Source organism: Budorcas taxicolor, chromosome 3 (assembly GCF_023091745.1).
Source record: "Budorcas taxicolor isolate Tak-1 chromosome 3, Takin1.1, whole genome shotgun sequence".
Lineage (NCBI taxonomy): Eukaryota > Metazoa > Chordata > Mammalia > Artiodactyla > Bovidae > Budorcas > Budorcas taxicolor.
In genome coordinates this window covers 472,300-544,093 of record NC_068912.1, presented here as the reverse complement: position 1 = coordinate 544,093, position 71,794 = coordinate 472,300, and the positions used below count along the sequence as shown (strand labels likewise).

The 71,794-nt window shown below is 50.1% G+C and overlaps 1 pseudogene; it reads left to right on the top strand.

Annotated features, from left to right (window-relative positions):
- Positions 1 to 47,205: 47,205 nt before the first annotated feature.
- On the top strand, positions 47,206 to 47,314 carry LOC128045825 (uncharacterized; annotated as a pseudogene).
- The last annotated feature ends 24,480 nt before the right edge of the window (positions 47,315 to 71,794 follow it).

The following is a 71,794-nucleotide window of genomic DNA, read 5'->3' as shown; positions in this document are numbered from 1 at the left end:
CCACAATGTGGTGACCAAATGTGTCCTCAGACACTGCCAGTCATACACTGAACTGAGAACCACAGTTCAGGAGCCAGGGCTGAGGACCCAAGACTATAATCGACAAGGTGGATGTGATAAGTAAGCAAGTGACAGCTGAGCTGAAAGGTGATTCTTCCTGATTCCTCTTATGTAATGTGGCTGCACAACCTAGGCATCTAGTTCCACACAGAATGCTCCAAGCGCACCTTGTGCAAACTCCTCTCCACCTCTCAAACCTGCATCACCCACCAGTGTCATCACTGACCCACCTCATTGTGGACCCCTGCTGACTTCCTCAGCAGAGCCTTCCACTCTCAGCCCCCCAGCCCTGTGTCTGCTTCTCAGTACATATTTCTCCATCCTAGGGGCGTTCAATCTCAGCTGACACCTGAGCCCCTCAGTTCTAATCACTGTATGGACTGGACTTCAGAATCAAGAGGCCAGCTCTACCCCTCAGATCTTAAACAATATCCTCCAGCCAGGCCTCCAAGGAACCATTCCCTCAACTCCTTCTACACCTGCTCCTCACTATACTCTCCACTTTGTCTTAACTATGAGATGGATTGTTGTTGTTCAGCTGTTCAGTTGTGTCTGACAATTTTCAATCCCACGGACTGCTGCATGCCAGGCTTCCCTGTCCTTTACTATCCTCCGGAGTTTGCTCAAACTCATGTCCATTGAGCCTATCCAACCATTTCATCTTCTATCCCCCTGCTTCTCCTCCTGCCCTCGATCCTTCCCAGCATCAGGGTCTTTTCCAAAGAGTCAGCTCTTCACATCAGGTGACCAAAGTATTGGAGCTTCAGCTTCAGCATCAGTCCTTCCAATGAATATTCAGGGTTGATTTCCTTTAGGATTGAGATGGATATGCCCACCTTTTCAGCATATAACCAATCGCCTAAGCTAGTAACCCCAGTTCCTATGTCCTCCAGGAACTGTCCAATTCTACCATGTCCCAAAGAATCACAAATGCTAGGTGTCAAAAAAAAAAAAAAAAGGTCATCCTGCACGAAACCTGTTCTTGCTTTCTTATTCTGACACTTCATAGAGAATCACCACCCACCAGAGATGTGAGTCAGAAGCCAAGGAAATCATCCAAACAAACTTCAAGTTCTGAGAACTGTGAATCCTGAAAATTCCCCACATCTATCTTTTTCTTCCCCATGGGCCCTGTTTCAGTTCAGGACTGTTACCACCCAGGCAACTATTTTATTTATTTATTTATTGAATTATTTATTTTTAGGATTTATTTTCTTTACATTACAATATTGTATTGGTTTTGTGATACATCAACATGAATCCGCCACGGGTGTACACGTGTTCCCCATCCTGAACCCCCCTCCCACCTCCCTCCCTGTACCATCCCTCTGGGTCATCCCAGTACACCAGCCCCAAGCATCCTGTATCATGCATTGAACCTGGACAGGCACTGATTTTAAATTTCTTCAATCCATTCTCCATTCTGCCATCAGAATATTTTTTTTTTAAATAAATGCCAATCCGTTTATGGGTTAACTACTCAAAATTATTTAAAAGCATCAGCAGGATTACACAAATGTCCTTGTTTACACATCTGAACTCCTTTCTACCCATCAGTCCCCCAGCTACAGTCCAGAACCACCTCTTCTGGATGCATGGTCAACCTGCATCTCCATGCAGAGCATCCACACACTTCTCCTTTTACAGACAGTCCCTGTGGTCAACTCCTTGGGGACCCTCAGGCCCAGACCCGAGTACTATCTCCTGAGCTACAAGGAGACTCAGTCAACTCTCCCTCTTGCTCCCCACACTGTGCATGCCTCCATGGGGATCCCATATACAACAATGGCATATATCGAATATTTACATATTGTGCAAAATAGTTTACTTGTTTTCATGCTTTCTTCTTACTCAGAATACGATTTTACTCCTCATTTTACAGAAGGAACAAACTGTGAGAAATTGAGCCATTTACACAACAAAGTCTACATAGTTAAGTGGAAAATTCAGGGCTTAATTCTAGGGCAGTCTGATTAGCAGCCACTTCAACCACTAAGCTCTAGTAGTTTGTTTCTATGTTTTATTTAAGTCAGTTCAAGTCAGTTGAGAATAGAGGCTTTCTTTTAATCTGTGTGTCCCTGATAACTAGAGATGGGGTAAGAGAAAAAGGAGAAGCTGAAAAAACAAATGGAAGTCCTAGTTATATATCAAGACCCTGACCTAAATGAAGAGGATCCATGTATTAAATAAATAAGCTACAAGGGTATAATGTTCAACACAAGGCATATAGCCAATACTTTATAATAACTATAAATGGAATATAACCTTTAAAAACCGTACACCACTCTGTTGTACACTTGGAATCAATAAAATATTATATATCAATTATATCTCAATAAAAAATTAATAAATTAGAAGAGGTAATGAGTAGTTCAGAGAAGGCAATGGCACCCCACTCCAGTACTCTTGCCTGGAAAATCCCATGGATGGAGGAGCCTGGTAGGCTGCAGCCCATGGGGATGATAAGAGTCGGACACGACTGAGTGACTTCACTTTCACTTTTCACTTTCCTGCTTTGGAGAAGGAAATGGTAACCCACTCCAGTGTTCTTGCCTGGAGAATCCCAGGGACGGGGGAGCCTGGTGGGCTGCCATCTATGGGGTCGCACAGAGTTGGACACAACTGAAGTGACTTAGCAATCAGCAGTTATCTTCGTGTTCTTACAAAATATGTCTTAGAAACAAAGACTTTTTTTCAGTTCTGGAGACTAAAAGTCCAAAATCAAGGTGCCAGCATGGGCTCCTTATCTGGTGAGAGCCCTCTTCTTCCTGACTATTGGTTGGTGCCTTCTGCCTGAGTCCTCACATTAAGATACTAATCCCATTTGCAGCAACATAGATGGAGCTAGAGATTATCATTCTGCCTGAAATAAGTCAGACAGAGAAAGAAATATCACTTATATGCTAAATTTAAAAAGAATTGAAACAAATGAACTTATTCACGAAACAGAAACAGACTCACAGCCTTAGAGAATGAACTTAAGGTTATCACAGGGGATGTGTCAGGGGAAGGGATAGTTAGGGAATTTGGAATAGACCTGTACACACATGCACAAAGCTTACTTTCCTGCACCTCTGGAGGGGTCTGCAAACCAGCCTTCTGTGTCTTTCGGTTTTGTGTCCATAGTGCCAGTGTTGGAGTTTGAACTTTTTGAGACACTCCCAACTGCTGGCTTCACGGAGTGTCCCTGGAAGGGCTGGGCTTCCAATGACAAGGGATATTTTTCTTTCTCAGTTGACAAACCAAGGAAAGGACATTTTCTGGGTCCCTGGGGACAGCAGGCACTCCAGGAGGGGTGGCCCCGAGTCCCAGCATGCAGGGGCCGGGCTGTTGCCACCCCTTCCTCCTCTCCCCCTGGAGGAGCCAGTGGCCTGGCCTGCCTTGGCCTCTGCATGGCCTTGGGTAGCTCTCACTGCTCACACCAGGTTCACCCGCATTCAGTGGCAGACTCATTTGACCTCCACAACCTGGAAGGAAGCTGGGTAAAGTGTCATTTCTACTACCCAGAAGAGGAAACAGGTGACTGGCCCCAGGTCACATGGCCCATCCATGCCAGTGCCCAAAGCCTGGTCTCCAGCTCTCATTCCTTGAACGTCGTTCAGCTTCTCTAGCCAAGAAGGAGGACTCCCTGGATGAGGGGGTGTTTGGGGAAGGGGCTGCCTTGTGTGCCCAGGCTTCTTGCTCAGCAGCAGGCTAGCCCTTCACTGGGTATCTCAGAGCTGGGAGGCACTGTAGAGATCACTAGCTCCGGATCAGCGCCCCAAGGCGGCCAGGCTGGCCAGCGAGACCCAGCAGACCGTGTCATTTCCAGCCCTCCTGCACCTGTCTTCTCCTACTGGTGTCGGGGGTTGCGCCTCCTTCCTCTGGGAGCGGCAACAGCTCTGGTGCGCAGGGAAGACAAGATTCCTCTGGCAGGCACTGACCCTCCCTGGTCCCCTGAGGTCCTGCTGGATGGGAGGTGCTCGCAGTGGGACGTGCACCTAAAGGGAACCAGGTGGTACCTCACTCGCTCCAGAGTTCCCGCGCTACTCCCCTGTTAGCTGTTCCCCGGAGGGAAGCCGGCCGGGTTCAACCCCTTGCCCCGCCAGCCCTAAGTCCCAGCGCGCCTCTGAAGCCTTGGTTTCTTCGGAGCCCTGAGCGCTGCGTGTGCAGAAGAGATCCCGGCTCTTCTTTCTGGAGGGGCGGGCTTTGCACTGGGCGTGCCCGCAGTTTTCCGCGCCCCGCAAGCTCCTGGGGAGAGCTGTGGCTCCGGACCCAAGATGCGCGCCTGCCCGCCCGCTTCCCAGCTGAATTTCCCGTTGTCCAGCCTGTCGGCTGGCGGAGAGCAGGCTTGACCCGGGGCACCCCACTCCCGGTCGGGCACACGCGGGAGGGGGCGGCCCGGCGGGCTGATTAGACAGGATCCAAGCAGGAAGTCTTGGTCCCCACCCTGGGCGGCCGACCCACCCCACGCGGCCTGGGCATCTGTCCGTCCGTCCATCCCTCGGTGCGGCGACCCCCGGAAAGCCATGGTGGGAACCGGGGAGGCTCCGTCCGCGACGCCCCCACCCGCAGGCCAATCTGAGGCGGCAGGCGGGGCGGCTGCGCCCGCGCGCGGCCCAAGATAAGAGGCCAGGTGAGCCTACCTGCGGCCGCGGGCGGGACGCGGGGCGGTCTGGCGGCATGTCAGATAGAAGGAAGAGCTCGGCCCCTCTGTCCAGGTGAGCCGGGGTCCTGACTGCTCCGGGGGCCACAGGCTCGGTTTCACACCGTGCAGCCCCCGGGGTTCCGGCTCTCCTTACTCCTTGTGGACGCTGGCCCGGAGAGGCCGCTCTGGGCGCTGGGGAGGCGTTCAGGAGGTAAACGGTCAATTCTCAGCTTCTGAGCCGCCCCTGACTGCTTGTCTTTCTCTGAAAAGTCTGAGAGGCCCCTCACAGGAAGAGGCGGCCACACTGCCTCCCAGGGTCAGTGAGTAGACCGAACCGGCAGGTGCCCTCCCAGGGATGGGCTCAGGCTCTGGGCACAGTGTTTCGGGGTGCTGTCAGTGCTGGGGAACTTCACGCTTGGCGCTCTCCCTCTCTGTGCTTCAGTCTTCACTCACGAGTGGGGCCTTCAAAGGGTCCAGGGACTGGGTGTCTCATCTTTGTCTGCTGAACATCTAGTCAGGGTCAGAGAAGCCTGGGGGGTGGGTGTCCAGGAAGCAGCACCCTCATGTAATTGGTGACGCCCGAACTCCGCTTGGGGCCCCCCCAAGAGCATCTCCTGACCCCCTGACACCACCCCCAGAAGACTGAGGCCCATGTAGTGGATGGGCAGCAGCTGTGTGGGCCCCTACTCCTTGACCCGAAGGCTCTCGCTGGTAGAAATTGGCCCCAGGCGGGCATTTGGGTGATGAGGCCAGGCTGCTTCTGCAGGTGTGGGCAGACCCTCCCATCCGGATCTTGACCCTCCCCTCCCCCCAACCCTACAAGGACCCCAAGCTCCAGGGAACCCGCATGGCAGCACCTCCTCTACCAGGGCTGGGGTCCCCCTGGACTCTCTGTCCTCACTTCTCTACAGCAGAGGCCTGTGGGGTCTGGAGAGGCCTGTGGGGTCTGGAGAGGGGAGGATATGCCCCGAGAAAGGAGGTGCTTGGTGCTCTGGACGGGGGCCCAGCATCTCAGAGCCCAGTTGCACCTAGGGAAGGTCTGTGCAGAGGGTGGGGCTGGTAGTCAAGGTCTTGGACTCTGTGTGGGTCTGATGCGTGAGTGTCTGTGTTTCCAAGTGGGGCCTGTCTGTGTTCAGGTGTGTGTGGGTCTTGCGTAGTGCGGAGAAGTCTGGCTGGGTGGGAGATTCTGATGTCGCCATTCGGGCCTTGGGCGTTCGCGTCCTCTCAGATGTACATTGAGGCTGATGGTGCAGGGCTGGTCTTTGCTGGCCCTCTGCTCAGAGGCCCTGGGCTTCTGTGGCTGCAGGGATGGGCTCGAGTGCCCTGGGGAAGCTGTCCTGCCTCCCCAGGGCCCTGGGCTGCCGCAGCTGTTGCCAATGCTTGCCCAGGAGGCAGCTGGAGCCAGGACCCTCCGCCCCGCTCCCGGGAACAAGCCCCAGCTGGCAGAGGGAAGGGCTGTGAGTCACTGTCAAATGAGATTCCCAGGAGACGATGGGGTCATTGAGGAGAGGGTGAGGAGTGTGGCTCCAGGCAGGGCCCAGGTGGGCAGCGGAGGGCCAGCGGGCCCCCCATCCATGGCACCAGATCAAAATGCAGATGCCCAGCCCTGGATGGTGGGTCGGGTGCCCAGGACAGAGCGAGGGGTTAATCATTTCCCCACCTGGCCTCCTGCAGCCCTGCCACCTCCCAAGACACCTGATTCTCCCTGGCACCTCTCCCTAGACCATCAGGGTTGGAGGGGACCTCACTGACCATCAACAATGGCCCCTTGCATGGGGAGGCCGGCTCCCCTCGGGCAGCACACTGGCCCTGGGTCAGAGGGCCTAGTGTCAGGCCTGCACCCGCTCTTCCCCTCCCAAGGGCTGCATGACCTGCCCTTTGAACCTGGGCCTCCACGGAATGCCCTGGGGCAGCCTCTGTGCCCTCCCCTGCTAACCCTTCCCAGGCAGCTGAGCCTTGACCTGTCACACAGCAGATTTCTGTGTGCCAATTCCCTTAGGAAGGAAAGGTTCTGCTGATTAACCTGCCCGCAGGGACACCCCTGCCCTCAGCTGCTGACCATGGGCACAGCAGACTCAGGAAGAAGGGCATGGGGGAGGGAGCCAAACTGACTCTCCCCTGCACAGTGGGCAGGGAGTTTCCCGAACCACAGAAGGGAACAGGAGATCCCTTTTTCTAAGGATGGAGCATGGGTGCTGGCAGGCCTGCCTGGAGCGGAGAGGGCTGTGTGTCCAAGTGCCAGCTAGGTTGTGAGGGCAGCGGGGGCGGCTACTGGGGCTTCAGTTGGTGGCCATGGCTCAAAACCCCCGAGTGTTGGCGTGCACTGACCCTGGCGCTCTAAAGGACAAGCTGTTGGCCACTGGGTCTCCCCAAACCCACTTCCCCAGTCTGCACTGGAGCTCGAGCTGACCTGGGGAATCCCAGGCACCCCACTCCCTCTGACTGCTCAGCCCCTGGGCTCCTGAGAAGGTGGAGCCTTCCTGGCACTGGGCCTGTGGTTAACAGGCTGCCCTGGCCGGGAACCTCGGCTCCTTCTTTTACTGGCCATCCTGCGGTGGGTACCTTGTTGATACTGTGACCCTTGGAAGCCTCATCTGCAGAATGGAGGTGACCCCCCCTGCATTCCTCAAGGTTGTGGGGGCCTCTTGTCAGTGGCGCTTGTGAGCACCCGGTGCTGTCTAGGCACATGTCAGAGCCCTCACTGCTTCCTTTGTTTATTGGTTTACTGGTCACTGTATTCACCAAAAGCGTGTGCTTCTGAGTGCTGAGCACTGCTCTGGGCCCTTTGTTGTTCAGTCCCTCGGGCATGTCTTTGCAACCCCATGGACCACAGCAGGCCAGGCTTCCCCGTCCATCACCAACTCCAGAGCTTACTCAAACTCATGTCTGTTGAGTCGGTGATGCCATCCAACCATCTCATCCTCTCATTCCCTTCTCCTCCTGCCTTCAATCTTTCCAAGCATCAGAATATTTTTCAATAAGTTGGCTCTTCCCAAGAGGTGGACAAAGTATTGGAACTTCAGCTTCAACACTGGTCCTTCCAATATTCAGGGTTGATTCCCTTCAGGATAGACTGGTTTGATTTCCTTGCTGTCCAAGAGATTCTCAAGAGTCTTCTCCAGCACCATATTTCAAAGACATCAATTTTTGGTGCTCAGCCTTCTTTATGGTCTAACTCTCACATCCATACACGACTACTGGAAAAATCATAACTTTGACTATGTGGACCTTCGTCGGCAAAGTAGTGTCTTTGTTTTTCTTTTTTTTTTTTTATTTCTGAAATGAATTTAAAAAAATTTTTTTTTTACATTTGCATCAATCTTTTTTTTTTTAATAGTTTTTTATTTTTTTAATTTTAAAATCTTTAATTCTTACCTGTGTTCCCAAACATGAACCCCCCTTCCACCTCCCTCCCCATAACATCTCTGTGGGTCATCCCCATGCACCAGCCCCAAGCATGCTGTATCCTGCATCAGACATAGACTAGCGATTCAATTCTTACATGATAGTATACATGATAGAATGCCATTCTCCCATATCATCCCACCCTCTCCCTCTCCCTCTGAGTCCAAAAGTCCGTTATACACAGCTGCGTCTTTTTTCCTGTCTTGCATACAGGGTCGTCATTGCCATCTTTCTAAATTCCATATATATGTGTTAGTATACTGTATTGGTGTTTTTCTTTCTGGCTTACTTCACTCTGTATAATCGGCTCCAGTTTCATCCATCTCATCAGAACTGATTCAAATGAATTCTTTTTAATGGCTGAGTAATACTCCATTGTGTATATGTACCACAGCTTTCTTATCCATTCATCTGCTGATGGACATCTAGGTTGTTTCCATGTCCTGGCTATTATAAACAGTGCTGCGATGAACATTGGGGTACATGTGTCTCTTTCAATTCTGGTTTCCTCGGTGTGTATGCCCAGCAGTGGGATTTCTGGGTCATAAGGCAGTTCTATTTGCAATTTTTTAAGGGATCTCCACACTGTTCTCCATAGTGGCTCTACTAGTTTGCATTCCCACCAACAGTGTAGGAGGGTTCCCTTTTCTCCACACCCTCTCCAGCATTTATTGCTTGCAGATTTTTGGATCGCAGCCATTCTGACTGGTGTGAAGTGGTACCTCATTGTGGTTTTGATTTGCATTTCTCTGATAATGAGTGATGTTAAGCATCTTTTCATGTGTTTGTTAGCCATCTGTATGTCTTCTTTGGAGAAATGTCTATTTAGTTCTTTGGCCCATTTTTTGATTGGGTCGTTTATTTTTCTGGAATTGAGGTGCATAAGTTGCTTGTATATTTTTGAGATTAGTTGTTTGTCAGTTGCTTCATTTGCTATTATTTTCTCCCATTCGGAAGGCTGTCTTTTCACCTTGCTGATATTTTCCTTTGTTGTGCAGAAGCTTTTAATTTTAATTAGATCCCATTTGTTTATTTTTGCTTTTATTTCCAGAATTCTGGGAGGTGGATCATAGAGGATCCTGCTGTGATTTATGTCAGAGAGTGTTTTGCCTATGTTCTCCTCTAGGAGTTTTATAGTTTCTGGTCTTACATGTAGATCTTTAATCCATTTTGAGTTTATTTTTGTGTGCAGTGTTAGAAAGTGATCTAGTTTCATTCTTTTACAAGTGGTTGACCAGATTTCCCAGCACCACTTGTTAAAGAGATTGTCTTTACTCCATTGTATATTCTTGCCTCCTTTGTCAAAGATAAGCTGTCCATATGTGTGTGGATTTATCTCTGGGCTTTCTATTTTGTTCCATTGATCTATATGTCTGTCTTTGTGCCAGTACCATACTGTTTTGATGACTGTGGCTTTGTAGTAGAGCCTGAAGTCAGGCAAGTTGATTCCTCCAGTTCCATTCTTCTTTCTCAAGATTGCTTTGGCAATTCGAGGTTTTTTGTATTTCCATACAAATCTTGAAATTATTTGTTCTAGTTCTGTGAAAAATATGGCTGGTAGCTTGATAGGGATTGCATTGAATTTGTAAATTGCTTTGGGTAGTATACTCATTTTCACTATATTGATTCTTCTGATCCATGAACATGGTATATTTCTCCATCTATTAGTGTCCTCTTTGATTTCTTTCACCAGTGTTTTATAGTTTTCTATATATAGGTCTTTAGTTTCTTTGGGTAGATATATTCCTAAGTATTTTATTCTTTTCGTTGAAATGGTGAATGGAATTGTTTCCTTAATTTCTTTTTCTACTTTCTCATTATTGGTGTATAGGAATGCAAGGGATTTCTGTGTGTTGATTTTATATCCTGCAACTTTACTATATTCATTGATTAGCTCTAGTAATTTTCTGGTGGAGTCTTTAGGGTTTTCCATGTAGAGGATCATGTCATCTGCAAACAGTGAGAGTTTTACTTCTTCTTTTCCAATTTGGATTCCTTTTATTTCTTTTTCTGCTCTGATTGCTGTGGCCAAAACTTCCAGAACTATGTTGAATAGTAGCAGTGAAAGTGGACACCCTTGTCTTGTTCCTGACTTTATGGGAAATGCTTTCAATTTTTCACCATTGAGGATAATGTTTTCTGTGGGTTTGTCATATATAGCTTTTATTATGTTGAGGTATGTTCCTTCTATTCCTGCTTTCTGGAGAGTTTTTATCATAAATGGATGTTGAATTTTGTCAAAGGCCTTCTCTGCATCTATTGATATAATCATATGGTTTTTATTTTTCAATTTGTTAATGTGGTGAATGACATTGATTGATTTGCGGATATTGAAGAATCCTTGCATCCCTGGGATAAAGCCCACTTGGTCATGGTGTATGATCTTTTTAATGTGTTGTTGGATGCTGATTGCTAGAATTTTGTTGAGGATTTTTGCATCTATGTTCATCAGTGATATTGGCCTGTAGTTTTCTTTTTTTGTGACATCTTTGTCAGGTTTTGGTATTAGGGTGATGGTGGCCTCATAGAATGAGTTTGGAAGTTTACCTTCCTCTGCAATTTTCTGGAAGAGTTTGAGTAGGATAGGTGTTAGCTCTTCTCTAAATTTTTGGTAGAATTCAGCTGTGAAGCCGTCTGGACCTGGGCTTTTGTTTCCTGGAAGATTTCTGATTACAGTTTCAATTTCCATGCTTGTGATGGGTCTGTTAAGATTTTCTATTTCTTCCTGGTTCAGTTTTGGAAAATTGTACTTTTCTAAGAATTTGTCCATTTCTTCCACGTTGTCCATTTTATTGGCATACAACTGCTGATAGTAGTCTCTTATGATACTTTGTATTTCTGTGTTGTCTGTTGTGATCTCTCCATTTTCATTTCTAATTTTATTGATTTGATTTTTCTCTCTTTGCTTCTTGATGAGTCTGGCTAGTGGTTTGTCAATGTTATTTATCCTTTCAAAGAACCAGCTTTTGGCTTTGTTGATTTTTGCTATGGTCTCTTTTGTTTCTTTTGCATTTATTTCTGCCCTAATTTTTAAGATTTCTTTCCTTCTACTAACTCTGGGGTTCTCCAATTCTTCCTTTTCTAGTTGCTTTAGTTGTAGAGTTAGGTTATTTATTTGACTGTTTTCTTGTTTCTTAAGGTATGCCTGTATTGCTATGAACTTTCCTCTTAGCACTGCTTTTATAGTGTCCCACAGGTTTTGGGTTGTTGTGTTTTCATTTTCACTAGTTTCTATGCATATTTTGATTTCTTTTTTGATTTCTTCTGTGATTTGTTGGTTATTCAGAAGTGTGTTGTTCAACCTCCATATGTTGGAATTTTTAGTAGTTTTTCTCCTGTAATTGAGATCTAATCTTAATGCATTATGGTCAGAAAAGATGCTTGGAATGATTTCGATTTTTTTGAATTTATCAAGTTTAGATTTATGGCCCAGGATGTGATCTATCCTGGAGAAGGTTCCATGAGCACTTGAAAAAAAGGTGAAATTCATTGTTTTGGGGTGAAATGTCCTATAGATATCAATTAGGTCTAATTGATCTAATGTATCATTTAAAGTTTGCGTTTCTTTGTTAATTTTCTGTTTAGTTGATCTGTCCATAGGTGTGAGTGGGGTATTAAAGTCTCCCACTATTATTGTGTTATTGTCGATTTCCCCTTTCATACTTGTTAGCATTTGTCTTACATATTGCGGTGCTCCTATGTTGGATGCATATATATTTATAATTGTTATATCTTCTTCTTGGATTGATCCTTTGATCATTATGTAGTGGCCTTCTTTGTCTCTTTTCACAGCCTTTGTTTTAAAGTCTATTTTTTCGGATATGAGTATTGCCACTCCTGCTTTCTTTTGGTCTCTATTTGCGTGGTATATCTTTTTCAAGCCCTTCACTTTCAGTCTGTATGTGTCCCTTGTTTTGAGGTGGGTCTCTTGTAAGCAGCATATAGAGGGGTCTTGTTTTTGTATCCATTCGGCCAGTCTTTGCCTTTTGGTTGGGGCGTTCAACCCATTTACGTTTAAGGTAATTATTGATAAGTATGATCCCGTTATCATTTACTTTATTGTTTTGGGTTCGGGTTTATACACCATTTTCGTGTTTCCTGTCTAGAGAATATCCTTTAGAATTTGTTGGAGAGCTGGTTTGGTGGTGCTGAATTCTCTCAGCTTTTGCTTGTCTGTAAAGCTTTTGATTTCTCCTTCGTATTTGAATGAGATCCTTGCTGGGTACGGTAATCTGGGCTGTAGGTTATTGTCTTTCATCACTTTAAGTATGTCTTGCCATTCCCTCCTGGCCTGAAGAGTTTCTATTGAAAGATCAGCTGTTATCCTTATGGGAATCCCCTTGTGTGTTATTTGTTGTTTTTCCCTTGCTGCTTTTAATATTTGTTCTTTGTGTTTGATCTTTGTTAATTTGATTAATATGTGTCTTGGGGTGTTTCGCCTTGGGTTTATCCTATTTGGAACTCTCTGTGTTTCTTGGACTTGGGTTATTATTTCCTTCCCCATTTTAGGGAAGTTTTCAACTATTATCTCCTCAAGGATTTTCTCATGATCTTTCTTTCTGTCTTCTTCTGGGACTCCTATAATTCGAATGTTGGAGCGTTTCATATTGTCCTGGAGGTCTCTGAGATTGTCCTCGTTTCTTTTAACTCGTTTTTCTTGTTTCCTCTCTGATTCATTTATTTCTACCATTCTATCTTCTATTTCACTAATCCTATCTTCTGCCTCCGTTATTCTACTATTTGTTGCCTCCAGAGTGTTTCTGATCTCATTTATCGCGTTATTCATTATATTTTGACTCTTTTTTATTTCTTCCAGGTCCTTGTTAAACCTTTCTTGCATCTTCTCAATCCTTGTCTCTAGACTATTTATCTGTGATTCTATTTTGATTTCAAGATTTTGGATCATTTTCACTATCAATATTCGGAATTCCTTCTCAGGTAGATTCCCTACTTCTTCCTCTTATGTTTGGTTTGGTGGGCAACTCTCCTGTTCCTTTACCTGCTGAGTATTCCTCTGTCTCTTCATCTTAGTTATATTGCTGCGTTTGGGGTGGCCTTTTTATATTCTGGTAGTTTGTGGAGTTCTCTTTATTATGGAGCTTCCTCACTGTGGGTGGGGATCTATCAGTGGCTTGTCAAGGTTTCCTGGTTAGGGAGGCTTGTGTTGGAGTTCTGGTGGGTGGAGCTGGGTTTCTTCTCTCTGGAGTGCAGTGGAGTGACCAGTAATGGGTTATGAGACACCAAAGGTTTTGGAATAATTTTGAGCTGCCTGTATATTGAAGCTCAGGGGAGTGTTCCTGTGTTGCTGGAGAATTTGAGTGGTATGTCTTGTTTTGGAACTTGTTGGCCCTTGGGTGGAGCTTGGTTTCGGTGTAGGTATGAAGGCATTTGATGAGCTCCTATTGCTTAATGTTCCCTGAATTCAAGAGTTCTCTAATGTTTTCAGGCTTTGGATTTAAGCCTCCTGCTTCTGGTTTTCAGTTTTATTTTTACAGTAGCCTCTAGACTTCTCCATCTATACAGCACTGATGATAAAACATCTAGGTTAAAGATGAAAAGTGTCTCCACATTGAGGGACACTCAGAGAGGTTCACTGAGTTACAAGGAGAAGAGAAGATGGAGGGGGTAGTTAGAGGTAACTGGAATGAGATGCGGTGAGATCGAAAGAGGAGAGAGCAAGCTAGCCAGTAGTCACTTCCTTATGTGTGCTCTATAGTCTGGACCGCTCAGAGGTATTTACGGAGTTATATGGGGAAGAGGAGAGGGAGGAAGTAGACAGAGGTGACCAGGAGGATAAGAGAGAGGAATGAGAAGGAGAGAGACAAATCCTGCCAGTAACCAGTTCCTTAGGTGTTCTCCACCGTCTGGAACACACAGAGATTCACAGAGTTGGATAGAGAAGAGATGGGGGAGAAAAGAGACACAGGCCACCTGGTGGAGAAAAAGGAGAGTCCAAAGGAGGAGAGAGTGGTCAAGCCAGTAATCTCGCTCTCAGGTAAACTTGGGTAGTGAAGTTTGGGTTTTTAAATGTACAAAACTGACAACAAAAACCTAAGAGCAAAGATTAAAAATCTAGAGTAGACGTTGGATTTTAAAAAATACAATATTAAAGAAAAGTAGCAGAAGGAAAAAGGAAGAAAGAAAAAAAAACAAGAATTATTAAACAAACAACAAAACAAAACAAAACAAAACAAAAAAACAAAAAACCAACAACCATCCAAAGGCTATATATGGTGTTTGCCTTAAAAAAAAAAAGAAGTCTTTTTTTTTTTTAAATAGTAATAGTAGGTTATAGAAATAAAATTTAGAGGAGAAATATAAGACTTAACAATTAAAAAAAAGTTAGAAAAAAAAGAAGAAAAAAGAAAAAAAAAAAAGGAATGATTTTTAAAATATTAAAAATATATCCGGCCCTTCTCTGATGTTTTGGGCAGTGTGGGATCACTTCCAAGGCGGTTCCCTCTGTTTAACTTCTTCTGTTTGCTGGTTTTTTAGGCTCACTAGTTCAGTCGCGCTGTGGGGAGGGGGGATGCTGCAAACAAATAGCACTGTCGTGTGCACAGTGTCTCAGCCCCGCCTGACCTGTCCCTTCTCGCGGCGCACAAACCGCTCCGGCTCTACGATACTCAGCTGGGAACCGTCTGGGGCCGGCCCTAGGCTGCGTGCACTTCCCCGGTCCAAGCCGCTCAGGTTCAGCGCTCAGGCCGCCATCAGAGGCACAGATTCGGCTGGGACTGCGCTTTGTGCCCTTCCCAGGTCCGAGTAGCTCAGGAGTTTGGCGAGCGCGATCGCCGTGGCGTGTCACCTTTTCTGCCGCTGCTGCTCAGCTTTCTGGGTGGACCGCTGGCATCCCCCGTGAGGCAGATTGTGAGTGTCCAGCACCCCCAGAAGTCTTAGCAAAGAAGCCTGCTTGCAGTTAGGTAAGTAAAGTCTCTCCGGGTCTGCAATTGCCCCTTTCCAGTCCTTATGGCTCTGGCTGCGTCCCCGGCAGGGGATGGTCTGCAGCCTGCTTTTTCCGTTCCGTCCTTTGTTCTGTGCTCGGTCCTGGCGGTGTCTTATGTTCGAGCTTTTTGTGCGGTAGCTATCCCACAGTCTGGTTTGCTAGCACAAGTTAGATCGTTCTGGTTGTGCGTGGGGCGTTCCTGCCCGATTCTTACAAAGCACTGCAGCCGGCGCCTCCCGCTCGTCCCTGCCCTGCCCCCACTTCCCAATGGCGGATGCAGGCGTCTGTGCTGTTTTTCCGCTGGGGGAGTTACTGTTGGGCTTGTAATCTCTTGGTTTTAATTATTTCTTTATTTTTCCTTCCTGTTATGTTGCCCTCTGTGTTTCCAAGACTTGCCACAGACTCGGCAGGGAGAGTGTTTCCTGGTGTTTGGAAACCTCTCTTCTTAAAATTCCCTTCCCGGAACGGGCTTCCCTTCCTGGGACGGAGCTCCCTCCCCACCTCCTTTGTCTCCTTTTTCGTCTTTTATATTTTTTCCTACCTGTTTTTGAAGACAATGGTCTGCTTTTCTGGTTGCCTGATGACCTCTGCCAGCCTACAGAAGTTGTTTTGTGGAGTTTGCTCGGCGTTGAAATGTTCTTTTGAGGAATTTGTGAGGGAGAAAGTGGTCTTCCCATCCTATTCCCCTGCCATCTTTATCCCATTCCCCTGTCTTTGTTTTTCAATGCACTATCTAGTGCTGTTATAGCCTTCCTTCTAAGGAGGAAGCATCTTTTAATTTCTTGGCTGCAGTCACCGTCCACAGTGATTTTGGAGCCCAAGAAAACAAAATCTGTCGCTCTTTCCAACTTTTCTTCATCTATTTGCCATGAGGTGATGGGACTGTATGCCATGAGTTTCGTTTTTTGACTGTTGAGTTTTAAGCCAGTTTTTCACTCTCCTCTTTCATCCTCATCAAAAGGCTCTTCAGTTCCTCTTCACTTTCTGCCATAAGGATGGTATCATCTGCATATCTGAGGTTGTTGATATTTCTCCTGGCAATCTTGATTCCAGCTTGGGATTCATCCAGCTGCATTTTGCACGATATAGTCTGCATATAAGTTATAGATATAAGTTAATAGAGTCTGCATATAAGTTATAAGGGTGGTAATATACAGCCTTGTTATACTCCTTTCCCAATTTTGAACCAGTCCATTGTTCAATGTCCAGTTCTAACTGTTGCTTCCTGACCTGCATCCAGATTTCTCGGGAGGCAGGTAATGTGTCCTGGTATTCCCATCTCTTAAAGAATTTTCCACAGTTTGTTGTGATCCACACAGTCAAAGGCTTTAGCATTGTCAATGAAGCAGAAGTAGATGTTTTTCTGGAATTCCCGTACTTTCTCTATGATCCAGCAGATGTTAGCAATTTGATCTCTGGTTCCTCTGACTTTTCTAAACCCAGTTTCGCAATCTGGAAGCTCACAGTTCACGTCCTGTTGAAGCCTAACTTGAAGGATTTTGAGCATAACCTTAGCAGCATGTGGAATGAATACAATTGTCCAGAAGTTTGAACATTCTTTGGCACTGCCCTGGGCCTTTGGGTACCTTATATTCATTCCTGGGGCTTTACCCGCCCCCCTGGAAGCCTGACCTCCACCCCTCCTGTCCTCTCCCTTTCCTTGTCTTAAGAGGGGTATCTCTTTGTTTGGTGGAGATAACGTTTCTGTTGGGCTGGGGGGGGGGTGTGGTTGGGGGGTGACCACATCACCGAGGTGAGCGGTGGGGTCTTGGTGTACAGCTAGGGGTCACTCCAGGATGCCTGGGCTGACACCGTCTGGGCAAGAAGCTGTCTGGGGTGAGTCACTTCCCTGAGACTAGGCTCCGACAGATCACACGCTGTCTGACCCAGGTTCCACCTCCAAACCAGCAGCTCCCCTGAGGGCTGAGTGGCCTGCGTGGGAACAGGCTTGCTCAGGCCCAAGGAATCCTAGGCGTTCCATCCCTACCTGGCGACAGGTGTGCAGGGGAGTCCCAGCTCTGTGGGCCAGTCACCCTGTTGGGGGTGGACTCTCATCTCTGCAGTGCATGGCTGACCCCAAACTTTGGACTTGAGGGAGGGTCCACAGGGGGAGGGCTGACCTTGTGGACCCAGGGGAAGCCACGTGCAGGGGTCCTTTCTCACCTGGACGAGGGCATCAGGGCCTGGTTGGAGGGGCCGTGGATTCCCGTGGAGTGAGTGACGGCAGAGGCCTGGAATGGTCCAGTTTCCATCCCATTATCAAGGCCGTGGTGCCTGGGCTGGAGCCCTTCCCACCCACCAGGGGGAGTCGAGCCCTGACAGGCAGGGGTGCTGAGGTCTGCACCGCCAGTGAGGCTGACAGCCAGGTGTGGGCAGGTACCAGTGTGGGGCCTAGAGTTTGCTGCCCCTTTGTGCTCCCACATGTCAGGCAGAGATCTGGTGACCCCACGAGGAGGAGCACCCTGCCCCCTGTACCTGGCACCACGTTTGGTGGCACGCATGTTCTGGGCACCGTGGTGGATGAACCCTGTCCCATGTCCTTTTCTCTCAGCATGGGACAAGCTCTCCACACTTTGTTTGCAAATCTCTGATACTGCTGCTTGTTAAACCTTCTCAGATGCTGGGTGTTACAAGCTCCTCCTTCTGGAGCCCCCTGGTTGTCTCTTGTCCAATCGGGCTTTTTCTAAGGGTCTGGGAGCCTCTTTGCCCAGCACTGCCCTGGTGGGCCACTTCCTGCTGTCTCAGCACATCCCCTTCCTGTGGTCCACCAGGCTGGCTCCTCTCTCCTCCATCGAGTGAGTATCTCCTCACCCTTCACATCCTCCCGCACCTCCCCCCCGCCCGCCTCCACCACCACTGCTGCAGACATCTCACTGAAACCCTCCCTCCCTGATGGCCCCCAGCCTTCTAAAAGCACCACCAGGAGCTGCTCAAGCCTGCTTTCCTTCATTTTTCTCATTGCCTCGCTGGCCCCCCATCCCCATCCAGCCCCCCAGCAAACCCAGTAGACTCTGCCTTCAAATTGTGTCCCAAATCCATCACTTAAGTCTCCTAGTGGCTCCCCACACACGGAGTGAACCCGCGTCTCCCTTGGTCCCCAAGCACCTACTCTGGTGCCCCTTCTGCTGAGTTCAGCATCCCCCGCCCCCACTGCTGCACATCCCGGCTCCACCAGCACACCTGCTCCTTGGAGCTCTGTCTCCTCCAGTGCTGCTGCCCCTTGTCTTTTGTCCCTCCTGTCCTTTTGTTCACGAGCCGGGGAGCCCTGCTCAAAAAACGTGAGTTTACTAAACACCAGGTCAGCGAACATGACACTGGGCCTGAAGGAAGAGGTCAGGGTGGTGGTGTGGCTCCTGCCCCTTTTAGGAAGGAGGACTGGGGAGGTGCAGGGAAGTGACCCCCCCTTAGGTGGGAGGATTAAGCAGGCTGTCCGACCTGGCCCTGCAGAAGTCTCCCCAGGGTCTGGGGGCTCTTTCCTTTAGGAAGCTTCTTAGATAGGTTTTATATGTCATTCACTTGGTAAAACTTGTGGGTTTCCTCCAGGTAACATGTCTGCTCCTCCTATGATACTTCTTCCGTGGTTGCATGTGAGGCTCTGTAGAGGCAGGCAAGGCCACGGTAGGAATACAGCAGCGGAGAGGCTGGGGAACAGGTTTGGGCGCTGACCAGGCGGGAGCCTTACTACCCTGCAGTGATGCTGGGAGGCGAGATGGTGGCCTTCCCTAGACCCTTCTGATCTGGGCCCAGACTGCTGGACAGGAGCCCCGGCCCACATGGCCTGGAGCTTCCCCTGTGGCCCCTGGGGAAGCTCGGCCTCCCTCCCCGCGGCCCGTCCCCGGCCTCCCTCCCCTCGGGCCCCACCCCTGGCCTCCCTCCCAGTAGGCCCAGCCTCTGGCCACCAGGCCATCCTGTCCCACATCTGCAGTCCAGCCCTTTCCCTCCTGGTGCAGAGCGGGGCTCACTTCCCTTTCTCAGTATTTGGTTGGTGGATCCGTGACCCTGTAGTTCCCAGTGGGAGGCTAGCCCAGGTTGGTTCCTCAGAAATTCTTTGCTCTTTGGCTAGAATGGGAGTGGGGCACTGTGGGGAGGTAGGTGCGCGGGCAGGTGGGTGAGGATGACTGGTGGGAGGCTGGGGCAGGGTGCTGTAGGGTCATGGGGCTGGAGGCAGGATGGTGGAAGGTGGGGTCTGGGGGTTGGCTATGAGGGGGACCAGTATGAGAATGACTGGCTCTGAGAGTGACTATGAATGACTGTGAGTGACTATGGCTGGGAGCGTGACCGGTGTGAGTGACTGTGAGTGACTAAGTGACCAGGGGCCAGAGGCAGGCTCTGCCCCTCACTCCCGCCCACGGGAAGGCTGGTTTTCAGAGGTGAAGGAGGCTGGAGCACCTAGACAGTGAGGGAAGCAATGCTGGGTTCCCCTTTGGGGATGGGTGGTTCATCTGGGATCTCTGTCTGCGGGGCTGCGACATCCCAGGGGAGCCGGGGAGCTGGGATGTTCCTCAGTCACTGTTCATCTGAGAGCCTCAGATCAAAGCCGGGCTCTGCCAGGTTCACCTGCCTCCTTCGGGCTGAGCAGTGACCACCCTGCCACTTCCCTGGGCGCCCAGGCAGGGTGGACCCCCATTCCAGTGGGGGTGAGGGGTGAAGTCCGGCATGCCGCTCCCCTCACCCATGATATCAGCAGCGGGGACGCTCTGGATGTCACCCTGAGGCTATGCTGACCCTCCATTCCCACCAGCCGGACCCAGCAGTGTACCCTGGAGGACAAGGAGGAACAGGAGCGAGAACGCCGGCAGCGACTCTGGAACCTGAGATTCACCACGGACGATGAGGACCTGCCGGCCCCTGACAGGTGCGGGTGGGAGGCAGGACCCCAGGGAGGATGGACCAGCTGCCCCTGCCTGGGGAGTGGGCTGACCTTCTGCGGGCCCCAGGCTGGTCAGGACAGCAGTCAGGACCAGTATGGGTGAGCTGGGCCGCTCTTGCTGGGCATTTTATAAGCTTAGCTCATCCTTCCACGCTCCTGAGAGTGCTAACCTGCCTCTCAGGTGGGTGCACATCTCGTGCACCAGGGGCACGACCTGGGGTTTTTCGGGCCCTGGGCCAACCGTGTGCCTTCAGCCAGGCCCCCTTCTACTAGTGGACCCCCGTGGATTCTGATGGGAAGGAGGTGCTGCTGGTCTGATCACTAGCCCCGAGACTGAGCTCCCCCAACACGCCTCACCGTGGGGACAGGGCCCACTCGGGGGATGCATCTCCTCTCACTTCTGAACAAGCTCAGTTCGCAGATCTGGCAGGAGGCTCAGCCAGCGAGTGAACTCACCTGAGCTGGGCCGGGCAGGTGGAGGCACAGGAGGGGCCCTTCTGCAGCAGCCCAGGTTTGGGGCAGCCTCCTGTGTGGCTCCCTGGCTCCTGGAGAGGGGGCGCAGGGCATTTGGCCTGCACTGCACCCACGTGGCCGTGGGGGCACGGAGGCCTGGGCACCACTCCCAGCTCCTGTGCCCATTGCCATGTGACTGCGGCCAGCGCCCTGCCTGTCTTTGCTCCTCATCTGTAAACGGCAGGGCCTGACAGAGAAGAGGTACTTGTTGAAAATGGAGTGGTTGCACCCTACAGGCGTGAGGTGGGGAGAGCTATGCAGGCAGCACTGGACGGAGGGTTGGCAAGTGGAGGGGCTTGGAGTGGAGTCCACATGGAGGCCAGCCAGCCGGCGCAGCAGCATGGAGAGCAGCAGGTTCAGGAGGGCATCAGACCCAGGTCATGAGCCTTTCACGCTGCCTGTGCCTGAAGGCAGGATGGGGTTCCTAGGGGCCAGGGTGTGGAAGGTGGAGAGAGGGGAGCAGTGTCTGAGGCGGGACTGATTCTACGGGGCAGGGACAGCAGCTGTTTCTGCCAAATGGACCGTGTCTCGGGAGGACAGGGAGCCCCCACCGTCTGTGTACAGGGGCCGCGTTCTCTTTGCCAGAGTGAGGTGGGGCACAGGGGCAGGCCCAGTGTCCCGTGGGCGGGAAGGCCTCACCTGCTTAGTCTCGCCCTGTCTTCCTGCCCTGCAGCAGCAGCATGAGGCTCCCGGCCAGCTCGGTCAAATTAGGCCTGAAGGTGGAGCAATACCTCTCGGCCATACAGGTGAGAGGGCCGGGCCCTGGAGTGTGCTAGGCGTGCCAGGGGCCTCAGCCTTCAGGATCAGTGGCCTGTGCTCTCTGCTCCCAGAGATCAGAGTCCGTCATGTATGCAAACCCATTCCACACCGAGTTCCCCGTGGCTCCCGTGGATGTCACCAGCAAGCGCCACCTCTTCGAGAAGGAGCAGGTGGGCCAGAGCCAAGAGGACCCAGCCTCCAGCCACAAGGTGAGTGGCTCTGGCCCGCCAGGCATCTGCAGACCGCTGAGCCTGGGGTCTGCAGAACTGGAGCCTGGGCACTGTGGGACAGTTCCATGCTTTCCTGCGTCTGTCTGGTGGACTCAAGGGCTCGGCCATGCCTGTTGCTGAGCCCCAGCCCAGCTGTGCACACAGCTCCGGGGGAGGGTCCTATGGCCTGGCCGTGTAGATGTGGTGAGGGGGCCCCTCTGGAGATGCCAGCCGGGCCCCAAGGTGGGAACTCTCTCCTCAGGAGAACTTGCAGCTCTCAGGCGTGAAGTCACGGCTCAACCTGTGGATGAGCAGGGCCCAGGAGTCAGCACAGCAGGGCCCACAGGTACCACATGTGCCCCTCTGGCCCCGGTCTCCCTGCAGGCCTCTCATAGTGGGATGACCCGTCAGGGGAGGGACAGCCCTGAGTGCAGTGGAGATGCTCTGCACGTGGGATGGCCATGTGGAAGCCTGCAGGTCAGAGGGTAGAAGGAGGAGGGCCTGGGATCCTCCCCTGGGAAGGAGCGGGCCAGGGAGCTCTGCAGCAGCCTGAGCCCGGTCTCTGTCCCAATGCCCAGAACCAGAAGACACAGAGGGAGTTGGCAGCTGGCAGCAAGCCCCAGTGGAGGAAGAAGCCAGAGGCCCTGCTGGGTGCCGAGGTGAGTGGGGGCCCAGCGGTTGGGGCAGCTCTCCCTGGAGAACGTGGGCCAGCAGGCACCCACTCCTCCATGGCAGGCCTGGCAGGGGTTGCTGGTGGGCAGGGCACATGCGGGCTCCTAGAAACCGTCTGCTGCACAGAAGACACTTGAGCCGAAAGCAAGCCTGGACCCTGAGACTCCCAGCCCCAGTAAATGCTCCATGTTCCAGAAGATCTCTGTGCTGGAGGAGAGAGCTGTCTCAGGAAAGAGGGCAGTTCCAGACAGAGCCAGCGACTCAGAGAAGAGACCAGTGTCTGAGAAAGCCACCGTCTTCGAGAAGACCCCAGTCCCCGAGATGCAGCCGACCCCAGGCAGGGCCATGGCCCCAGTGTGGCCCCAGGACTGGGAGCACTCAGCCTCAGCAGAGTACCCGTCCAGCCCCAGGAGGCAGCAGAGCACTAGGCCTGAGAAGGAGCCTGAATCTTCAGCGGGGCCTCTGCCCCAGGCTGGCGGCCTCCCGCCTGTCACTCTGCAGGTGCACGGTGCCCCCCACCTCCCTGTCCTCCCGGCATCTCTGGCGGCCTCCCTGTCTCCTGTCCTCCCATCTGCTGTCCTCCCCGTGTCTCTGGCTTCCTCCCTTTCTCCTGTCCTCCTCCCTCCAGGCCGGCCCCAGCTCTGTCTCCCCTCCCTGCCTGCTCTGCTGCCCACAGGACAGGGGACTGGGATGGGGTCTCACCTGGCACCCACACCACACCCTCATCCCAGGCCCAGACTCCAGGGAAGCCTCAGATGCTTCTAGAAGCTCCCCCATCCCTGGAAGCCCTGTCCACTGGCCTGGCCCTGGGCCTGGGCCTACACCCCCACAGCCAAGGCAGCAGGCGGGGGCAGAGGACCGGCCTGCAGCCACTGCTCCATGGCTGATGGGGTGAGCCGGGCCTGCGGGGGCTCTCGGCTGCCTGTCCTCCCGCATGACTCGCCCCCTGCTCCGTCCAGGTGAGCAGCCCCAGCACGGAGGCGGAGGCCAAGTCCCCCTCGCTGGTGGGCCAGAGCCGAAGGCCCAGCCTCCAGCCACAAGGTGAGTGGCTCGGGCCTGCCAGGCATCTGCAGACCGCTGAGCCTGGGGTCTGCAGAGCTGAAGCCTGGGCACTGCAGGACAGTTCCATGCTTTCCTGCATCTGTCTGGTGGACTCTAGGGCCCGGCCATGCCTGCTGCTGAGCTCCCAGCCCAGCTGTTCACACAGCTCCGGGGCAGCGTCCTATGGCCTGGCCGTGTAGATGTGGGGAGGGGGGCCATCTGGAGATGCCAGCCTGGCCCCAAGGTGGGAGCTCTCTCCTCAGGAGAACTTGCAGCTCTCAGGGGTGGAGAAGTCACAGCTCAACCTGTGGATGAGCAGGGCCCAGGAGTCAGCACAGCAGGGCCCACAGGTACTGCGTGTCTCCCTGCAGGCCTCCCGTAGTGGAATGACCCGTCAGGGAAGGGACAGCCCCAAGCATAGTGGATAAGCTCTGCATGCGGGATGGCTGTGGGGAAACCTGTGGGTCAGCGGGTGGAAGGAGGGCCTGGAGTCCTCCCCCAGGAAGGGACGGGCCAGGGGACTCTGCAGCAGCCTGAGCCCGGTCTCTGTCCTGATGCCCAGAACCAGGAGACACAGTAGGAGTCGGAAGCTGGCAAGAGTCCCCAGTGTAGGAAGAAGCCAGAGCCCCCGCTGGGTGCCAACGTGAGTCGGGGCCCAGGGGCTGGGGCGGCTATCCCTGGAGAATATGAGCCAGCAGGCACCCACTCCTCCACAGCAGGCCTGGGCCCTGCCCAGCGTGGGGGGACTGGGGCAAAGGGGGTGTCCCTGCCCCGCCCCATGAACCCCCTTGCCCTAACCGCCCTTGGTCCCGCAGGTGTGAGGAGCCAGTCTCAGGCCAGCAGCCGCGCTGGCTGCCTCTCCCACCCACTTTCCACACTGGACCTGGGAGGATGCTGGCCAGCTTCCTCCCCGCCCCTCTGGGGCAGGTGTGCCCCATGCCTGTCTGGCTGCGGGCACTGTGCGTCTGCACAGAGCCTCGCCACCCTGTCCATGTGGACTCCTGCTCTTCCTCCTCCTCCGGGTCCGTCAGGTCGCACCAGTGTCTCCGTGCACCTCTCCCAGGCTGGCCCCCACCGTCCTTGTGCTGCCTGCCAGGCTGGAGGAGCCATGCTGACCTCTCCCAGGCCCTGCCTTTCTCCTCTTCACACCCCACCTGCTGTCCTGGCTAACCCATCCTGTGCCCCTCCCCACACTCAGGAAAGAGCTGATAAACTCATTCACTCTCAGGTGTGACCAATAATTCCTTAAAAATCATTCTTTCCAGAAGCTTTGCTTTTCAATGGAGACTAAACAGTGTGGGGATGATGTTCTGGCTGTGGGGGCTCAAGGGGGGCAGGCATTTGTCTGACAGCAGCCTCTGTGGCCACAGCCCAGCACACTTGCCCCCACACCTAGATCTCCTCTCCCCTGCCCTCCTGGGCCAGAGGGGACGCTGAGCTGTGTGTAGACCAAGCAGCCAGAGCCAGCCTGGTGCTGTCAGCTCTGCATTCTCTGTGTGGCTGGTGCTGTTGCCCCCGGGGGGAGCCCTCAGTGCCCATTGGGGCTTCCTGGGAAGGGTGCAGAGGGCAGCACCACACTGCCCACCCTCTTGCACTCACTCTACACACAAAGGCCCTGCACTCACCCTTGTGGGGGGGGAGGGGGGACGCACGCCCAGGGCGACCTCAGGGTGATGTGTGAGGACAGCACACAGCCCAGGCACCCGCCTGACCATGCCCGCCTCCTGTGCCAGGCCTCCTGTGGGTCCCCAGGGCCACGGGCACCGTCTCTGCGTTCTTGTCCCTCATCTGCTGTTAGCTCGGAGAGGTGACTTCCCCTCGTGGGCAAGGGCAGGGCGTCCAGGGCAGGCCAGCTGTGGAGGCTGCAGTGACTGCCGCCTGTGCTCCGAGTTAGTCCATCCTGCCTTAGGATGGCCCCTGGATCCCACACACAGTCAGGCCACGGATGCCTGGAACCTGCCAGGCTTTTCCTGTGGGGACTCGGGTGCCAGAGCCCTCTCCCAGGCATCCACGGAAGCAAATTCTGTCCCATTTGAAGGACTTTTGAGCTTACAAGGCACCCACTGAAGTAGCTTGAGTTAAGGGAAGGTGTAGGAAAAGCGGTTCCTAAATTGCAGATTTCGGGGCAGGACACAAAGCCTGGCTGGGCTCCCGGGAGTCAGACCAGGAGAGCGGGTGGCAGCCTGGCTGCTCACTGTCCCCCGGTGCCAGCTGCTGGCTCCTGGCTTCAGCCGGTCTTGCCCCGGATCTACTGGTACAGGAAGGGCCACTGGGCTCAGAGGCCCCCGGGGACCGTGGAAGGACAGCCTCAGCTGAGACGGGGCCAGGTCAATAGAAGAGCAGATGAGGAGCACGTGTTGGACGGGGCCTGGGGCTCCCCAGGCAACAAAGTTGAGGGGGGGGCAGGACGTGCGTCAGGCGAGGGGGGAAGCGGGGAGAGGCTGTCGTTGCCCACAGAGAGGAGTGTGTGTCACCACAGGCGGCCCTTGGCAGGGCCGGGGCTCAGGGCCCAGGAGGAGTTGGGCAGGACAGGGGCCCTGAGAATTCAGAGAGCAGGCCTATCCCAGGTTTGCTTCCTCTTCTTTGTCCTGTCCCGAGCCCTTCCATGACCCAGGTGCTGTGCTGGAGGCGGCAGACACAGGCGTGCAAGCAAATGCAAGGCCCGTGTGCTGGCCGTGTGGACATTGTATTCTAGTGGGTTTAGCAGATTGTATTTTAAGCTGTCGTGTCTTGAATTTCAACCATCTTCCCTGCCCCTCTACTCAACCAGCTGCCTCTTTGAAGAGAACCCTTGCTCTTTGCTGGAAGTTTGACCTTGAATTTGACACCCTGCAGTGGGTCTACTCCCTGCCCAGTGGGGGAGGGCTTGCCACGTGGCTTGGGGGGCAAGCAGACCCCTCTGTAGGTGTGCTCACTGAGGCCACCAGAGCCTGCCTCCCCCCTAAGGGTGTTCACCCGCTAGAGGAGCCAGTAGCCTGGAAGCATCCTTGTCCACACATCACCACAGCTGAGCTTCTGCCCCAACCTGCCTTCCTGACTGCTGGCATCTGCTTTATCGGGGTTTGCAGGACAGACAGCTGGCTTGTGTTATGTGCCTGCTCCCTCCTGTCCCCTGCGTGGCTGTCCTGGTTTTAAATAGTTTATCTGAGCAGCTGGAAGACCACATGTGCTTATATGGCCTGGGGTACGTGTTCCCTTAGCCCTGTCCCTGGCACCTGCCAAAATAGCAGCCAACACCCCCTCTCCCCCTGCCCCCACCACCTTCAGCGTGACTTCTGCACACATTTCTCCCACCACCAGGCCGCGGGCCTGTTTAAAGCCTGCCCAGCCCCTGCCCTCTCCCAGACCCCACAGGGCAGAGCAGACACCACAAGACCCATTGGCAGCTCCTGTTCTGGGTAAGACTGGGGCAGGCTCTAAGAGCAGAGGCATGCCCTGTAGTCTGGGCCCTCTGTCCAAAGTCGCAGTGTCCACTCTGACTGGGTGTCAGAGCTGGGAGAGGCCCCCTTCCCTCGGGAGCTTTAGAGGGCAGAGTCTCAGAGATAACTCCCTGAACCTAGTTTAATGGACCCTCAGCCTGAGGCTGGAGACTCCGGTGTGAATCACAGATGTCCCACTGAAGGCCTGGGGTGCGTGGAAGATCTCGGGTGAATAGCTGTCCCTCCCTGGGTCTCTTTCCTCCTCTGTAGGATGGAGAGGCCAGGCCTCTAAATGAAATGATGTTCCGACCCTCGGGGACTCCCCCTCCTGGCACCTCCTCCCTCTAGGCGGGGAGCCCCTGCCCCATCCTGGGCAGGTCCTCCCCCCCTCACCAGGGAGCAGAGCCGGGCCATGGGTGCCCACACCAGTCAGAACAGTCCTCGTGGCCACATTCTCCTCCATGGGGTTCAGAAGCTGTCAGAACTGCTGAGAAAGCCTGCCCACCAGAAGCAGCCAGGGGACCAGGGACCCTGGAGGCCCTTCCAGGCAGATGCAGGGCTGGGCCACACCCCAGATGAAGGAATTCATAGGGCCTGGACTCCATCTTAGGCCTGTTCATGCTGATCATGCTCAGCCACCTTTCCAATGAACTCTGAACTCTGTGTTTAGTGCCTATGAAAACAACAGAAGGACAAGACCCCCTCTAGACCAGGGAACCTTGAAGATCTATCTAGGTTACTCATCACCTAAGAGAAAACATACACTAATCACCGCTTCCTCCAGACAGGCCATAAATTTTTCTGTGTCTATCAGAGTGTAACCTCAGGTTTATTGATTATTGGCTAACGGTTTGACTGTTCGAGCACATAGCACCTGAATCATGGGGCTATTGGGATTGTATTTTCCTTGGTTTATGTAAGTCTCAAGGAATTTGGAGTGGTGGGTTCAGACACGTACACATGGGGTATAAAAGATTTTCACAAATGCTGGTCAGGGTCCTTGGCTAAGAGGAGACTCTGCCTTGGGCCCGCCGGTGTAATAAACTGCACTCCACTATCTGCATTGTCCTTCTGAATGAGTTTGTTTCCCAGAATGTGTGGCTACAACACGTACAAGGCTCTGCACGGCTGAGCAGCATGGAGAGACCCGTTTCCTCGGGGGGAGACCGGCTCTCTGGGTCAGGATCTTAACCCTGAGTCCAGTGCCCCCACCCCAGGGTCCCTGCCGCCCATCCTACTGGGGAGAGCACCTGCTGGAGCTCTGCAGGGAGAACCGCTCCCTCCTGAAGGAACACGGCTGGGGGTTGGGGGGGGCACCTGGAGATGGGCGTTTGAGGCTCATTCTTGTCCTGGTGCAGCTGGGAGGCCTGACCTCCCGAATTCCTCTTTACCCTGGGTCTTCGGGCAGGAACCTGGGAGGATCTCATTGCCCTGGTCCAGCTCTGCAGGTGGGCCAACAGCTGCAGTCAGGACGAGTCCAGCTGCCTGCTGGGCACAGGGCTGAGGGTGAGGCCTCTGCTCTTCTGTTTCATGGATAGGTTAACAGAGGCGCAGAGAGGTTAAGTGACTCAGATAAGGTCACACAGCAAAGCTGGGTATTAAACCTTGGTCTTTGACAGCATGGCCAGTGTTTCTGCTGTATTCCCCAAGAAAGGTGACCCTGGCCTTTTGGCTGTGATGGCGACCTGCTAGAAAGGACAGATGGGGGCTTGGCGTGGGCCTTCTGGCCCCTCTTCCAACTGGAGGTCCCCCTGGCCCCCCTCCTTCCTGCCACCAGTGCCTGGACGCGATCTCAGATGCCTCTTCTGGGCTGGAAGCCCTCCCCCACCCCGACCTGCCTCTTGAGCGGCTCTATTTTTAGGAGCTGTGCTTACAGGAGTAGGGGGACTCGCAGGGCCACAGAGAGAGCATGAGAGCCGCACCTCAGGCTGGCAACCCCCTCCTTGGAGGCCTCCCTGCACCCCAGGGTGACAGACTTCTCCCGGGGCTCAGGCCCCTGGCCTGACTGCTCCCTTGGGAGCAGTGCTGACCTGCCAGTCCTCACCCACCCTGGGCTGGGGGCTGTCCCCCTGCCGCTCTTCCCCCACGCCCCATTTGGAGACTCTTTGGGATGAGTACCCCCACCCAGGGGAGCCAGCTTCAGTCCAAAGCACCCTATTGCCAACCCCACCCTGCCTGCCCCACTGTAGGTCTGTTTGCCCTGACCCAGCAGGACTGGATGACTGGGAGCAGGCTCAGAAGAGTCACCAGCCTGAGGCTGCCACCTGAGGCAGTCTCCCCTGGGGGCTACGGGCAGGGCTCCTTCAGCACCTCTGAGCCACAAAGGGGCTGCCTTGTGGCGGACACCATGCCACCTGCCAGAGCTGGGGCTCACCACACGTCTGCAGACAGGTGCCTGGGTGGGTCTCAACCATGAGGGCGGGGTCTGGGGGACAGGTGAGTGGGCATCAGCACCCCGTCCAGGGTGCCATCACTGCAGCCTGAGTCACAGGTTGGTGGCCACAGCACTGGGTACAGCCTCCGTTCACCCTAGCCTTCCTCCCCTTGGAGAAGAGGAACCTGAGGCACAGGGGCCAACAGCCTTCCCACGGTCACACACACAGGGCGTGGAGCTCGTGTCCCGAGCCATGCCCACCTCCCAGCCACCCCTCTGGCCTCTCCGTGTGCTCACAGCGACTGGGACAGCAAGACACTTCCCCATGTGGGGCCCTGGGCTGCCTTAGGCCTTGGGAGTGGGGCTTGGACCCCAGCTTCTGTTCCCAGAGCCACATGGAAGACACCCTGGAGAAGCTCCATGGAGCTGGGCTTTTCGTAGAGACGGCAGCTGTGAGAGATGAACAGACCCCACACCTGCCCAGGGTCCCCCGGGAACCACCACGCAGGCTGGGACGTGGGCATTCCCTCATCTGTGATCCGCCTGATTCCCTGCTCAGCTCATACTCCCCATGTGTCTGGGGTCTGGTGTAACCAGTGTCTGCTGTGTGCTGTGTGTGTATGCACACGTGTGAGGGTGAGCTCCCTTCCATTTAGCCTCTGTGGGTCTGGTATCTGGTGTGTCTGATATTGTGTGTGTTGGTGTGTGTCTGCTGTGTGTTGTGGGTGTGTGACCGTATGTGAGGGTGAGCCCCTGGCTGTTTACCTGTGTGTGTCTGTGCAGCCACCAACACAGTGGCCCTGGGCGGCTCTGGAGCCGCGTGTCCCTCGGGTTTCCCTCCAGCCTCCACAGGCCCTGAAGCCATGCTCCGTCCTCTGTGTTTGCCCCACGGTGGCTCTGAGTGTTTCACAGGCAGAACCTCATGCAGCGGCCTCTCCCCGTGACCGTGGGCCCTGAGTTTGGCACCAGGCGTCGGCTGACACTGCGGGTTCCTCCCTGTCGCTGAGCTGCTCCCTGGGAAGAGGCCTGGCTGCAGAAGACTCAGGAGCCTGCAGCCTGGCCATGCTGAAAGGGCGTCTCTGCACGACAGGGGCGCGGGCCCGGTGCAGCTGGTCCAGGGCTGGGGAATGGCAGGCTCAGGGCTTCCCACAGAGACGAGCGGCTGGCCCTCTGCCCACCTGGACTGTCTCTCTCTCTCTCTGTAGAGGGAAGAGGAGGCCATGTTGGACGTGGAAGAGAGGGTGGATGAGTATGAGCGAGTGCTGGGGCGCTGGGCAGGGGCTGCGCCCATCGAAAGCATGGGGAGAGCCGCACCCTTGCTTCCAGCCCATTGCCTCGGGCTGCCCCTGGCAGGGGGCTGGCCGTGAAGACCCCAGGGCTAGAGGATGGACTGGCTGGGGGCTGGGGGTTGGGCCTCCTGAGAAAAGACCAGAGAGTTTCCCCGAGGACCCAGAGGCCACAGAGCCACCATGCCCATAAACCTGCCCCAGACCTGGCATCATGGCCCTAGGGGCTGCTGGCCCTGCCCTCTGCCCTGTCCCAGGGGCCAGGGAGGGGGAGCACACTGGAAACCATCAGTCAGTCACCTCTGGGGGAGGCAGTGCCCGGGGCAGACAGGACCGCAGGCGTAGCTTGGACCCCAAAGACCCCTTCCTGGGCACCAAGGGTGCAGAACTGGGGGCTGGGTGGAGGGCTTGTGCCCATGGACTTGGGCCGGGTGGATGGGGAGGGGGGCGCGCAGAGCCCAGGGACCAGCACTCGCCAGGTTTCCTGCAGGGGGGAAGCAGCTGAATGGAGCTGGGCTGGGCTGGGCTGTGGGTGGGGGACGGGCAGACTCCAGGACCCAGCAGGGGGGTAAATGTCTCCGGGAAAAGGCCGTGGGGTGTGTGCACACGTGTGTAGACATGTGTGCTGTGTTCCTGACAGCGTCTCCCCTCACTCCCCAGGGAGCAGGAAGGCAAGCACACCCCGACTCTCACAGAGCGCAAGAACAGCCTTGCTGGAAACTGACTCTCTCTTCTCTCCTCTCTTGTGCTCATGCCTCCTCCCAGAGCAGGAGCAGCCGAGGAAGGTACTGGGGTGGGGGTTCACCCAGTAAGCATCTCGCCTTTCCCCACTCCCTGCTCCCAGTTGAGCAATTCCCGCCCCCCCACCCCGACCCAGCCCGGGCTTCCTGTGGGCAGAGTCCTGTGCCAGGCCATGCCATGTGTCTGCTCCACCACCTGACTGGGCTGGGGGCCACACCCTGCCAGCAAGTGATGAAAATAGTACCCCCCTGCCCCCAGCCCCGGCCCTGGCCTTCTCGGATGCTGGGCAGGCCCTCACCCACACGGGTCCTTTCTGGTCCCAGACACTGAGGAAGGGGCTCCAGGGCCTGAGTCTAGGATAGGACCCTGACCCTGTGCCGTGACGTCAGAGAACGACCTCAGGAGGGAGGCTGAGTCAGACACAGGGCCCAGAGGCAGCCTCACCATGGCAGCGCTTCCGGGTGCAGAGGGGACTCCAGCCCCAGAGAGGCAAATTTCAAACGACAGGACCCTGAGCAGACTTCCCCTGAAGGAGCAGACACGGAGCGTTCCAAGCTTTGTGGCCCCTGGTCCTGCTGAAGCTGCCACTCCAGGAACATTCTAGAAACAGTCTGCAGGCCATTGGGACCCAGTTTGCAGCTTCTGGTTTAAACCAAGAACAGAGCGGCCCCTGTCAGCCACACAGGTCCCCCAACATTCACTGGGACCTTGGATGTCACTGGGCCCCACACTTCCCTGTGCCAGGCCTGCTCACTGTCTGGTTCGCCTCTCCAGAGCACGAGGAGGTGGTGGAAGAGGAGGCTAGGGGCGGCAAGGGCCCCAGCGCTGCTCCTGTGGCAGCGGGAAGGCCCCCTAGACTGTGGTCTTCAGCCTGGGCAGCCCCCAGTCCAGGTAGGGCTCAGCCTCGTCAGTACACGCTGCACCTGCTTCCTTCAGCCAGGCGGTCCTGGGCCCCAGGCAGGTGTGCACAGGTGGATCCTGGACCTGGAGCCCTACAGGGCCTCCTTGGCTAAGGACGTGTGAGGGGGACAGGGGGCTACTGGCAGGGCCTTGAGCTCAGAACCAGGACCATGACTCCTTTCTCATGTTCTGTTCAGAAGATGGAGAAGAGGAAGTTAGTGGTCAAGTTCAGCCTTTCCAGGGTCGTGGTTGCATCACTAGATCTCCAACCAGTCTCTAAACAGTGAACTCACTCTTCCCAAGACAAGTCCTTGCCAGGCTGGACCCTCTGTGAGGGATGTCTCTCTGATGCTGAGTGAGCCACACAAAGTATTAGCAAAGCCAGCTCGTCCATCCTGAACACATTCGATCTTCTCCTTCAATACCAACTGTCCCTGTCAATGGAGAGCCACAGAATACTTCTGAGAAGAGCATTAAGAGCTCTGCTGGAAAGGAGGCAGTGAGGTTTGTTTAATTTTAGAGGTATGTTTTAATGGGAGACAGTGACTGGTGGGCCTGAGGAGAGGATGTGAGGAACTTGCTAACGTGCACACCTCCCAGACCTCTGGCTTCAGAAACTGTGTAAAGGGCTGTGCACATGCTATTACCACCCACCAGGCAGGCAATGAACAAGGGAGCAGAATGGATTTAGAGAAGAGAGAATATCAACTTGGATCTCCTCCCACAGTCATGTAGAGATTTTTTTAAGATGAGGAAATTTACATCTGGACTTCATAGAGAGATCTGAGCCAGAAATTGGAATATGGAGTCATCCACATGTTGGGAAAGGACTGCCCAGGATGGGTGTTAGGGTGGACTAAGCTTGAGGCCGGGGGAAGCAACATTTAGTAAGAAGGGTTCAGGGGAAGAACAGGACCAGGAAAAGGGAGCAAAAGCCAGCCCAAAATGTAGGAGGCAAACCAGGGAGAAGCATGCAGCAGAAACCAAAAAAGGCAGGGTTTTCTGTTTGGATAAAATATACAGTTGTTTAAATGATGCTTTTGAAGTATTTTTGAATAATGAGAGATGGCATTAATGCTGGCTGTAAAACAACATACTAAATTAAAATATTAATGTTTCTGAAGTTTGGGATTATAGCTTCCCCCAAAGAGCATAGATTTGTGAAAATTGATGATATTTGATGATAAGGTCAAAGAGAAAGTCAACAATTTCAAAAGAACCTAAACAATGTATACTATGTTCTGTGACTGTTTCAACTATTTTGCTGTAAAAAAAAAAAAAAAAAAGGGCTGCATTTAAAACCCATATGACTATTGTGTTATTGTAATTTATAATAAGAAATATGCATTTGGTCTTTGTCCAATTTCTGGCACAGAGCTCATAAAACCCTTGGAACTTCCTAAGTGACTGGACTGGAAAAAAAGGTGTCTTGATATTCACAACAAGCTTTTTCAACTACACCTGACTTTATGTTAATGCAGTGACTTTTGGAAGAACCTCAGGATGGGGGCTGGTTGTCAGGAGAACCCACTGTGTCATTAGAGTTGGGACCTTCAGTCTCGCCCCTGACCTCCAGGGAGGAAAGGGAAACAGAACTGGAGACTGACTGAGTCACCAGTGGCCCAGTCGAGCCCAAAAGGACAGGGTTCAGAGAGCTTCTGGGTCAGTGAACACATGGAGATTTGGGGAGAGCGGTAGCCAGGTGCTCCCTGCCCTTTCCCTGCACCCTGCCCTGTGCATCTCCCATCTAACTGGTCCTGAGTTATATCCTCTTATAATACACTGGTAATCTGCTGAGTGAAATGCTTCTCTGAGTTCTAGGAGCTTCACTAAAGATGAATGAAACCCAAGAAGGGGGCTGGTGGAACCTATAAGCTGCTCAGTCAGAAGCCCAAGTGGACCCGTGCCTAGCATCTGAAGAGTGAGCAGCCTTGCAGGACTGAGTCTTTAATCTGCAGGACCCGACACCATCTGCAGGTAAACAATGCTGTCAGAATTCAGTTGAACTGCAGGACTGCTTCGTGGTGTGGAAGAAAAAAAGCACACATATGAGTTAGTGTTAGAATCGTAGCTATAAACCATAGATATTACTGACTAACCTTTAGGTTTAAAAAATATTCACAAGAGCGATCCCATAAAACTTACAACAGAAAGACAGTGAAAATGTTTTTTACCCCAACAATAACTAGAAATAATACAAAAGTAAAATACCATTCCCATAAGCAATGAAATATAGGAAGCACCCCAGAAACTAGCTCAGCAAAGAAAACACAAACCTGCTACAAAAAGGGGTAAAACTCCACTAAAAGGACATAAAAGATGATCTGAATAAATACAGAGGTCTTCCACTGTCTTGGAGGATATTATTAAAATGACAATAGTCCTTAGTGTAAAAATACACATGAAAGGAAAAGAACAGACCCTCAGACATGGACATGGACATACAAGAACGATATAAAGTCGGCATTAAAAACCAATGAGTAAAAACTCTTTAGCAGATGATGTTGAGAACACTGTCTTGCTAGGTGGGTCATACCACACACTCAAGAGGTCTCTGGACAGAGCAGATGTTTCGATGCACATGATGAAATGATAACACTGTGGAAGGTTGTGGATGAGAGAATGCTGGTGACCTTGGCCTAAGAAACGGTTTCTTAGAAGAAAATACTGCAAACCACATATGAGAAACAGATTTGATGATATCAAAATTAAGTACTTCTGTTCAACAAAGGACACAACAAATTCAAAAAAGAGATAAAACACTAGGGGAAGAGATGTATAACATCTAAAATTGATTATATCCTTAAGATTTTAATTGAATCCACTCCAAATAGTTTAAATAGCAAGAACCCTCCTGTAGGGCATTCTTTGTCCTACAGAGTCTTGGAGGGGCTAAAGACAAAGTAAAGACCATTCACCAAGCCATGACTGACAACCAGACCACAAAAGCAGTGGCTGCCTCTTCTCTGATCTGAACCACTTTGTTGCTCACCTGAAACTAACACAATATCGCAAATCAACTATACTTCAATTTTAAAATGGTTAAATAAATTGCTTGTAAAGTATATATGGTATATGGGACTCCCAGATGGCTCAATGGAAAAGAATCTCCCAGCCAATGCAAGATGATGTGTGTCAATCCCTGGGTTGGAAAGATCCTCTGGAGAAGGGGGTAACCACTCCAGTACTATTGCCTGAAAATCCCATGGACAGAGGAGTCTGGCAGGCTACAGGTCATGAGGTCACAAAAGAGTTGCCCATGACTTAGTGACTAAACAAGCAAACAAGCATATATAGTATATAATTATTTATATATAATATGTTGTATTTATATATGTGTCAGTTTATGAACTTTAGTCTCAGGGCAGTAGGGGACAACTGAAATGTTTCTAGTATGGGAGTAACCAGTTCATCTTTCTATTTTAAATAGTTTACTCTCAGACTTCCCTAGTGGTACAGTGGATAGGACTCTCCCTTGCAATGCGAGAACACTTGCTCGATCCCTGGTCCGGGAAGTCTTCACATACCCTAGGCAACTAAAGAACAAGTGCCACAACTACTGAGCCCCTGTGCTGCAACTCCTGAAGCCCGTGTGCCCTACAGCCTGTGCTCTGGAACAGGAGAGGCCACCACAATGAGAAGTCTGTGCACGGCAACTAGAGAGCAGCCCCCACCCTCTGCAACTAGAGAAAGCTTGCACACAGCAACAAAGACCCAGCACAACCATAAATACACATGTAAGAATTAAAGATTTTAAAATTAAAAAATAAATAAATAAATAAATAAATAAATAAAAAATAAAAAAAATAAAAAATAGTTTAACTCTCTTGCCTTGTAGAGAATTACTGAAAAATACCCAGACTGAGGGCAGGGAAATTATTTAGGATCTCAAAGTTGGATGATCTGTTCTAGCAAAAGCAGAGGCAATGGGAACAGAAATTATAAGCCTTATCAAAGAGAAAATTTTAGAGCAGAGAAAATGGAAGGAGTGGTTGATGTCAAGCTCAAGTATGGGGAGGTAGAAGAACCAAAGAGTATGGTAAGGCTGGATGCCATGCCTTGGTTGTGAAACTAGGAGGCAGGTGCTTAGAGGGTGAAGAGAGTGAGTATAGTTTTAGACTCAGTGACCCTCCAAGACCTGTGACAGCTCAGCAGGATGTGCCTAACGCAGGAGAGAGGGGCCAGAGATGCAGACAGCTGTCCACTGGATCCAGATGGTGATGAATCCAGAGGCGGTGGGCTCAGCTATTATCCTGAAGCAGACGGTACTGAAAATGATCTGTGAATTTAGAATCAAATGAGGCTCCTTAGAGATACCATCCAAGCCAGAGATAAAACACTTCCAGTATCACTTCTTCACTTACATCACATTTTCAGCCCAGAGACAAATATCTCTCCACCTCAATCATTGCAGTTTTTATTCAATCTCATTTGCCCACCAATAATGCATCAGATCCAGTGGAGTCAATACATTTTTTAAATTTTGCCAAAAATGAAATAAAGACACATCAAACCCTATATCCTGAAGAAACTGCCAGGATACTATCCAAACATTTTATACCCTGAAAGCCGTTTAACCAACACAGCACTGCAAGCACAGTGTGATATGACTGCTGACCACCCTGGACAGCTGCAGAGTGGAACACCTCCTGTGGAGAGATCACACCGCTCACCGCTCCCAGGAGGCAAGCACTGGTCTGCAGCTTTGAATGCTGTTGGGTAGGGAATAATATGTACAATATATACATATTGTACAATAGGAAAAAATATGAAAATATGTACAAGTACATATTTCTAAAAGTCTATCTCTAATGTAATCTCATTGTTTATATTACTGTTTTCAAAGATAACACTTGTATGTTACTAATGAAGAGATTCGTGGCTAACAAAATTTTCCTCAGAGTATTCAATGCATTTATTTGGAATCCTGAAATAGTTCTTTTCTAGTCCATTTGCTTCTTAATGAGCTTAAACAAGCTACACTTCTTGAAGGCAAATAAAAAAAATTTTTTTAAGTAAAATACAGAGAAGCTCTCAATACCTTTTATCTCTTTAGTCTCTTAAGAAATTTTTCATGTCAATGCAAACTTTTAAATGAAATAACACAGACTCATAAAAGTTATTTGAGTAAGCACTTCCCTCATAGCTCAGTCAGTAAAGAATCTGCCTGCAATGCAGGAGACCCGGGTTTGATTCCTGGGTTGGAAAGATCCGCAGGAGAAGGAAATGGCAACCCACTCCCGTATTCTTGCCTGTATAATCCCATGGACAGAGGAGCCTGACAGGCTACAGTCCATGGGGTCGAAAGAGTCAGACATGACTTAGCGACTTAACTACTACTACTATATAATCCTAGGGAAAACGGAAAACAAAAACCTATATACTAGAGTATATTGAAATAAAAGAATTAGTAGTGAGAGGGTAACAGGCAGGAAGGCCAGGGGTCTCCAAACGGAGGAAATGGCCTGCAAGTGTCAGACATTTTTATCTCTCTTAAGCGGCAGGAGGAAACCAACTAGTGGTATTTTTTCCTTCCCTATATTCAAATTTAAAAGGAAGTTTCTCTTAAAATACTGTGTTGCCATAAGGACACCTGGTTTCACCTGAAGTTAACTACTCTCAAACGTTGAGTTAACCAATGCCTTTTTTCTTATGGAAATGTTTGTCTTAAGCTATGCTAATGTACTATGCATTTACCCCAAACTCTGTCTTCAAGTGGGTTCAACCTCTTGGCTCAGAAGCTACTTGACAAACCAGTATGTTATCCTCAGATATTGTTCCTCTAATCTATGTAAATGAAACTATTTGTATGGTGATCTGCTCTTCTTCAAGATTCAAGTTAATCATTTTATGTCCCAGGATGAACCATTTGGTGCCAAGATTATCCCAAAATGCATTTTATGGGTGAGGGGCATGATGCCAGAGTTTTAAGACTTTCTTTCATTCATTCATTTCATTCATTCATCCTTTCTTTCATTAACAGACTGCTAGTGACTATATAACATCCAGCTGAAGACTAGCAGGGGGTACTCTTTCTGCCCCCTTCCGATGCCTATGTCAGAAGCTTTCTCAGTTTCCTTTATACTTTAATAAAACTTCATTACACAAAAGCTCTGAGTGATCGAGCCTTGTCTCTGGCCCCGGATTGAATTCTTCTCCTCCAGGGGCCAAAAATCCTGATGTCTTTGCGTGATTCAACAACAACCTTTCAGTAGTAGTACTTTTATTGAGAAGTTAAAACTAAAAAACTGCAAAGCCTATAAAGCATTCAAGAATCAAAGACTTATTGTTAACAATTATCTAAAAGGATTTACAAAATATATTTGCACCAATATTAGAAAGACTCCATACACTGTAAACCCCTGAGTCATAATATTGTACAACACGACCTTCTCTCCTGGAGATTTCCATAAAACAGGTCCACCACCCACCACACCCACATTTCCCACCTTGGTGTTCAAAACACAAGGTCCTGAGTACACATCAGATAGCAGCATTCCAACTCAAATCCCCTTTAGTAACATTTAACATTTGATCAAAACCATCAAGGTGTTACCACCAGCAAAAGCATCTTTACTCCATGGTATAGGGATCCTCCAGCATAGGGATTTTCTTGGTGGCTCAGAGGGTAAAGCATCTGCCTGAGATGCGGAAGACCCAGGTTCGATCCCTGGGTTGGGAAGATCCCCTGGAGAAGGAAATGGCAACCCACTCCAGTATTCTTACCTAGAGAATCTCATGGACAGAGGAGCCTGGTGGCCTACAGTCCATGGAGTTGCAAAGAGTCGGACACGACTGAGCAACTATACTTACTTACTAAAGTTAGTGAAGTTCTAAATATACAAAGAATCATTACTAGAAGAAAAAAAAGTTAACTCTTAAAACCACAACTCATATATGAATGGAAGGATTGGATGAGACTTGGAAGAAGAAGCTTCCCAGCAGAATTACATTCACCTTTGCAACCTGGGAAACCTAAGAGGGAGGAAATTATCACTGGGGACTTCTCTGGTGGTTCAGTGGGTAAGAATCTGCCTGCCAAAGGAGGGAACACGGGTTCAATCCCTGGTCTGGGAAGATTCCACATGACATGGAGCAACCATGCCTGTGTGCCGCAACTACTGAGCCCCACTTCTAGAGTCTGAGAGTTGCAACTACTGAAGCCCACATGTGTAAAGCCTATGCTCTGCAATGAGAAAGCCACCACAGTGAGAAGTCTGAGCATCGCAGTGAAGAGCAGCCCCCACTGGCCACCACTAGAGAAAGACCACACAAAGCAATGAAGAGCCAGCACAGCCATAAATAAGTAAATAAATAAACTAGTTTAAATTAAAAAATAAACCTTTGCCCCATCTTACAGGAAATAGGTGGGACACTTAAAAAGGGGATGCCAATGGAAAGACTTCTCAGCCGGCACTCTTGCTGCAGGGCTGCTACTGTGTGTAAAGAAACAATTTAAGTGTCACAGAATTCTTCTCCACACAGGCACTAGATCCCAGAGAACTACCATCAAGGACCATTCTGCCTGAAGTATAAAAGAGACTGAAAGGAGCAAGGTTAAACATTTTAAAGCATATTTTTAAAACACAACAAAAGCTTAATTTTCTCAAGAAATTACTCTATTCCCTGTGAAAATTTAAAAGGACAATTTTTGACCCATTGCAGCTCTGGCATAACAGATAATAAAGCTACCAATAGGTCCAGGGTATACCGGACACTGACTCAATCACAGAATAATGGCAGTCATTTCTCATGCAATCAATGCCTCGAGAGACATCCTTGAAGGAAAGACACAAAGGCTTCCCTCTCTCTCACCCACAGTGGAGCAGGTGTCTAAGAACAACACTCCCTGGCATCCTCTGCTAGCATCCAATAACTGTCATCTCTTGTTCTGATCTTTCTGATGTTACAGTACCCTGCATTATTACCATTTCAAATTGACTAAAAGTTTTATTATCTGTGTATTTATACATTTAACATTCAAAAAATCTTAGAAAGGTTTCAGTCACTGATATTATATCCAATAACTTTATATTGGATATAAATTATATCCCACAAGTCAGTTGGGAGTGAATGAAGATGGCAGAGGAACAAGACATGGAGCTCACCATCTCCCCAGAGATACATCAAAAATGCATCTACATGTGGGATGATTCTCACAGAACATCTACTAAATGCTGACAGTGGACCTCAGACCTCCAAAAGGGCAAGAAAATCTCCATGCAACTGGGTAAGGCAAAAGAAAAACAGAGAGGAAGGAATCAGGACAGGACCTGTGGCCCGGGGAGGGAGTTGTGAACGAGGAAAGGTCTCCTTGCTGGCAGGGAGCTCAGTTGGGACAGAGGGGGAGCTTCGGAGCCTCAGAGAAGAGCATGGTGACAGGTGTGCAGAAGGCAAAGCAGAGAGAGTCCTGCACGGTCGGTCGGTGCTGAGCGGCACACCCTAGCCTCAAATGCTCCTACTAAGGGGGCTGGGTACTGAGGCTCAAGTCTAAGGTCAGGCTTGGGGAGAGGACTATGGTTGGCTGCACGAAGACAGCAAGCCAGCCTAAGGGCACTAGGGTGTGATGCGCTACAGCCAAGGGAGCTCAAGAAGAAGTCTGGGACCACCAAAGAGGCAAGGAGCCACTGCTGGGGGGCATGCGAAGAGAGGGTCAGGCCCACCATAGGAGCCTCTATCTCTGCACATGCTCTCAGGCATCAGGGGGCCACCTACATGAGTTACACGGGCAGGATTGAGCCACCACAGCCATGTAGGGTTCCAGAGGAATGGACCACTGCCACTGCAGAGGGTCCTGAGAGCAGATACAAGTTGCTGTCCCCACATTCCTGGGAGCACGAGCAGCCCACCACCAACAAAGGTCCCATGATACAGCACTGATAACTGTCCTCATCTCCCTAGTGGAGCCAGCTGCCTGCACCAAGGGACCGCCAACTGGGAGCCAGCTGCTGCCCCAACCTTCCCAGGGGCATGCGCATGGGCCGTGCACCTGTGCACCCCTTATCAAGGGGATAACAGCCAGCACATGCTGAAAAAAGAGACAGCAAAACCAGCCCTCACCCCTCCAAAAAATTAAACCCACACATGCTACGAAGTGATGCTCCCACATATACATAGTCCTCCAAAACTACAGTAGATTGGTTTCTCCTAAACTCACAGAATAAGAGAAATATAAAAATGAAGAAGCAGAGGAACCACTCTTAGTTAAAAGATCAAGAGAATTCCCCTGAAAGAACAATGAAACAGACTTCTTCAGTCTAATAATGGAAGTAATGAAATACTGAAAGAATTAAGAAAGGCTATCAACAGAAACGCAGATAACTGTAAAAAGGAACTAGAAACTATAAGGAGGAGCCAAGAAAAATTAGACAACTCATTTGCTGAGATGAAAACTGAGCTCATGAGAATGAATAGCAGGATGACAAATACAGAAGAAAGAATAAGTGATCTGGAAGATAGAATAATGGAAATTACCCAATCAAAATAGCAGACAATTACGCAATCAAAATAGCAGAGAGAAAGTCAAATGAAAAGAAAAAAATGAAATATAAGAAACCTACAGGATGATATGGGCTTCCCTCTGCCACTGCAGAGGGTCCTGAGAGCAGATAGGAGTTGCTGCCCCCACATTCCTGGGAGCATAAGCAGCCCACCAACAAGGGTCCCGTGACACAGCCCCGATCACTGTCCTCATCCCCGTGGTGCAGCCAGCCACCTTCACCAAGGGACTGCCAACTGGGAGCCAACCACTGCCCCCACCTTCCCTGGTGGCTCAGACAGTAAAGAGTCCATCTGCAATGCAGAAGATCTGGGTTTGATCCCTGGATTCAAAGACCCCTGGAAAAGGGCACGGCAACACACTCCAGTATTCTTGCCTGGAGAATCCCCATGGACAGAGGAGCCTGGTGGGCTATAGTCCATGGGGTCACAAAGAGTTGGGCAAGACTAAGTGGCTAAGTACAGCACAGCATATGGGATAATATAAAACAGGGTAATCTACGCCAACAGGCATTCCAAAAGGAGAAGAGAAAAGGAGATTGAAAACATATTTGAAGAAATTCTGGTTGAAAACTTCCCAAACCTAAAGAAGGAAACAGATATCCAGAACAGGAAGCACAGAGGGTCCCAAACAGACATCAAGACATAATAAAAATGGCAAAAGTTAAAGAGAGGATTCCAAACCCAGCAAGAGACAAGCAAACAGCTAATTACAAGGGAACCTCCATAAGGCTATCAGCTGACTTCTCTATGGAAACACTGATAAAGTTTTCTAGAGAAAAGGGAGCAGCAAAATATATTCAAAGCATTCAAAGAGGAAAATCTGCAACCTAGAATATTCTAGCCAGCAAGATTATCATTTAGAACAGGAAGAGAAATAATAATTTCTCAGACAACAAAAACTAAAAGAATACTAAGCCTATTCTAAAAGAAATATCAAAAGGTCATCTCTACAGAATAAAGAAGCAAGATGATATTTGAAAGAGGAAATCACAATTGGGAAGGAAATTATTTAAATCAGCCAGCATACAGATCAAAAGCACTTCCCAGCTGGTGCTACTGGTAAAAAACCTGCCTGCCAGTGCAAGAGATATGAGACCTGGGGTCAAACCCTGGGTTGGAAAGTTCCCTTGGAGGGCATGGCAACCCACTCCAGAATTCATGCCTGTAGAATCCCATGGACAGAAGAGACTGGCAGGCTGCAGTCCACAGGGACATATAGTTGAACATGATCGAAGCAACTTAGCACACACACACACACACACACACACACACACACACAAATAAAAAAGAAAAAAAAAGTATTTGTGAAAGCAATGATAACGCAAGGACCAGCAAAAGGATAAACATGAAGATGTAAAATAGGGACATCATAATCATAAAATGTGAGCAAGGAGAATAAGAATATGCATATTCTTTTTCTTTGTAGAACACGTTTGAGCCTGTATGACTATCAGACTAAAGCAAGCGGATATAGGAAGGGGACCACCTGATCTGTCTCTTGAGAAACCTATATGCAGGTCAGGAAGCAACAGTTAGAATGGGACATGGAACAACAGGCTGGTTCCAAATAAGAAAAGGAGTACGACAAGGCTGTATATTGTCACCCTGCTTATTTAAATTATATGCAGAGTACATCATGAGAAACGCTGGGCTGGAAGAAGCACAAGCTGGAATCAAGATTGCCAAGAGAAATGTCAATAACTTCAGATCTGCAGATGACACCACCCTTATGGCAGAAAGGGAAGAGGAACTAAAAAGCCTCTTGATGAAAGTGAAAGAGGAGAGTGAAAAAGTTGGCTTAAAACTCAACATTCAGAGAACTAAGATCGTGGCATCCAGTCCCATCACTTCATGGCAAATAGTGGGGAAAAAGTGGAAACAGTGACAGGCTATTTTGGGGGGCTCCGACATCACTGCAGATGGTGACTGCAGCCATGAAATTAAAAGATGCTTGCTCCTTGGAAGACAAGGTATGACCAACCTAGACAGCATAATAAAAAGCAGAGATGTTACTTTGCCAACAAAGGTTCAGTAGTCAAAGCTATGGTTTTTCCACTAGTCATGTATGGATGTGAGAGTTGGACTATAAAGAAAGCTGAGCACCATAGAGTTGATGCTTTTGAACTGTGGTGTTGGAGAAGACTCGAGAGTCCCTTGGACTGCAAGGAGATCCAACCAGTCCATCCTAAAGGAAATCAGTCCTGAATACACTTTGGAAGGACTGATGCCAAAGCTAAATCTCCAATACATTGGCCACCGGATGCAAAGAACTGACCCACTAGAAAAGACCCTGATGCTGGGAAAGATTGAAGGCAGGAGGATAAGGGGACGACAGAGGATGAGATGGTTGGATGGCATCACCAACTCAATAGACATGAGTTGAAGTAAACTCCGGGAGTTGGTGATGGACAGAGAGGCCTGGCACGCTGCAGTCCATGGGGTTGCAAAGAGTTGGACATGACTGAGCAACTGAACTGAACTGAAACAATATGCTACTAAAAAACCAATGGGTCAAGAAGAAAATCAAGAAGGAAATTACAAAGCAACAAAGTAGTACATATTAGGTTCATCCTGCCTCTTGAGAAGCATGTATGCAGGTCAGGAAGCAACAGTTAGAACTGGACATGGAACAACAGACTGGTTCCAAATAGGAAAAGGAGTACGACAAGGCTGTATATTGTCACTCTGCTAATTTAACTTCTATGCAGGGTACATCATGAGAAACGCTGGGCTGGAAGAAGCACAAGCTGGAATCAAGATTGCCGGGAGAAATATCAATAACCTCAGATATGCAGATGACACCACCCTTATGGCAGAAAGTGAAGAGGAACTGAAAAGCCTCTTGGTAAAAGTGAAAGAGAGTGAAAAAGTTGGCTTAAAATTCAACATTCAGAAAACTAAGATCATGGCATCTGATCCTATCACTTCATGGGAAATAGATGAGGAAACAGAGGAAACAGTGTCAAACTTAATTTTTTGGGGCTCCAACATCACTGCAGATGGTGATTGCAGCCATGAAATTAAAAGACGCTTATGCCTTGGAAGGAAAGTTATGACCAACCTAGATAGCATATTAAAAAGCAGAGACATTACTTTGTCAAAAAATGTCCATCTAGTCAAGGCTATGGTTTTTCCAGTAGTCATGTATGGATGTGAGAGATGGAGTGAGAGGTTGGGGTTGGCAGATATAAGCTATTACATACAGAATGGATAAATAAGAAGGTCCTACTACATAGCACAGAGAACCAGATTCTGGTATATCCTGGTATAAGCTATTTTGAAAAGAATATTAAAAAGAATATATACAGTGGCTGAACAACAAAACACATATATATACATATATATGTATAACTGAGTCACTTTGCTGTATGGCAGAAGTTAATACAGCATTAAAAACTAACTATACTTCAATTAAATAAAATAAAGATGATGGCCATAGTAAAGCAACTAACCACACAGGAAAAATTTCTGCTTGGAAGTCAACAAAACCCACTTGCCTCCTCAACAGGAATCCTGCTAAGACTCTCAAATTTCAAATTTGGAAATAATTAGAAAATTTAAACAAAATGCTAGCTCCAAGAATACCCCTTTCATTTTCCTTAAGGAAAACAAAACTTTAACCTGGGGCTGAAGGGTCCTATGATCTTCAGGATTCAGATCAATCCTACTATCAATTTCTCTCTCTTCATCCCTTGCCAAGGTGGTAAGTCACTGCACACTTGATGCACCCAAAGTACTGTATCTCTGTGTGTTCCTGTGCTTAGTCAGTGAGCCATGGAAAGGCAGAAACAGGATTTAATGATCGTTGTATCACTCAGCACTTAACATACTGTCTAGCACAATATGACTGCCCAGTGTATGTATGTGTGTGTATATATATATATTTGTTAAATAAAGGAAATGTTTTTTTCCTTTAATATTCATTTGGAAATGAATATTTCCAAATTCTAAAGCTGCCTGAAAGAACAATATTAATGAATGATAATCTTAATTATGGTGATACTTTCATTTTAGGAAAACAATATATGAAATGAGTGTTACCTATGTAAGGAGGAAATAATTTCTCACCAACATTCAGTTCACAAAAATTAAATAAAGAACGTTCCGATCTTTTTATTTCAGTTTTTTTGGGTTTTTATCATTGTGTGTTGTTTTAAAATTTATCTAGTGGGTATCAAGACGATAAACATTCCTAACTTAACCTACAAAATAACAGGAACAGAAAATTAGAAAAGGGAGAGCAAGCATGTAAAACATAGAGGAGGCCACTCTTAAGTAGAAGACTCGATAAATGTAAAAATAAGAGAGTCCATAGAAGAAACTTGAACTGTGGCCGGCCCAGCCCAAAGCCCAGGCCCAAGCCCAGCCCCAGTCTCACACCCAGCCCCTCGCATGCAAACACACACACACACACACACATCCTGCCAGCCCCAGTCTCACACCCAGCCCCTTGCATGCAAACACACACACACACACACACATCCTGCCACCCAGACAGGTCAAGAGCCTGAAACCCCAGGTAAGGGAGATGGAGAAAGAGGGAGAGAGACAGCAAGAGGACCACGCAGGCTTCCAAACCCCGGCCTCCACACCCTGCCCCCTCCTTTCTGGGTATCCACCTGGCCCCCAGTCAGCCGACCACACCCTCGCCCACCAACACACTCACCCTCTGGCCTAGGGGTGGGGGCTAGGTCTTGCATTAAGTAGCAAAGCCGAAGGGAACCTTTGAGACCTCTGCTGTGAAAAAGTCTTGGGGACCCCACGGGTAACTGCCAGCCCCGCTGGGGCCGGGCCCAAGGCTGACTCCCCCTCCCTTGAAGAAGCTGCTTCTTCTGCATGGCCTCTCTCTGAGGTGTGTCAAGATTTGTGCCAGTGTGTCTGTCTCGGATCGGATGCCATCCTCTCTCCCGTGTCGGTCTCCAGTTTTCTGTCTGTCAGTTGCTCTGTGTTTCTGTCTCTCCATCTATGCCTCTCTGAGTATGCGTGCACGTGTGTGCACGCGGACATGTCTGTCTGCCTGCATCTCCCTCTCGCAGTCTTCGAGTCCGTCTCTGAACCTTTGCCTCTTTCTGCCTCTGTGTCTCTCGTCCCTTCCTCTGGCCCCGGCCTCTCACAGGTGCTAGGACTCTGGCTCTGGTTGATGAACTTGCCTCGGCCGGCTGTCTCACCTGGCGTGGGTGAGTGCGAGTATCTGTGTGTCTGTCCGTGTGCCTGCCCGTCACTCCTCTGCTCTCTCAGGAAGGTCCTGTACTTGGCAGGCGGCGTGGGCCGAGGGGGTCCTCGGTAGGGCGAAGGGGCGGGGCTGACGCTCTCCGGTCTACTGCGCTGGTAGCTCGGGTTGCATTTGGGCACCGAGCAGATACTGGGCAGGATGGGCGCTCCAAGCCCCGGCTGGGCTGTGCCTAGGCCCGGAGGAAGCTCAGAGGACCGCGGGCCGCAGGCAGCAGCAGGCCCCGAAGCCAGACACCTCTGGGGCCACATGGTCCTGAGCAGAGAACAGGATGGGGGGGGGGGGGGGGGGGAGGGAGCCGCCAAGCGAGGCGGGCCTGGATAGGCCCAGGGTGGGAGAGCGCCGAGACCTCCTCGACCCACACCTCAAGCCCCGGCACGCACGCACGCATGCCCGGGCGCCCGCCTGGGGTGCCGGGAGCCCTCCTGGGCCAGGCGAGTGCTGGCCGGGGGTGGCGGTGTGCAGGGGCGGGGCGGCGTCGGCCGGCCACCGGGCTGCCGACCCTGGCCAGGCGGAGTCGGTCGCGGCTCTTGCGGCTCAGGTACAGTGCAAGGCCTGTTGAGAGGTGCGGCCGGCTGGCCCAACCGGCAGGCAGGTCTGAGCGAAAGGGAGGCGCAGAGCAGGGCTTTTAGGGCGCCTGGTGGTAACCGCCTCCGTCTATGGCCATACCACCCTGAAGGCGCCTGATCTCGAAAGCTAAGCAGGGTCGGGATGGGTTAGTACTTGGATGGGAGACCGCCTGAGAATACCGGCTGCTGTAGGCGTTTTGCGTCCCCTCTCCTTTAGCCCCGGCCCCCCAGTGCGGCTGGCGCCTCAAGCCCCCACCAGTGCCTGGCCCCTAGCACCCCACCGCGCTCAGAGGGGTCGCCTGCTTTCCAGCCGGCGGCCCTCGCAGGCAGCGGCGTCCCAACTCTTGGGTCCGCGCAGCCCCTGCCCCTCCCCGGGTGGGTGGCCGAGCCGGACTCCCGCCGCAGACCTGGGTTGCCTCGGCGCGCCCAGCAAGCCCCTCCGCATTCAGCTTCCAGGAACCCAGATGACCATCTTGTCTCTGTCTGAGGCTTCCTTGGCAAGCCTCAGGCAATCCCGGAGGCTGCCCCACCCCCAGCCCCACCCCCAACCCCAGCACCATCCTCGCAGGCACACACACACCCGCCTCTGAGATAGGTCAAGAGCCGGAAACCCCAGGTAACGGAGGCGGAGAAAGAGGGAGAGACAGACAGCAAGAGGACCACACAGGCTTCCCATCCCCCGACCTCCACACATTCCCCCCTCCATTCTGGGTATCCACCAGGCCCCTAGTCCACCCGACCACACCCTCGCCCACTGACACACTCACACACACACACTCACACTCACACTCTGGCCTGGGGGCGGGGTCTGAGTCTTGCCTAAGGTAGCCAAGCCGAAGGGGACCTTGGAGACCTCGCCTGCTAGGAAGTCTTGGGGACCCCACAGGTGACTGCCAGCCCCAGGGCACCACATGCTGCTGGGGCCTGGCCCAAGGCTGATGCCCCCTACCTTGGGGAAGCTGCTACTTCCACATGGCCTCTCTGAGTTGTGTCACCGTCTGTGTCAGTGTGTCTGTCTCGGATCGGATGCCATCCTCTCTCCCGTGTCTGTCTCCCGTATTCTGTCTCTCTGTCACTCGCTCTGTGTCTCCCTGTCTCTGTCTCTACCTCCGAATGTGTTTGTGTGTACACACATGTGTGTGCACGTGCATGTCTGTCTACCTGTGAAAGGTTGTTGCTGAACGAAAAGACGCTGGAATTCTTGGCCTCAGGAGGAGAAGAATTCAATTTGGGGCTAGAGACGAGGCTTGATCGCTCAGAGCATTTGTGTAATAAAGCGTTAATAAATATAAAAGAGGTAGAGAAAGCTTCTGACAGGCATCAGAAGGGGATAGAAAGAGTACCCCCCTTGCTAGTCTTCAGCTGGATGTTATATAGTCACTAGCAGACTTTTAATGAAAGAAAGCAATGTCTTAAAACTCAAAATGGCACCAGGCCCCTCATCCATAAAATGCATTTTGGGATAATCTCAGCACCAGATGGTTCATCCTGGGCCATAAAATGATTGACTTGAAATTTGTAGAAGGGCAGATTACTATGCAAATAGTTTCTTTTACATAGATTAGGGGAACAATATCAGAGTATAACATACTGGTTTGTCAAGTTTGCCATTAGGCAGAGCCGACTTGAAGACAGAGTCTGGGGTAAATGCATAGTACATTAACATAGCTTTAAGACAAATATTTCCATAAGAAAAATGCATTGGTTAAGTCAAGGTTTTGAGAATAGTTAACTTCAGGTGAAACCAGATGTCATTATGGCAACAGTATTTTAAGAGAAACCTCCTTTTAAATTGGAATAGAGAAGGAAAAAAATATCGCTAGTTTGTTTCCTTCTGCCGCACTTGCAGGCTGCTTCCTGCCTTTGGAGACCCCTGGCCTTCCTGCCTGTTACTCTCTCACCTGCATCTCCCTCTCGGCGCCTCCGAGTCTGTCTCTGAAACTTCGTCTCTTTCTGCCTCTGCGTCTCCTCACACCCGGCCTCCCACCCCTTCCTCTGGCCTGGGCTCTCACAGGTGCTGTGGATCTGGCTCTGGCTGACGAGCTTGCGGCAGCCGGCTGTCTCACTTCGCGTGGGTGCGTGCGAGTGTCTGTGTGTCTGTCCAACGGCCTGCCTGTCGCTCCTCTGCCCTCTCAGGGAAGTCCTATGCTTGGCGGGCGGCGCGGGGGCAAGTAGGTCCTCAGTAGGGTGAAGGGGCGGGGCTGACGCGCTCTGTTCGACCTAACTTGTGGCTCCCCATGGGTCAGAGCACTGGGTAGGTGCCCGGGCAGGAGGGGCGCTCAGGGCCCCGGCTAGGCTGCGCATAGGCCCGCAGGAGGCTCGGGGGACCATGGGTGGCGGGCAGCGGTGGGCCCCGAAGCCACAAAACTCCGAGGCCAACTGGCCCTGAGCAGCGAAACGGATGGGGGTTGGGTGCAGCCCAACGGGGGCCTGGCTCCAGAAGCCCAGGGTTGGAGAGCGCCTAGACCTCTGCAGCCCTCAACCCAACCCCCAGCCCCCGCACGCACGCACGCCCGGCAGGCCACTCAGTGGTCCCGGAAGCCCTCCGGGCCGAGGCTGGGTCAGGCGGGTGCTGGCCACGGATGGTGGTGTGCGGGGGCGGGGCGGCTTCCATCGGCCGCTGCGCTGCCGGCCCTGCCTGGCCCAAGTTCAGTCGCTGCGCATGTACAGAGCTTGGTCTGGGGAGAAGTGTGCTCGGCTCTCCCGAGGGGCAGGCCAGAACCAAAAGGAGGGCTCTTAGGCGCCTGGCAACAGCCGCCTCTGTCTACAACCATACCACGCTGAACATGCCCAATCTCGTCTGATCTCAGAAGCTAAGCAGGGTCGGGACTGGTTAGTAATTGGATGAGAGACCCCTTGGGAATTCCAGGTGCTGTCATCTTTTTGCCTCCCCTCTCCTTTAGCCCCCGGCCCCCAGGCGTGGTTGGCGCCGCCAACCCCACCTGCCTCTGACCATGGCACCCCACCACACTCAAAGTCGTCGCCTGCCTTTAGGTTGGCCAGCCAGCCGGCGGGCCTCTCAGGCACCGGCGTCAAAACTGTTGGGTCCCTGCAGCCCCTGCCCCTCCCTGGGTGGGTGGCAGGGGCCCTGGCTCCAGACAAAGACCTGGGTTGCCTCCAGGCAGCACGCGAGCCCCTTCGCATTCAGCTTCCAGGAACCCAGATGACCATCCAGTCTCTGTCTGAGGCTCCATTGGCAATCCCCCGGCAATCCCAGAGGCTGCCCCAGCCCCAATCCCACCCCGAGCCCAACCCCTAATCCCAGCCCCAAACTCGCACAGGACAGCATACTCTGGCGCACACGCACTCACACCCAGAGAAACAAACACACACACACCATCTGGTGCCAAGACAGGTCAAGAGCAGGAAACCCCAGGTAATGGAGATGGAGAAAGAGGGGAGAGAAGCATCAAGAGGATCACACAGGCTTCCCATCCCCCGACGTCCACACACTCCCCTCTCCTTTCTGGGTAGCCATCCGGCCCCCAGTCAACCCGACCACACCCTCGCCCACCGACGCACTCACACACACTCTCCCACACTCACCCTCTGGCCTGGGGATGGGGTCTGGGTCTTGCCTAAGGTAGCCAAGCCGAAGGGGAGCTTTGAGACCAAGGCTGCGAAGAAGTCTTAGGGACGCCACGGGTGACTGCCAGCCCCAGGGCACCGCATTCAGCCGGGGACCCGCCCAAGGCTGACGCCCCTCCCTTGGAAAAGCATGGCCTCTCTCTGAGGTGTGTCACGGTGTGTGCCAGTGGGTCTGTCTTTGATCGGATGCCATCCTCTCTCCCATGTCTGTCTCCTGTTTTCCATCTGTCAGTCGGTCTGTGTCTCCCTCTGTCTGTCTATGCCTGCCTGTGTATGTGTGTCTGTGTGCGTGTGTGTGCGTGTGTGTGTGTGCATGCGCGTCTGTCTCCCTCTTGCCATCTTCGAGTCTGTCTCTGAACCTTTGTTTCTTTCTGGCTTTTTGTCTCCTGACACTGGGCCTCCCGTCCCTTCCTCTTGCCCCAGCCTCTCACAGGTGCTATGACTCGCTCTGGCTGACGAACGTGCTCTGGCTGGCTGTCTCACTTGGTGTGAGTGCGTGCGAGTGTCTGTGTGTCTGTCCGTGTGCCTGCCTGTCGCTCAACTGCACTCTCAGGAAGGTCCTGTGCTTGGCAGGTGGCATGGGGCAAGGGGGCCTCCTTAGGGCGAAGGGGCGGGGCTGACGCTCTCCAGTGGACCACGCTGGTGGCTCCCCGTGCATTTGGGCACCGGGCAGGTGCCCGACAGGAAGGGCACTCCAGGACGCGGCTGGGCTGCGCCTAGGCCGGCAGAGGCTCACAAGACCTTTAGCCGCGGTCAGCTGCGGGCTGCCAAACCAGACACCTCGTGGCCTCGTGGCCCTGAGCAGCGAATGGGAGCGGGGGAGCTGGCCTGCAGAGGCCCAGGGTGGGAGAGCACCCAGATTTCCGTGCCCCTCAGCCCATCCCCCAGCCCACGCAGGCGCACACGGCCCAGCCACCCGTTTGGGGTCCAGGAAGCCCTCCGGCCTGCGGGCCAGGCCAGACGGATGCTGACCGGGGGTGGTGGTGTTGCAGGGCGGGGCGGCATCGGCCGGCCACCGGGCTGCTGACCCTGGCAGGCCGGATTCCGGTCGCGGGTCGTGCAGCTCAAGTACAGCGTGCGGCCCATGGAGAGGTGCGGCCAGCTGGCCGGATCGGCAGGCAGGTCTGAGCTAAAGGGAGACGCAGCACAGGGCTCTTTAGGGCTGCAGCCACCTCCTTCTACGGCCATACCACCCTTAACGCGACTGATCTCGTCTGATCTCGAAAACGAAGCAGGGTCAGGACTGGTTATTACGTGGATGGGAGACCGCCTGGAAATACCGGGTGCTGTAGGCTTTTTGCCTCCCCTCTCCTTTAGCCCCCGGCCGCTGGTGCGGCTACCTCCATAAGCCCCACCTCCCCCTGGCTCCTCGCACCCCACCGTGCTCAGAGCCTTCGCCTGCCTTCCAGCCACCGGTGGCCCTCGCAGGCAGCGGCGTCCCAAGTTTTGGGTCCCCGCAGCCACAGCCCCTCCCCGGGTGGGTGGCTGGGGCTCCAACTCCTGACGCGCGGCCCGCGAGCCACTCTGTAAGCCATTCTGCTTACAGGGAACCAGATGACCTTCTGGTCTCCCTCCAAGGGTCTCTTGGCATGCCTCAGGCAATCCAGGGGGCTGCCCCACCCCTAGCCGCAACCCCAGCCCCAGCCCCATCCTCACATAGGACCGCATACTCTGGCGCGCACGCACTCACAGCCAGAGAAACACACACACACACCCAGAGAAACACACACACACACCAACCGGCACCAAGACAGGTCAAGAGCCGGAAACCCCAGGTAAGGGAGATGGAGAAAGTGGGAGAGAGAGACATCAAGGGGACCACACAGGCTTCCCACCCCCGGCCTCCACACCCTTCCCCCTCCATTCTCGGTATCCACCTGGCCCCAGTCGACCGACCACACCCTCGACCTCGGACACACACACTCTCACACACTCACCCTCTGGACTGGGGGCAGGAGCTGGGTCTTGCCTTAGGTAGCCAAGCCGAAGGGGACCTTTGAGACCTCGTCCGCGAAGAAATCTTGGGGACCCCACAGGTAACTGCCAGCCCCAGGGCACCACATCCAGCTGGGGCCCGGTGCAAGGCTGATGCCCCCTCCCTTGGGGAAGTTGCTTCATCCGCATGGCCTCTCTCTGAGGTGTGTCACAGTCTTTGCCAGTGTGTCTGTCTCGGATCAGATGCCATCCTCTCTGCCGTGTCTGTCTCTCGTTTTCCGTCTGTCAGTCACTCTGTGTCTCCCTCTCTCTGTCTATGCCTCCCTGTGTGTGTGTGCTCACGCGTGTCTGTCTCCCTCTCGCCATCTTCGAGTTTGTCTCTGAACCTTCGTCTCTTTCTGGCTCTGTGTCTCCTGACAGCAGGGCCCCTATCCCTTCCTCTGGCCCCGGCCTCTCACAGGTGCTATGATTCTGGCTCTTGCTGACTAACTTGCTCCGGCCAGCTGTCCTTCTTGGCGTGAGGGCATGCGCAGGTCTGTTTGTCTGTCCGTGTGTCTGCCGGTCGACAGTCTGCTCTCTCAGGAAGGTCCTGTGCTTGCGGGCGGCGTGGGGCAAGGGGGACCTCGGTAAGGCGATGGGGCGGGGCTGACGCTCTCCAGTCGAACGCGCTGGTGGCTCCTCGTGCGCTTGGGCACCGGGCAGATGCCGGGCAGGATAGGCGCTCCAGGCCCCGGCTGGGCTGCGCCTAGGCCCGCAGGAGGCTCAGGACGGAGGGCAGCTGCGGGCCCCCAAGCCAGACACCTCCGGGGCCAAGTGGCCCTGAGCATAGAATGGGATGGTGGAGGGCAGAGCCGCCTAGCGGGGGCGGGCCTGGAGAGGCCCAGGGTGGGAGAGCACGGAGACCTCCGCGCCCCTCACCCAAGCCCCTAGCCCGCACACGCACGCCCAGCCTCCCGCTGTGTGTCCCAGAAGCCCACCGGGCCCGGGTGCTGGCCAGGGTAGAAGTGTACAGGGGCGGGGCGGCTTCGGCCGACCGCCGGGCTGCCGGCCCTGTCTGGATGGAGTCCATTCGCGGGTTGGGCGGCGCATGTACAGCGCGCGGTCCGGGAAGAAGTGCGCCCGGCTCTCCCCACTGGCAGGCAGGTCAGAGCGAAAGGGAGGCGCAGCGCTGGGGTCTTAGGGCGCCTGGCGGCAGCCGTCTCTATCTGCAACCATACCACCCTGAACACGCCCGATCTCCTCTGATCTCCCAAGCAAAGCAGGGTCAGGCCTGTTTAATACTTGCATGGGAGACCGCTTGGGATTACCGCGTGCTGTCGTCTTTTTTGCCCCCTCTCTCCTTTAACCCCGGCCACCAGGCACTGTTGGCGCCGCACACCCCACCTGCCCCTGTCCTCTGGCACCCCACCACACTCAGAGCCATCGCCCGTCGAGTCATATAGGTATTCCTGAAGCATTTGGTTGGAGTGACTAATAATTTGTTGAGGGGCTCACTGCAAAATGGAGGAAAATAAAGAAAATGCATTCAAATGATACTCAGTTGGCCGTATTTACTGTAAATTAAAGAAAACTTGTCTGAAATATGAACATGACTGAGCACAATTAAGTATCAGAACCCAAGCACCCACCTCACACAACTTCTGTAACAGTTCCAGTTTGCACCGAATTGAGCAAATGCTTTCTGAAAATGTGGACTGAAAAAGGATGCCAAAACACTCGCTCTGAAAAGTTGGGGATTAGTGACAGTTCATAAAGGAACCTAAGGAAATAATGCCAAGTTAAGAGGAAAAAGCTGGAAACAAGATTTCCAGGAGAAATATCAATAATCTCAGATATGCAGATGATACCACCCTTATGGAAGAAAGTGAAGAGGAACTAAAGAGCCTCTTGATGAAAGTGAAAGAGGACAGTGAAAAAGTTGGCTTAAAGCTCAACATTCAGAAACTAAGATCATGGCATCCGGTCCCATCACTTCATGGCAAATAGATGGGAAACAGTGGAGACAGGGGCTGACTATTTTTCTGGGCTCCAAAATCACTGCAGATGGTGATTGCAGCTATGAAATTAAAAGATGCTTACTCCTTGGAAGGAAAGTTATGACCAACCTAGACAGCATATTAAGAAGCAGAGACATGACATTGTCAACAGAGGTCCTTCTAGTCAAGGCTATGGGTTTTTTTTTTTTCCAGTGGTTATGTATGGATGTGAGAGTTGGACTGTGAAGAACGCCGAAGAATTGATGCTTTTGAACTGTGGTGTTGGAGAAGACTCTTGAGAGTCCCTTGGACTGCAAGGAGATGCAACCAGTCCATCCTAAAGGAGCTCAGTCTTGGGTGTTCATTGGAAGGACTGATGTTGAAACTGAAACTCCAATACTTTGGCCACCTGATGAAGTGCTGACTCATTTGAAAAGACCCTGATGGTGGGAAAGATTGAGGGAAGGCGGAGAAGGGGACGACGGAGGATGAGATGGTTGGACGGCATCACCGACACACTGGACATGGGTTTGGGTGGACTCTGGGAGTTGGTGATGGACAGGGAGGCCTGGCATACTGAGGTTCATGGGGTCGCAAAGAGTTGGACACAACTGAGCAACTGAACTGAACTGAACTAAGAGGAAAAAGACGATGCACATAAACACGTTCATCCTCACACCATTCATGACACTGATGCACAGAAGATACTTCATTTTCCCAATGGAAAGAGCCCCCTATGGCCTGCATGCTGCCCATGGGGCCAATAGTGTACTTACTTCTCAGCTTTGCCCAGAGACTTGGCGTTTTCCTTGTCTTTGAAGGACTGAATATGATTTTCAGTTTTTTCCAGTTCAACTGACTGTGCTCTCTGGAAAAACAAAAACCAAGCAGTTTTTAGATAATGATCTTAAATACAGCAAAACTCTACATATTTTCATGTTTCTTAGCATCCGTTTGAGGTAAAGCTTGACTTTATTCATGAGGTATTTTAAAGTGCATATGTGTAATACAAACCACATCATCTCCAAATCTTCCAAATATTATTGGCTATCAAAAGTGAAAGTGAAACTCTCTGTCGTATCTGACTCTTTGTGACCCCATGGCCTATACAGTACATGGAATTCTCCAGGCCAGAATACTGCAGTGGGTAGCCTTTCCCTTCTCCAGGCGATCTTCCTGACCCAGGAATCGAACTGGGGTCTCCTGCATTGTAGGCAGATTCTTTACCAACTGAGCTATCAGGGAAACCATTATTGGCTATTGGTGATGTGCAAAACATTTATTCTAGCATGGTTTAAATCAATATGATTTCCCTTTCTTGTTTTTTAGCTGTTTATAATACTTCTCTGGCAATCCAGTAGCTAGGATTCTGAGCTTCCACTGTAGCAGGGCACAGGTTCAATTCTTGCTCAGAGAACTCAGATCCCACATGACAATTAAACTATAATACTCTCTGGAATGCAATAATTTTACTTAAAAATGGTATTTCTTATTCAGAAGTTAGTCACATTAAATTTGGAAGGAATTTGATCCTAAAGATGGTATAAGATTTTTAATATAAATTTATTTATTTTAATTGGAGGTTAATTACTTTACAGTATTGTATTGGTATAAGATTTTTAAAAGAAAAAGTACCTATTTACCCTATTGCAATCATTGTCTATGCCTATCTGCTTTGGAAGAAATAAAAATACAGTTGAATTATTAAGTCATGGAACAAAAATAAAAGATTTTGATTCTCCTAAATTTTCTTTCTGATACAAAAAGAGGTCCAGGCTTATTTTCTTCCCAAGTGTCTTCTTTTACCCTTGAAAATCTCAAGCTAAACATTTGTAATTCTAAATTTCTGTCTTTATGGGAGAGGATTTTCCACATTTTAACATAATATAGAGAATTTTTTGGGCTAACCAAAACACAAACTTATGCTTTACGGAGAATCTGGATGATTTTTATTTCTTATTTTAATGTCTCTATCATTCACAAAGATGTTTCAAAACAGCCTAAATACTTCATTTTCTAAGTGTATGAAGAAATTTGAGTAGATCACCCTATCTTGGGTTTCAATCTAGTCCTCAGAAGGTAAAATCCCTTCAAGATTATTTGTTGTTTACACAGAAAAGCAGCCAGCCAAAAACTGCTGTACATGACAGAACCTGATCAACTTTTAAGCGAAGGGGTGGTTCTGTTTTGAGCTCACTGATTATTCTGAAAGGCAGGTATTTCTGTTGATGGGATTAATTAGCCAAGACTAGCTCCTCCAAGAAAACTTCATTTAGCAGGGAAAAAAGATTTGATGACAGATTGGTCAATCTTGAGGGTTTGATAAATTTTGCTTTTGGAATATGATACAACAGAAGAATACTGACAAGTAAAGATACAACATCTGCTGCAAAGGCTGTCTTGCCCATCTCAACCCCTACTCTAACCAGTCTCTCTCTAGACCAACATAGAACCTTATATTTGCTCTGTATTGTGCCACACATACCACCATGTCTTACTGGTGATGTGCAGGCATGTTTACAACTTCTGTAAGAGAAGGGCCACGTCCTGTGTATCTCTGTGGTCCTGGTGACCGGTATGATTCATGATGTGGTCAGCCCTCTGCATCCTGGGCTCCGAAATCAAGGATTCAACCAAATGCAGATCCAAAATATTTGGGGGAAAAACTTCATAAAGTTCCCAAAGGTAAACTAGAATTCACTGCACTCCAGTAATCATTTATACAGCATTTCCATCATATTAGGCATTATAAGTAATTGAAGTGATTAAAAGTATACAAGAGGGTGGGGTGGGGTGTTCTATGCAAGAACTGTGTCATTTTATTTAAGGGACTTCAGCACCTTTTTTGTATCAATCCTCCCTCCTGTCCCCCTCCCTGCAGATATCCAGGGATGACTATAAAGCTGTTGTTCAGTTGCTAAACCATCCCCACCTCTCTGTGACCCATGGACTGCAGTATGCCAGGCTTCCTTCACTATCACCCTGAGTTTGCTTAAACTCATGTCCACTGAGTCAGTGATACCTTCCCACCATCTCATTATATGTCACCCTCTTCGCCTCTGGCCCTTAGGTTTTCCTACCATCAGGGTCTTTTCAAAAGAGTCAGCTCTTCACATAAAGGGGTCAAAGTATTAGAGCTTCAGCTTCAGCATCAGTCCTTCCAATGTATACTCAGGGTTGGTTTGCCTTATGATTGACTGGCTTGATCTCCTTGCATTTCAAGGGATTTTCAAGAGTCTTCTCTAGCACCGCAATTCAAAAGCTTCAGTTCTTTAGCACTCAGCTTTCTTTATGGTCCATCTCTCACATCCATACATGACTACTGGAAAAACCATTGCTTTGACTAGATGGACCTTTGTTGGCAAAGTGATGTCTCTGTTTTTTAATATGCTGTCTAGGTTTGTCACAGCTTTTCTTCCAAGGAGCAAGCATCTTTGAATTCCGTGGCTACAGTCACTGGCCACAGTGATTTTGGAGCCCAGGAAAGAATATCTGTCACAGTTTCCACTTTTTCCCCATCAATTTGCCATGAAGTGATGGGACCAGATGCCATGATATTTGTTTTTTAAACGTTGAGTTTTAAGCCAGCTTTTTCACTCTCCTCTTTCACCTTCATCAAGAGGTTCTTTAGTTCCTCTTGGCTTTCTGCCATTAAAGTGGTATCATCTGCATATTTGAGATTGTTGAATTTCTCCTGGCAATCTTGATTCCACCTTGTGATTCAACCAACCCAGCATTTCGAATGATGTACTCTGCATAGAGGGCTTCCCAGGTGGTGCTAGTGGTAAAGAACCTGCCTGCCAATGCAGGTTATATGTAAGAGATATGGGTTTGATCCCTGGGTAGGGAAGATCCCCTGGAGGAGGGCATAGCATCCCATTCCAGTATTCTTGCCAGAGGAGAATCCCATGGACAGAGGAGCCTGGCAAGCTGTAGCCCACAGGATCACACAGAGTTGGACACGACTGAAGTGACTTAGCATGTATGCATGCACTCTGCTAAGCAGGGTGACAATATACAGCCTTGACATACTACTTAGCAGTTAGTAAATTCTTAAAACATTGAAAAATTAAATCAGTCATCCAACAAGAAGAAAGAAGGCCTCCAAGTCCAGAGAGAAGACAGAGGCAAAAGGAGGAAAGATAATGACAGGACACTGGAAACAAGAAATGGGACGCAATGACATGCAGAACATGCCAGCTGTTTACTATCACCTTAAGAGCACAGTGAGAGTCCATGTGAGTTAATGTGAATCCAAAATATACACCTAAGCATGCATGAGACAAAACTAGTTATTTCAAGTGTTAGGACACCAACAAGTAGATAAAGAAATAAGAAAGTTATACTCAGCAAAAGCACCTGTGAATTCACTCATCTGTATATTCATTCAACATCACTCTCTCTTGCAGGAATCATCAACCTGTTATGCAGGAATATGTGTATAAAGCTGTAAGGAGTAGGACTAAAAGGGATGGCCGGGTGGCACAGTGGTAAAGAACCTGCTTGCCAATGCAGATGATGCAAGAGACGTGGGTTCAATCTCTCGGTTGGGAAGATCCCCTGAAGTAGGAAATGGTAACCGACTCCAGTATTCTTGCCTGGAAAATTCCATGGACAAAGAAGCCTGGCAGGCTACAGTCCACAGTGCAGTAAAGAATCAGACATGACTGAGTGCACGCGGGTGCACGCACACACACTCAGCACTAAAACACCATAGATTTTTAAGCAGTATTCATCAAATCTACAAATTTTACTATTCATCATTACACTAAGACCAACTGCCTCTTCTAGCCCATAATGTCAGTTTTCTCCTTGCAAAACTTGTGCAAAACTTAGAGTCAGTTATTTTCTACCTTTTTAGTTCAGTTCAGTTCAGTTTAGTCGCTCATTCGTGTCAGAATCTTTGCGACTCCATGAATCACAGCACGCCAGGCCTCCCTGTTCATCACCATCTTCCAGAGTTCACTCAGACTCACGTCCATAGAGTCCGTTTGCTATCCAGCCATCTCATCCTCGGTCGTCCCCTTCTCCTCCTGCCCCCAATCTCTCCCAGCATCAGAGTTTTTTCCAATGAGTCAACAATTTGCATGAGGTGGCCAAAGTACTGGAGTTTCAGCTTTAGCATCATTCCTTCCAAAGAAATCCCAGGGTTGATCTCCTTCAGAATGGACTGGTTGGATCTCCTTGCAGGCCAAGGGACTCTTAATAGTCTTCTTCAACACCGCAGTTCAAAAGCATCAATTCTTCGGTGCTCAGCCTTCTTCACAGTCCAACTCTCACATCCATACATGACCACAGGAAAAACCACAGCCTTGACTAGACGGACCTTAGTCGGCAAAGTAATGTCTCTGCTTTTGAATATGCTATCTTGGTTGGTCATAACTTTTCTTCCAAGGAGTAAGCATCTTTTAATTTCATGGCTGCAGTCACCATCTGCAGTGATTCTGGAGCCCCCCAAAATAAAGTCTGACACTGTTTCTACTGTTTCCCCATCTATTTCCCATGAAGTGATGGAACCGGATGCCATGATCTTCATTTTCTGAATGTTGAGCTTTAGGCCAACTTTTTCGCTCTCCTCTTTCATTTTCATCAAGAGGCTTTTTAGCTCCTCTTCACTTTTTGCCATAAGGGTGGTGTCATCTGCATATCTGAGGTTATTGATATTTCTCCTGGCAATCTTGATTCCAGCTTGTGCTTCTTCCAGCTCAGCTTTTCTCATGATGTACTCTGCATATAAGTTAAATAAGCAGGGTGACAATATACAGCCTTGATGTACTCCTTTTCCTATTTGGAACCAGTCTGTTGTTCCATGTCCAGTTCTAACTGTTGCTTCCTGACCTGCATACAGATTTCTCAAGAGGCAGGTCAGGTGATCTGGTATTCCCATCTCTTTCAGAATTTTCCACAGTTAGGCCCCAAATTCTCTTTCTTATCAGCAACCATCAACTATGTCAGACTAGTGACTACCAATCTATACAAGAACCTAAAGGTCATCCAGGTAATTCTGACTCTCTTTGACCTCGAAAGTGAAGTATCAAGGGTTCTTCGCTGGTCCATCAGTTTAAAGTCAGGCTTTAAAAAGAACGAGCATTAGGGATTTATTCATCCACCTATTCAATTAAAGGCCGACCGATTACTAAGTGTTACACAAGATACTGGAGATAAATATATATATTGGGCTTCAAGTTCTAGGAAAATCCCACCACACTACATTCCGTGCTCCTCATAACACCATTCTTATTTGCTCAACCTGCTACAGCGGTCTTCTACTGCTTTTAAAACTGCATGTAACTCTTTCTATATATGAAGGAGGTGCTAGTGAGCTCACTATCATTCCAGAGTTTCTGCTGAAATAGGTTCTTATGGCCAAACATATGGACAATGCAACTACACATTCACATATCAATTAACCACATAAAAGAATTTCCAAGTTTCAAACATTCAAATAACAAGCCCTCCCTCTCCTAGTCTCACGAGACCAAATTGTTTCAGTCTCCAGCACAGGGACTGCGTACCCATTCTTACTCCCACCCCAATTATCTGCAGGTTTGTTCCAGAATTTCTTTTTCCCATGATTTCCCATCTGCCTAAAGATGAACTAGACCTATTGCTGCTAAGTTAGAGGCTTTCACTAATTACTCACTAGTTTCACTAGTTTTCACTTTGCTACTCACTAAAACTCATGGCGCCTAACACCACAGACACAACTCTCACCCAACCACTGGCCAGAATAAATGGAATTCCTGGCTGCCAGGAATCACCAAGTATTTTGACCTCCACAGTCCTAAACCAACATACCCTGCAAATGATGGCTGCTCTTCCAACTCCTGAGAGAAACTGTAGCTCCCAGAGAGGAGAGGCGTGGGAGCAGGTACGCAGAGGGAGGGGAGGCTGTCGAGAGAGACCATGTGCTTTTCTGTGGCTAAGTCTATTTAAAGTGCTCAGCCAGTGTTTCTCAAGTGGGGTTCCAGGGAACATTGACTTGTGTCCTGGGATTCATTAAGAATTGCTGGATGGTACATACTATAGTAATAAGGGCTTTCCCAGGTGGCTCAGTGGTAAAGAATCCGCCTGTAATGCAGGAGACATGGGTTCAATCCCTGGCTTGGGAGGATCCCCTGGAGAAGAAAATGGCAACTTGCCCCGGTATCCTTCCCTGGTGACTCCCACAGGCAGAGGAGCCTGGCAGGTGGGGTAGCAAAAGAGCCAGACACGACTTAGTGACTAAACAAAGACATGCTAAATAAATACTTTCAGAAGTTATGTTGTTGAAAGAGCTATTTCATTTTAACAACAATCCTCATAATTAACTGATTATAAAACAAGTGTGTCTGTGTCAGAAGGAGACAGAGAAGATGTGATAGAAATGCTCCTGAAGAGCCAGGTTTCCAAGGGATGCAGGTGGAAACACTGTGCAAGCCACCAGGTCCCTCACTCAATCTCTACCATTTTCTCAGTATTTTATACTCAATCTCATCTGTAAATCTTTGCCTTAATCCTCAAAGGGCATAAACTCTCACCCTCGTTTCTGCCGCCTAGTGTTGCTTCCTTCCATCACAGCATCACACCCTCGGCCCCTGGACTTCCCCTCACCCCAACGAACCCCCCTCACCAGACCTGCATGCACCCAACCACCCAGGACAAATCTCTTCAGCCTGTGTTTCTGTGATCAGCTCCAGTTTTCCCTCCACATCCACTCAGGCAACTACTTTCTAGGCATTTTCATCTTAGACCAAAAAAGTCTAAAAATAAGCTCATGTCTTCTTCAGTGGTTCTGATGACAGTAAAGTGAGAACGAGTTGCCCAGCTGGAAGGTGATGAATTGCCAAGTCTCGGAGCTGCTCACTGTCCTCCACTCCCACTGCTCTGCCCTCTCCATATCAACAGCCTCCATCTACCCAAGACGCGAGGGTCCACCTGGTCCCCCACCATATCCAAGGCTCTGATACATGTCCTTAATGGTGGGCAGCTTGGCTGTAAAGATATGGATCTGAGCCTGTGTTCCACATCGACCTCACTCTTACCTGTGTCACAGTATCCTGTGGAGGGTTACTATCCTCACTCTTGGATCCACAGAGACCCTGGGCACATGTTAAGCTCCCAGTGCCTGCCCGCTTCCCTGCACCCATGTCTGTGTCCTGCCCCCTCCTGCTGAGCAAGTCTGTCCTCACCAGCTTTCCTTCAGTTCCTCATCCACAAACGCCACATTCTTTATCTAGAACATGCTGCACACATCTCACCCTGGCAGCACCCACAGCCACCTGGCTTCAGCTCTAGCCTCTCTGCTCTGGGGAGGCCTCCCTCACCCTCCACCAGCTGCATCCCCCTGTATCATGGCAGCACTAGAGGAATGAGCATTTCCTTCCAGCACACATCACAGCTGTGAACAGATATGTGAGGCGCAGTGCCCAGAGCAGAAAGAAACTGACATAAGCACATGGATAATGTCCATTTTCTCCTCACTGCAACCAGAGCAAATGCCTGAAATAAAGCAGATGGTTAATAAACACAAGATGAACTCATAATAAAAGAATGGAGCTTATTATACAAATAAATTACTTTAAACTCACTCCTTTCTTTCTAATCTCTTACCTCCTCCTTCCGTCTCTTTCCTCTTCTTTACACAGTGGAAACAGTAACCACCAGGAGTGGAAACAGTGGGTGTCTGATTTTGGAGAAGCAGAGGTCACAGGATGTGGTGATGTCAGTCAGGAATGCAGTCCTGGGCTGGATTTGGGCTGAGGGGCGCCTGCACTGGCCTCGGGGTCAGTGTCCTGTCTTTGCTCCTGTGCTACTCTGACAGCACCAGCCGCACTGTCCTCTCCCTGTAATTTGCCTGCATGTCTCCCTTCTCTCTCCTCCCCGTCAGCTTCTCCTCCTGTCCTGCCTGAGCTTCAAACTTCCTTCTCCCTCTTTCACAGGCCTCTCTCTCCTTCTCCAGCTCAGAATCTCAGAGGCAAACTGACTCCCCTCACAAAGTGCTTGGTATTTGAATCCCCATCATCTGACTTTTGTTCTTCCACTAAGCTCAGAAATGATCTCCCTGGAGCCAAGAGTCTCACCTATAGAAGAACAAGAGCTCCTACTGTTGAGCCCTTAGTAACAGGCAGGCATCTGCAAGGTACCCTGTGTGTACAGTGTCATGGAACCCTGACAGACAGGCATCATCACCAAGAGGGTCACCCCCAGTGTATGAAGAAAATGCAGATTTCAGGCCTTGTCCACTGAGGACAGGCGCTGAGGTCCAGGCCCTCACCCATCACCTCCTGACGTCAAGGGCCAACATCAATGTCTCTCCACAGGAGCTCTACTGAGCCCCAGGCTAACTAATGAAGGGGTCTGGGGCCTTAGACACCAACAAATATAGGAAAGCTATGAAAAATGTAGGGAAGGTGACCAGGCAGGAACTTCACAACCTGAGGAATGATGTAAGCTCCTGGGTTTTCTTTCCTCCTTCATCCCTGATGGGGTGCTAGAGAGGCCTGGGCCCAGGACCAGCTCTACACAAAGGACTGGGGAAAGGATGTCTGGTAGGAAAGAACTTCATTTTTAATACTTTTTGACCAACTAAAAACGAAAAGGAAAACTGACCCCTCTTGGAATCAGTGTGTTAAAGTGGAGAACCAAACTTTTCCCCTGAGGAGGGGGCAGATGGCACTCCTACCTGCTCCCCCAGCAGCAACAAGGCAGAATGCAGTGGCTCAGAGGGGTGATAGTGAGCCTACAATCTAACAAGAAAATGGGCAAAAGACAGAGACTTCACTGAGAGAACACACAGAAGATAAACATATGCAAAGATGGTCATTTTTCTTCCAGTAGTCATGTATGGATGTGAGAGTTGGACTATAAAGCAAGTTGAGCACCGAAGAATTGATGCTTTTGAACTGTGGTGTCGGAGAAGACTTTTGAGAGTCCCTTGGACTGTGAGGAGATCCAACCTGTCCATCTTAAAGGAGATCAGTCCTGGGTGTTTATTTGAAGGACTGATGTTGAAGCTGAAACTCCAATAATTTGGCCACCTGATGCGAAGAGCTGACTCATTGGAAAAGCCCCTCATGCTGGGAAAGATTGAGCGCAGGAAGAGAAGGGGATGACAGAGGATGAGATGGTTGGATGGCATCACCGACTCAATGGAGATGGGTTTGCGTGGACACTGGGAGTTGGTGATAGACAGGGAGGTCTGGCGTGCTGTGGTTCATGTAGTTGCAAAAAGTCGGACATGACTGAGCAACTGAACTGAACTGAACTGAAGATCGCCTTTTACCATTAGAAAATTGCCCATTAAAATCACGAAGAGATATTGCCATACATCCATCTATTACAACAGCTAAAATTTTTAAATGGTGACAGTAGCAGTGATGTAGCAGAATTAGATCTCTCACATATTGCCTCTGAGAGTATTAAAATGGTACAGCCATTCTGTAGTTTTCAGTCCATTTGCCCCCTGATGGAGAAGGATAAGAGGCTTATGAAAGCTTCCTGATGGGATAGACTGACTGTGGGGATACTGGGGATACTGGGTCTTGTTCTGATGGACAGGGCCATGTTCCATAAATCTTTAATCTAATTTTCTGTTGAGGGGTGGGGCTCTGTTCCCTCCCCGCTATTTACCTCAGGCCAAACTATGATGGAATTAATGAATGGATGGATGGTATCACTGACTCAATAGACATGAGTCTCAATAAATTCTGGGAGTTGGTGATGGACAGGGAGGCCTGGCATACTACAGTCCACGGGTCACAAAGAGTCAGACAGGACTGAGCGACTGAACAGAATGCAGATAACGGTGACCTCCCTCAAAAGATCCTATGCATGTACTGCTACAGTCCATGCCCCCAACCCCACAGCAGGCCACCACCAACCCATGCCTTTACCGGAGACTCCCAGACATCCACAGGCAAGTCTCCTGTGGGGTCACTGTTTCTTTGTCCTGGGTCCTGGTGCTGACATCACCAGCTGAACTGAACTGAACGGCCATTCTGGAAAATAGTTTCAGTTCAGTTCAGTCGATCAGTCGTGTCTGACTCTTTGCGACCCCATGAATAGCAGCACGCCAGGCCTCCCTGTCAATCACCATCTCCTGGAGTTCACTCAGACTCAATGTCCATCGAGTCTGTGATGCCATCCAGCCATCTCATCCTCTGTCTCCCCTTCTCCTCCTGCCCCCAATCTCTCCCAGCATCAGAGTCTTTTCCAATGAGTCAACTTTTCGCATGAGGTGGCCAAAGTACTGGAGTTTCAGCTTTAGCATCATTCCTTCCAAAGAAATCCCAGGGCTGATCTCCTTCAGAATGGACTGGTTGGATCTCCTTGCAGTCCAAGGGACTCTCAAGAGTCTTCTCCAACACCACAGTTCAAAAGCATCAATTCTTCAGCACTCAGCCTTCTTCACGGTCCAACTCTCACATCCATGCATGACCACAGGAAAAACCATAGCCTTGACTAGACACATCTTAGTCGGCAAAGTAATATCTCTATTTTTGAATATACTATCTAGGTTGGTCATAACTTTTCTTCCAAGGAGTAAGCGTCTTTTAATTTCATGGCTGCAGTCACCATCTGCAGTGATTTTGGAGCCCAAAAAAATAAAGTCTGACACTGTTTCCACTGTTTCCCCCATTTATTTCCCATGAAGTGATGGGACCAGATGCCATGATCTTTGTTTTCTGTTCCCCTGGTATTTCTGATTTTCTTGAAGAGATCTCTAGCCTTTCCCATTCTGTTGTTTTCATCTATTTCTTTGCATTGTTCACTGATGATGGCTTTCTTATCTCTCCTTGCTATTCTTTGGAACTCTGCATTCAGATGGGTATATCTTTGCTTTTCTCCTTTGCCTTTAGCTTTGCTTCTTTTTCAGCTATTTGTAAGGCCTCCTTAGATGGCCATTTTGCTTTTTAAACATCCCTCGTGTTGTTGGAAGATGGTGTTTGCTATGACCAGTGTGTTCTCTTGGCAAAACTCTGTTAGCCTTTGTCCTACTTCATTTTGTACTCCAAGGCCTAATACAATTGTGTTTTCCATCTCTTTAATTTAGTCATTTTGAAAGCAGTATATAAATGGAATCATATAGTATGTAACCCATAGCCTTTTGATACTGGCTTATTTTCACTCAGTATAATTCTGTTGCAATACCACCAAGTGTTGAGTATATTGAAAGCTCATTTCTTTCCATTGCTGAATAGTATTCCATGGTGTGAATCCCCCATGTCCAAGGGCAAAGGATAAGCCCCAACAAGATGATAGGAGGGGCAAAATCATGTTTAGAATCAAACCCCATACCCACCAGAGATGCTCAGATGGCTCAAACAAAGCCTTGTGCACACCAGGACCCAGAGACCCCACAGAGACTGAGTCAGACCTGCCTTTGAGTGAGTGAGTATCACCTGCAGAGCTATGGGTCAGCAGTGGCCAGCCATGGGGCCATGGACTCTGGCTGCAGTAGACCTGGGTCATGCAGTGTGTGGCATAAGCCCTCTTAGAGGAGGTCACCATTCATGCCAGCATAGAACCGCTGAGCAGGTGACCCACAAACCACAGAACAATTATACCAAAGAAAGTCTTGCACTGTTAAGAAAGTTCTAGGACCCACAATAGATTTCCCAACCTGGGGATCTGGCAAAGGGCCTGAGAACCCACAGGGAATTCTCTTTGGAGGCCAGTGAGATTTGATTCCAGAACTTCCACAGGACTGGGGAAACAGATTTGGAGTACATGTTTGCTTGTACAAATAAAGAACAAAACCAGGAGTCAAGAGATAGGAGCAGTGTCCCCACAAGAGACTGGGCCAGACTTTCCTGTGAGTGTCCAGGAGTCTCTGGTGGAGGCATGGGTTGACAGTGGCCTGCTGCGGGGTCCAGGCACTGAATACAACAGTGTGTGCACAAGTCCTTTTGAAGGTCACCATTACTACAATTACCCCTACCACAGTTTGCCTCAGGCCAAAAACAGGGAGAGAACACAGCCCCGCCCATCAACAGAGAGTTGGATTAAAGATTTACTGAGCATGGCTCCACCCATCAGAATAAGACCTAGTTTCCCCCACAGTCAGTCTCTCCCATTAGGAAGAGCTTCTTATTCTAAGAGCTTATTCCAAGAGCTACTTATCCTTATCCATCAGAGAGCAGACAGAATGAAAACCACAATCACAGAGAACTAACCAAACTGATCACATGGATCACAGCCTTGTCTAACTCAAAGAAACTATGAGCCATGCCATGTAGGTCACCCAAGACGGACGGGTCATGGTGGAGAGTTCTGACAAAACGTAGTCCACTAGAGAAGAGAATGGCAAACCACTTCAGTATTCCTGCCTTGAGGACCCCATGAGCAGTAATGAGAAAACTTATATCAGCACAAAAAAAATATGTATACCTATGGCTGATTCATGTTGAGGTTTGACAAAAAAACAGCAAAATTCTGTAAAGCAATTATTCTTCATTAAAAAAAACTAAAACAAAAACAACTTAATGTATGTAAATAGTCACAGGCCACACTGTGGTAGGGGTAATTGTGGTAAGAGGACTTGTGCACACACTGTTGTATTCAGGGCCTCTGACCCCGCGGCAGGCCACTGTCGACCCATGCCCCTGCCAGGGACTCCTGGACACTCACAGGCAAGTACGGCTCAGTCTCTTGTGGGGACACTGCTCCTATTTCCTGGCTCCTGGTGCTCACAAGGTTTTGTTTGTGCCTTTTGAGAGTTTGTTGGAGGAAGTCCTGTGGAAGTTCCATAACCACACTACAGAATCGGGCAGTAAATAGCCCAAACCTGAAAGCAAAACAGATGTCCCTCAATGTATAAAGCAAATGTTAGAGCATTTACACCATGGATTATTATTCAGCAGTGGAAAGAAATGAGCTTTAGATACACTCAACTCTTGGCTGGATCACAACAGAATTAATACTGAGTGAAAATAAGCCAGTATCAAAAGGCTATGGGTTACCTACTATATGATTTCATTTATATAACACTTTCAGAATGGCAAAATTAAGAGATGGAAAACAGAATAATAAGTGTCAGAGATTAGTAATTGGGAAAGGGATCTTTGCAGAGGTGGAACAATTGTGGTTTTTTTTTTTTTTTTTTTTTTTTTCCGGTTGGCTTCATGACTTGCAGCATCTGTCCCTATCAGGGATTGAACCTGGTCCCCGGAAGTGAAAGCTCTGAGTCCTAACTGCTGGACCACCAGGGAATTTCCAATAATTCTGTCTCTTGATTGTAGTGATGTTTACACAAATCAGCACATGTGATAAAACTGTATAGAACTACACACACAAACATGCATGCACATACACTTATTCACATACACCCACAAGTGCATGTGAAACCAGCAAAACTGAAAAAAAGGTCTCTAAAAAACACCAATGTCAGTTTTCAAGTTTTAACATTGTACTATACTTCTGCAAAAAGCAGAGACATTACTTGGCCGACTAAGGTCCGCCTAGTCAAGGCTATGGTTTTTCCTGTGGTCATGTATGGATGTGAGAGTTGGACTGTGAAGAAGGCTGAGTGCCGAAGAATTGATGCTTTTGAACTGTGGTGTTGGAGAAGACTCTTGAGAGTCTCTTGGACTGCAAGGGGATCCAACCAGTCCATTCTGAAGGAGATCAGCCCTGGGATTTCTTTGGAAGGAATGATGCTAAAGCTGAAACTCCAGTACTTTGGCCACCTCATGCGAAGAGTTGACTCATTGGAAAAGACTCTGATGCTGGGAGGGATTGGGGTTGGGAGGAGAAGGGGAGACAGAGGATGAGATGGCTGGATGGCATCACGGACTCGATGGACAGGAGTCTGAGTGAACTCCAGGAGATGGTGATGGACAGGGAGGCCTGGCGTGCTGCGATTCATGGGGTCTCAAAGAGTTGGACACGACTGAGCAACTGAACTGATACTTCTGTAAAATGTTATCTTTGGGGGAAACTGGGGAAAGGCTACACAGGATCTTTGTGTACTATGTATGCTGTTTCTTGTGAACCTGTAAAATAAAAACTTAAAAGAAAAAACAAATCAACAGGGCTCATTGGTCATTTGTTCCTTAATGTCCCCAAACATGTACCTCCTTTGAAAACCCAACATTGGCACATGGCCATCTGGTCCAGACACCCAGGAAAGAAGCAGACTTCAGTCTCTCTCCTCCCGCATCCAGTTAGGTACCACTTCCTAGCTCGCTCAGTCCTGATAGAAATCTCAGGAGCAGATTTCCCCTCTCTTATCACTGCCGATCCAGAGCCATCTGACCACATCCATCCCTGTCAGTCTCAGCCTCACCCAAATCCAATCTCAACTCTCCTGTGGGTCAACTTCACCAACACAGAATTCCTCACCCCAAATATTGTAATGTTTCTCTCGTCTGTGCCTTTCGGCAAACTTTATCCCCCCTGCTGGGAAAGTCCCCATATCCTCTCTCAAGCTTATAAGAACTTTTACAAGTGGCTTCAAATCTTGCCTCATAATGAAGAGTACTCCAGGTCCCCCAAGAACAAGTAATTGTCACCTCTTCAGCAACTACCCTGTTCTTCTCACATAATTATATCCTTGCACTTGTCACCTTAACCTGTAATTACTTCGTTGTGTGTTTGAAACCCACCTCCTAATTTTGCAGTCATCTCATCTTATTTGAATAAAAAATATGCATGTTGGACTTTCTGATGGTCTCGGGGTTAAGAATCCACCTGCCAATGCAGGAGACACAGGTTGGATCCCTGGTCTGGGAAGGCTGCATGCACCATGGAGCAGCTAAATGCACGAGCCACCACTCCTGATGCCCACGCACCCTGGAGCCTCTACTCTGCAACAGGAGAAGCTGCTGCAGTGGAGCCTGAGCGCTGAAGCTAGAGAGCAGCGCTTCCCTGCTGCAGTTAGAAAAAGCCCCCGCAAAGCAACAAAGACTCGGCACAGCCAAAGAAAAAAATAAATGAAACGCAAAAACTATGCATGTTAAGTACATTATGAATGGAACAGCATTTTCTGTGTTGGACTGAGGACTTCTCAGCAATTTCAAGCAAAAATCTTTCTGTATTATTAAATGACTACTTAAATAGACCTTTAATACACCATACATTCCAGAGTTTATGGGTGGTCTCTGTACTACTTGTTTGCCTGTGTTTCCTCTAAACTTGAAAACTAGCTTTTCAAGAAGTATATTCTTCATAGTCCACAGACTAAGATACCACAGTCCCACAAATCTTTCCTCCCCAGGTAGAACAAACAACTGGAATGTTGTTAAACGACAAGGGCTGAGGGGAATTTGCAAAATGGTAGTCATGTACGCACAGCAATGGTGAACAGAGACACACAGCAATGGAGACACTGATAATAGCTATATTGAACATATACATATACCAATAGCAGACAGACCCATAGTGATGGTGGACACTGACACACAGCAATCTCAAACTGAATGGCTATTCAGGACTCCTGAAAATATCACAATCACATATTGGAAAAATCATTGTATATTGGTGAGTAAACAAAAAGTTCAGAAATGAATACAGATCTAAAATCATTCAATTTCCTAAATAAGTAATCGACTGGAAAAAAAAAAAAAGGCACAACCAGGATGTATAGAAGTTTTTGCTGAAAAACAAAATAAAAAACCTGTAGTCAAATATCAAGATTACTGCTAATCACAAATAAGCCAAGATCTCAAGTTAATGATTATAGTTGCCTTTCTGTGTATGGGTAGATGCAAGAGTCTGGGCTCACTGAAATCATTCCTTTGATATGCATGTTAATGGGGTTCTGTCTGGGGCCTGCATCCTGTTTCTTTCCACCCCAGTCCCTTAGGTACACCCTTAGGGGCAGCTGCAGTGGCCAAGAGCTTAATGGCAAGCAACATTCTTTGTTTAGTAAAATGGCAGGCAACATTTTTTGTCCAACATTCAGTGAAGGAAAACATAGGAATTTTATATTCTTATAAAAGCATTTGACTATTCCCTTCATTGACTAATTGCCCAGCAAAACATTAGTTGTTGCAATCATGGGTGACAAGGAGGGGATGGATGGATGATGCATCCCTCAAGAAGAATCTTAAAATCATCAAATGCTATTCCTGTTCATGAATAATTACCTGTCAGGACTTCGCTTTGGTAGTAGCTAAAGCCCTTAGCAAAATTCTCCAAGCCAGGCTTCAGCAATATGTGAACTATGAACTTCCAGATGTTCAAGCTGGTTTTA